The sequence below is a fragment of the Rhinoderma darwinii genome, chromosome 8 (genome assembly GCF_050947455.1).
Source record: "Rhinoderma darwinii isolate aRhiDar2 chromosome 8, aRhiDar2.hap1, whole genome shotgun sequence".
Lineage (NCBI taxonomy): Eukaryota > Metazoa > Chordata > Amphibia > Anura > Rhinodermatidae > Rhinoderma > Rhinoderma darwinii.
In genome coordinates, this window is record NC_134694.1 from 64,819,925 (window position 1) to 64,892,013 (window position 72,089).

The 72,089-nt window shown below is 42.4% G+C and overlaps 1 protein-coding gene across 2 annotated transcripts; it reads left to right on the forward strand.

The window, feature by feature from the left end:
• The first annotated feature begins 15,873 nt into the window (after positions 1–15,873).
• On the forward strand, positions 15,874–47,493 carry LOC142659495 (uncharacterized). Of its 2 annotated transcripts, none has more exons than XM_075835682.1 (8): positions 15,874–16,012; positions 20,090–23,438; positions 24,193–24,334; positions 24,448–24,546; positions 26,325–26,588; positions 40,070–40,101; positions 40,915–40,984; positions 47,331–47,493. In XM_075835682.1, the coding sequence occupies exons 2-8, from the start codon at positions 20,223–20,225 to the stop codon at positions 47,360–47,362; spliced, it is 3,855 nt and encodes a 1,284-aa protein (XP_075691797.1). In that variant the 5' UTR covers positions 15,874–16,012; positions 20,090–20,222; the 3' UTR covers positions 47,363–47,493. The 2 variants fall into 2 exon arrangements, with proteins under 2 accessions (XP_075691797.1, XP_075691798.1); XM_075835683.1 differs by lacking the exon at positions 15,874–16,012 and adding an exon at positions 17,761–17,867.
• The last annotated feature ends 24,596 nt before the right edge of the window (positions 47,494–72,089 follow it).

Here is a 72,089-nt window from a genome sequence, read left to right on the forward strand (position 1 = left end):
GCTCCCTCTCTCCCCCACCGACACCCGGCGATACGATCGCCGAGTGTCTGTGTCTCTAATGGCAGCCGGGGGTCTAATAAAGGCCCCCAGGTCTGCCTGGAGTGAATGCCTGCTAGATCATGCCGCAGGCATGACCTAGCAGATGCCTGTCCGTGTTAAACGGACAGGCAGTAATACACTGCAATGCAAAAGTATTGCAGTGTATTATAAATGCAATCGCAGAATCGCATATTATAGTCCCCTAATGGGACTAGTAAAAAAATGAAAAAAAAGTTTAATAAAGTTAATTTTAAAAAAAAATTGAAAAAAAATGAAAAACCCAGCTTTTCCCCTTACAAAATGCTTTACTATTAAAAAAACCAAAATAAAGTTAAAAAGTTACACATATTTGGTATCGCCGCGTCTGTAACGACCCCGACTATAAATCTATTACATTATTTAACCCGCACGGTGAACGGCATAAAAAATGTAATAAAAAACTATGGAAAAATTGCTGTTTTCTGTGAATACTGACTTAAAAAGTGATCAAAAAGTCGCATCTACTCCAAAATGGTACCAATAAAAACTACAAGTCGTCCCGCAAAAAAAAAGCCCTCATACAACCGCATCGGCGAAAAAATAAAAACTTTACGGCTCTTCAAATATGGAGACACAAAAACAAATAATTTTGAAAAAAAAGCGTTTTTACTGTGTAAAAGTAGTAAAACATACAAAAACTATACAAATTTGGTATCTTTGCAATCGTAACAACCCGCTGAATAAAGTTATTGTGTTATTTATACCACACGGTAAACGGCGTAGATTTAGGACGCAAAAAAGAGGGGCGAAATTTCTGATTTTTTTCTATTCCCCCCCAAAAAAAAGTTAATAAAAGTTAATCAATAAATAATATGTACCTAAAAATGGTGCTATTAAAAAATACAACTTGTCCTGCAAAAAACAAGACCTTATACAGCTATGTCGACGCAAAAATAAAAATGTTATAGCTCTTGGAATGCGACGATTGAAAAACGTAAAAAATAGCTTGGTCATTAAGGTCCAAAATAGGCTGGTCATTAAGGGGTTAAATAACATATTCACTTATCAATGGATCCGGGAGGCTAATCTTGATCGGAGCCCGTAACTCCTGTTGGTGCGGCTCTCTGATCGGGATTATCATCCACGAATCCATTGATTTACACTTGTGCACTTTATATTTATTATTATGATTGTGGGTCTGTCCTGGTTTTTGAGGATCCTCTTATTATTATTATTTTTGGTTTTTATATATACACGTTGTTATGTTTAATATTGGTATAATTATGGTCAATTATTCATATTTTATGGAACAATAGGTGATGTAGTGTTTAATGATGGTTTTATTCATGTATATAAAAATGTGGATATATTATTTACTTATTGAAGTATTTGTACATTTATGAATTGGATATTTATTTATTTATTTCTTTATTTATGTATTTTCCTTAAAGCACTTTTTAGTATCCTTATATTATGGGTAGATATATTTAGTATTTCTGTATATGTGATTTTTGCGCTGTACAAATTTATATCACAATTGACATTTTCCCTGTATTTATAATATGCTTTTTGTTCTACTCACTGGGTACTTGATGGGAGCGCGTGCGGGTCGCGTGATCTCTTATGCGCCGGACCGGAAGTTGTCAATAGGTTTGAGAACGAGTCCTGGTTTCCAGGTACAACTTCCGGCCATGACGCGGATGGTCTGACGCATGGAGATGGGCGTGATCCGTCATGCGCCGATTAACATCAGCTCATTTGAGCTTGTACTTATAGAGGGGAAACAACTAGCATATTCACCTCCTGACGAAGGAAGCGAAACGCACGTCGAGGTGGTCCTCGGATCGGGTAGCTTCATCATGTCCACCCCAGGTAAATAAATAGCCAACTCAGATATTGACGTGGTTCTATATATCCACAAATGTGAAATATTCATGCCATAGGTAGTTGATCATTCTAGACTTCTGATCTTCAGGCAATACCTTATAGCTTCACACATATTGTAACATTTCAGGCTATTATTATGGGATATGTCGGACATTCCAATCCGGGGTGTTTTTAATTTTCTGTGTTTTAAATGTATGTATTTTGAGGGCAATTTTTCCCTTATGGGATAATAAAGATATTTATATTTGTCATTTCTGTTGTTTATCGACTTTATTTTTATATCAGGTATAATTTTGGTATTATGCTGTTATTTAGTTTATGATTTACAAGTACACCCAGATCCTTCTCAACAAGTGAATCCGCCAATGTAGCTCCCCCTAGGACATATGATGCATGCAGATTGTTGGTACCCAGATGCATAACTTTACATTTATCTACATTAAACTTCATTTGCCAACTGGATGCCCAAACACTTAGTTTGTTTAAATCTGCTTTCAATTCACGAACATCTTCCATAGACTGAACTATATTACATAGCTTGGTGTCATCTGCAAAAATAGAAATAGTGCTATTAATCCCATCCTCTATATCATTAATAAATAAGTTCAATAATAGTGGTCCCAGCACTGAACCCTGGGGTACACCACTTATTACCGGGGACCATTCAGAGTAGGAATCATTGACCACAACTCTCCTTGAGCCAATTCTCAATCCAATTACAAACTATATTTTCTAAACCTATAGTCCTTAATTTACCCATTAGGCGTCTATGGGGGACAGTGTCAAATGCCTTTGCAAAGTACAAAAACACTATATCCACAGCTGCCCCTCTGTCTAGGCTTCTGCTCACCTCTTCATAAAAACCGATTAGGTTAGTTTGACAACTTCTGTCCTTAGTAAAACCGTGCTGGCTGTCACTTATAATACTATTTTTTTGTCACATAATCCTGTATATAGTCCCTCAATATCCCCTCAAACATTTTCGCCATGATGGATGTTAAGCTTACTGGTCTATAATTACCCGGGGAAGACCTAGAGCCCTTTTTGAAAATAGGCACCACATTTGCCCTGCGCCAGTCCCTTGGCACTATTCCAGTCACTAGAGATTCTCTGAATATTATGAAAAGGGGGACAGAAATAACTGAACTAAGCTCTTTAAGAATTCCAGGGTGTAATCCATCTGGTCCTGGGGCCTTAATTTAGCTTGGACCATATCTACATTCATCGAATTCAGTATATCAACTGATATATTAACAGCACTGGCACCGGCTACATCAGCTGCTCTTTCTTCAGTTGTATATACGGAGCTAAAGAACCCATTTAGTAACTCTGCCTTCTCTTGATCCCCTGTGACCAACTCCCCATTACCACTATCTAGGGGTCCTACATGTTCAGACCTTGGCTTTTTAGCATTTATATACTTGGCCACCTGCCTTTCATTTTCTATTTTTGCTAATTTTATTAAATTTTTACAGATTTTATTAAGCTCTTTATATTTTACAAAGGCTGCAGATGTACCCTCAGATTTGTATTTTTTAAATGCCCTTTTTTTGTCATGTATTTCCCCTTTCACAGAAGGTGTAAGCCATGTGGGATTTAGTTTTAGTCGTTTATACTTGTTACCTATAGGAATAAATTTTGCACTATAATTACCCAAAGTAGATTTGAAAATCTCCCATTTATCATTTGTCCCATTATTTGACATTAGTTCTTCCCAGTCTATATCCTGAATTGCAGCCCTCATCCTGGGGAAATTGGCTTTCTTAAAATTAAATGTTTTTGCCCTCCCAGCCTGCGTTTGTTTTTTACAGTACAGGTAAAATGTAACTATATTATGATCACTGTTACCAAGGTTTTCACGAATATTGACATTCCCAACAAGATCTGCATTATTGCATTATTAGAAATGACCAGATCCAACAGAGCTTCACCTCTAGTCGGGTCTTCCACAAACTGGCCCATAAAATTTTCCTGCAAAAGGTTGAGGAAATATCTCCCCTTTGCAGTTGAAGCCGAAACATGACACCAATTAATATCCCGGAAATTAAAATCTCCCATTATCACTACAGTACCCGCCTGTGCAGCCCGCTCCATCTGTTTATATAGCCGACCTTCCATCTCCTCAGTTATATTGGGGGGTCTATAGATTACACCAAAAGTAATTGTTTCAGTGTTTACCTCCCTTTCTAGTTCCACCCACAAGGTTTCAACCTCCTCACAGTATTCACCCACTATTGTCTCTTTCACACTCGCCTTCATATCACTTCTCACATACAGACATACACCACCGCCTTTCCTATTTGTCCTGCCTTTCCGAAACAGTGTAAAACCCTGTAGATTTACAGCCCATTCATGTGAAGAGTACAGCCATGTTTCAGCAACACCAACTATATCTATATTTTCTTCCAGTACGAAGGCCTCCAGCTCCCCCATTTTGCTTGCTAGACTTCTGGCATTTGTGAACATACACTTTAACTTGCCTTTCAGTTTTTCACTTTTATTATCAGAAATGTGATTTGACATTATTTGGGCATTTTTATTTACACTGCTGTTTTGTAACAAAAAGATCTCCTTATCCTGTTGTCTAGTCCTCTCCCCATATTCTGTTTCTCCCCCCACCAATATAGTCTGACCCCTCTCTAACCTGACTACCGGTTTTTTTTCTACATTGACCTCCCTCCTCAGCCCTAGTTTAAATACTCCACCACCCCAGCTAGAATTCTCTCCCCCAGCACAGCGGACCCCCTTCCATTTAGGTGCAAATCATCTGCAGAATACAGTTTGTACCCCAATGAAAAGTCAGTCCAATGCTCTAGGAACCCAAAGCCTTCTCCTCTACACCAAGACTTAAGCCATGCATTTAACTCCCTGAGCTCCCGCTGTCTTTCCTGTGATGCGCATGGCACGGGCAGTATTCCTGAGAATACAACCTTGGAGGTCCTTCCCTTCAGCTTGTAGCCTAGTTCTTTAAAATTATTCTTAAGGCTCCTCCACCTACCATTTATTCTGTCGTTGGTACCGACATGCACCACAACAGCTGGATCATCACCAGCCCCTCCCAGCAATTTGTCCACCCGTTCCACCACATGCCGAACCCTGGCACCAGGGAGACAGCCAACCATTCGGTTGAGGCGGTCTTGGCGACAAATTATTCTATCCGTCTTCCTGATTATAGAATCCCCTACGACTATCAATTGTCTTGGCTTACCTGCATTACCATCCCGCTGACTACTAGCTGGGCTGTTCTCACGGCTGTTAGGGAGATCAGTATCCACTAGGGCCGCCATTTCTGAGACTGACACCCTTGCATCATTACCCAACTTGGCAATTTTGCTTGGAATGTCAGAAACAGGATTGTCCTTCCTTTTCTTGGACCCTTCTACTGCCCCTAACTACATTAACCCAGCTACTTGCCTTATCCTGCTCACCCATGTCATTACCCTCCAGGTCTAACCCACTAACTGCATGCTCCGTGAGCAGCATGCTCCGCTCAAGATTGTCTATCGACCTCAGTGTTGCATTTTGCTCCTCCAGATCTCTAATGCGAGCTTCCAGGTGACCAACATGCTCACATCTGCCACAGAGGTATTCACCCTGGAACTCAGGCTCCAGTCGTGCATACATATGCCAAACTGTGCACTGAAGAAAACCTCCAATCTTGCTGGCCATTATCCCAGTTACAAAAAAACAGCAAACAGTTGTTAATGCAAAAAGAATAGAAGAGTACTTACTGGGGCTTTAACTCCTCTTTTTAACTGCGGTTTTTGTAACTCCACTTGATATACAGGCCACTTGTTTAGCAAGCCCACCAGAGCAGGCTCCGTAATAGTACTATACACTGCGCCCCTGAATATAATAGTACTATACACTGTGCTCCTGAATATAATAGTACTATACACTGTACTCCTGAATATAATAGTACTATACACTGTACTCCTGAATATAATAGTAATTACTAGGAGGGAAAGGCCACAGTTTTTGGCCTTTCCCAGCCTAATAATACCATCTTGCGGCCGCCCCATTGCCCGACCATCACTACAGATGGTCAGCTACTGGATCATACCCGGCTTTTCCCGACACTCCTGGTGGCGGTGGGTACCGGGGTAATAATAGGGGTTCGTGTTAGCCTCTGTACCGGCTAACACTAAGCCTCGCCTTAGTAATGGACTCTGTCAATCAGCCGGCGTCCATTACTAAGGCGGTAATAATAAAGTTTAAAAAACAAACAAAGACATAGAAAAAATATTTTATTGAAATAAAAACCACCCAGACAACCCTCATTAACCATTTTATTGATGATAAAAACGCCGTCATCAAAGTAGTCCTCGAATCCGACGTAGTCCAACGACCGAACCTGTAAAAAAACACAAACACAACAAAAATTATTAGTAACACATGTGGTAGGCTTAGGTACAAGGCCCATGTCTGATACCGTCCGTCAAGATACAGTGTCCAGCAGACAGTAATCTTATACAGTACATGTGGTAGGCTTATATACAGGGCCCATCAGACAGGATCACACATGGGCCATGTATCTAAGCCTACCATGGGCTTATGTAAGATGCTTAGATACAGGGCCCTGCAGACAGGATCACACATGGGCAATGTATCTAAGCCTACCATGTGATTGGCTTAGATACAGGGCCCAGCAGACAGCATCACACAATCTGTGATCCTGTCTCATGGGCCCTGTAAGCTTGCAACATCGTAGGCTTAAAAGGGATTGTCCAGTCCCTAAACATTGATGGCCTATCCTCAGGATAGGCCATCAATAGCTGATGGCTTGGGGTCCGTCTGCCAGGACCCCCGCCACTCACCTGTTTTGAAGGAGCCGCAGCGCTGTTACGACAGCTGCTTCCCCTTCATTTCACTTACTCGCTCACACTGTGAATCACCGACATGGATTCACAATGTGAGCAAGTGACCGGAATGAAGGGGAAGCACCAGCTCTGGACCCCGCCAATCAGCTTTAAGCAGACAGGGATATGAATCTTACCCTGCTCTTTAGCCGCGGTGGATGTCCCGACTCTGAACTACAGGATGGTGGTGACATCATGCTCTGCGCATCGGAAACAGGAAGGTAAGTACTGTAGATGTGTGTTACGCTGTGGAGCAATCCTTTATGCACAGGCCGGTGTCGCACTACTGATAAATTATGTCCTTTATCCCTCTTTTGGTCCACACTCCGCACCTTTGCAGTTTGGGGAATTTTGCTGGGAAGTGTTGTCCTGGTATAATACGGGCACCCTCGTTTCCAGCAGATATGTTTGGGCCCTCCCCTTCCTGGTTCCCTAATATTAGGGCCTCGATAATTCGCCTCTTGAAATAGAAGAAATGTTCCTCTAGGTCTTGCACAACCGCATATTTTTATTTCCGGACTTATTGGAGCCTTAACTCATTTTATTTTTTCATAGACGTAGTGGTATAAGGGCTGTTTTTTTTGCGGGACGAACTGTAGTTATTATTGCTACCATTTTGGGGTACATGCGACTTTTTTATCACCTTTTTACCAGAGAAATGCAACTGAATATTTATTGCCCAGGTTCTGCAGTTTTTAGAAATGTCCCACATGTGGCCCTAGTGTGGTAATGGACTGAAGCACCGGCCTCAGAAGCAAAAAAAAAGTACCTAGTGAGTCTTGGGGCCTCATTTTTATTAGAAAATATTTTAGGAACCATGTCAGGTTTGAAGGGCTCTTGCGGTGCCAAAACAGTGGAAACCCCACAAAAGTGACCCCATTTGGGAAAGTAGACCCCTCAAGTAAATTATCTAGGGGTATAGTGAGCATTTTGACCCCACAGGTAGAAATTATTAGAATTAGGCCGTGAAAATTAAAATCTACATTCTTTCAAAGAAAATATAGGTTTAGCTAATTTTTTCTAATTTCCACAAGTACTACAGGAGAAAAAGCACCGCCACATTTGTAAAGAAACTTCTCCTGATTAAAACAACACCGCACATGTAGTCTTAAATGGCTGTTTGGACACACGGCAGGGCTTAGAAGGGAAAGAGCGCCATTTGGCTTTTAGAGCTCAAATTTAGCAGGAATGGTTTGCGGAGGCCATGTCACATTTGCAATGCCCCCGAAGGGACAAACAGTAAATACCTCCCACAAGTGACCCCATTTTGGAAACTACACCCCTTGAGGAATTAATCTACGGGTGTAGTGAGCATTTTGACCCCACAGGGGCTTTATAGATTTTATTAGGATTGGGCAGTGAAAAAAAATAAATCCTTTTTCTTCAATAAGACGTAGCTTTAGCTCAAAATTTTTCATTTTCTCAATAAATAAAAGAAAAAAAAGAACCACAACGTTTGTAAAGCAATTTCTCCTGAGTATGGCAATACCTGATATGTGGTCATAAACTGCTGTTTGGGTACAAAGTAGGGCTCAGAAGGGAAGGAGTGCCATTTGGCTTTTGGAGTACAGATTTTGCTGGATAGGTTTCTGGTTGATATGTTGCATTTGCAAAGCCCCTTTGGGACTAAAATAGTGGAAACCCCCCCCCCCCAAGTGACCCCATTTTGGAAACTACACCCCTCAAGGTATTCACCTATGGGTGTAGTGAGCATTTTGACCCCAGAGATGTTTCATAGATTTTATTAGGATTGGGCAGTGAAAATAAAAAAATCATTTTTCTTCAATAAGACGTAGCTTTAGCTCAAATGTTTTCATTTTCTCAATAAATAAAGGAAAAAAAGAACCACAATGTTTGTAAAGCAATTTCTCCCGAGTACGGCAATACCCCATATGTGGTCATAAACTGCTGTTTGGGCACACAGTAGGGCTCAGAAGGGAAGGAGTGCCATTTGGCTTTTGGAGTGCAGATTTTGCTGGATTGGTTTCTGGTTGATATGTTGCATTTGCAAAGCCCCTTTGGGACTAAAATAGTGGAAACCCCCCCCCCAAGTGACCCCATTTTGGAAACTACACCCCTCAAGGTATTCACCTATGGGTGTAGTGAGCATTTTGACCCCAGAGATGTTTCATAGATTTTATTAGGATTGGGCAGTGAAAATAAAAAAATCCTTTTTCTTCAATAAGACGTAGCTTTAGCTCAAATGTTTTCATTTTCTCAATAAATAAAGGAAAAAAAGAACCACAATGTTTGTAAAGCAATTTCTCCCGAGTACGGCAATACCCCATATGTGGTCATAAACTGCTGTTTGGGCATACAGTAGGGCTCAGAAGGGAAGGAGCGCCATTTGGCTTTTGGAGTGCAGATTTTGCTGGATTGGTTTCTGGTCGCTATGTAGCATTTGCAGAGCCCCTGTGGGACAAAAACGGTGGAAACCCACCACAAGTGACCACATTTTGGAAACTACATGCCTCAAGGTATTCACATAGGGGTGTAGTGAGGATGTTAACCCCGCAGGTGTTTTGCAGAAATTAGTGTGCACTCGATGTTGCAGAGTGAAAATTAGATTTTTTTTCCATAGATATGCCAATATGTGGTGCCCAGCTTGTGCCACCATAACAAGACAGCTCTCTAATTATTATGCTGTGTTTCATGGTTTTAGAATCACCCTACATGGGGCACTAATCTTTTGCCTAAACATTCGACAGGGCTCAGGAGAGAAGGAGTATCATGCGAAGTTGAGGCCTAATTTGGCGACTTACAAAGTATTGGTTCACAATTGCAAGGCTCTGATGTGAAATAATAAAAGAAACCCCTGAGAAGTGACCCCATTTTGCAAACTACACCCCTCAAGGCATTTATTAAGGGGTAGTGAGCATTTTTACCCCACAGGTTTTTTCCATAATTGATTGCGCTGCGGATGGTGAAAAGTAAAAATTAACATTTTTCCCCAGATATGCCATTTCAGTGGCAAATATGTCATGCCTAGCTTATGCCACTGGAGACACACACACCAAAAAAAATTTAAAGGGTTTTTCAGGGTATGGCGATACCATATATGTGGAAGTAAACTACTGTTTGGGCACACTGTAGGGCTCAAAAGGGAGGGAGCGCCATTTGGGTTTTGAAGCGTAGATTTTGATTGGTAGTAGTTCTGTTTGCAGTAATACTGGTATTTCCGTTTATAATGTGGGGGCACATGTAAGCCGGGCAGAGTACATCAGGGGAATAGTCAGGTGGTATAATAATGGGGTAAAATAATCCATAGATGTGTGTTACGCTGTGGAGCAATCCTTTATGCACAGGCCGGTGTCGCACTACTGATAAATTATGTCCTTTATCCCTCTTTTGGTCCACACTCCGCACCTTTGCAGTTTGGGGAATTTTGCTGGGAAGTGTTGTCCTGGTATAATACGGGCACCCTCGTTTCCAGCAGATATGTTTGGGCCCTCCCCTTCCTGGTTCCCTAATATTAGGGCCTCGATAATTCGCCTCTTGAAATAGAAGAAATGTTCCTCTAGGTCTTGCACAACCGCATATTTTTATTTCCGGACTTATTGGAGCCTTAACTCATTTTATTTTTTCATAGACGTAGTGGTATAAGGGCTGTTTTTTTTTGCGGGACGAACTGTAGTTATTATTGCTACCATTTTGGGGTACATGCGACTTTTTTTATCACCTTTTATCCTATTTTTTGGGAGGCAAAGTGACCAAAAAACAGCAATTCTGGCATAGTTTTTTTAGTTTTTTTTTATACAGCGTTCCGTATGCGTTATAAACTACATGTTAACTTTATTCTGCGGGTCAGTCCGATTCCGGCAATACCACATTTTTTAGCGCCTTTTTATGTTTTACAACTTTTTGCACAATAAAACAACTTTTGTAAAAATAATGCAATTTTTCTGTCATCACCATGTTGTGAGCACCATAACTTTTTTAATTTTTAGTCTACGGCTGTTATCTACATTACAGAGCCGATCAGATTATGTAGGAGATAGGCCATTTATAGTGTGGTGACAGAGCCTCTTTAATTGCAGCGATCGCTTTTGAGGGGCTAACTTCAGTCCCCGCCATTACAGCAGGGTGTCAGCTGTAAGATACAGCTGACATCCGGGGATGATGGCACCGACTCAGCTTCTGAGCCGATGCCATCCAATTGTCGCAAGTATATGACATTTTGCAGGAAGCACTAGCTTTCCATGACGTATACTTACGACAAATGTCGGGAACGGGTTAATGACCAAGCTATTTTTTACGTTTTTCCATCGTCTCATTCAAAGAGCTATAACGTTTTTATTTTTACATCGACCCATCTATATAAGGTCTTGTTTTTTGTGGAACAAGTTGTATTTTTTTAATAGCATTTAAAAGCATTTTGGGGTACATAGCATTTTGGGGCACATTGATTAACTTTTATTAACTTTATTTTGGGGGTGGAATAGAAAAAAAAAAAGCAATTGTGCCACACTTATTTGCGTCCTAAATTTATGCCGTTTACCATGTGGTATAAATAACACAAAAACATTATTCAGCAGGTTGTTATGATTGCAACGATACCAAATTTATATAGTTTTCTTATGTTTTACTACTTTTACACAGTAAAAACACTTTGTTTTCAAAATTATTTGTTTTTTATTCCTCCATATTTCAAGAGCCATAACGTTTTTATTTTTCCGCCTATGCAGCTGTAGGATGGCGTTTTTTTTGCGGGACGACTTGTAGTTTTTATTGGTACCATTTTGAAGCAGATGCAACTTTTTGATCTTTTTTTATCACATTTTTTTTAGGACAGGATTTACAGAAAACTTTTTGCATTATTTTTTATTTTATTTTTTACAGCGTTCACCGTGCGGGTTAAATAATGTAATAACTTTATAGTTGAGGTCGTTACAGACGCGGTGATACTACGTTTTTTTTTTTTTTAATCATAAAGCATTTTGTAAGGGGAGAACATGGGTTTTTAATTTTTTTTCACTTCTTTTTCTTATTAACTTTATTAAACAGTTTTTTTACTTTTTCACTAGTCCCACTAGGGGTCTTCACTATGCGATCGTCCGATCGCTTTTATAATACAATGCAATACTTTTGTATTGCAGCGTATTAGTGCCTCTGGCATGGCCTAGCAGGCATAACTAGTGGCAGACCTGGGGGCCTTTATTAGGCCCCCCAGCAGCCATATAAAACACTGACACTCTGCGATCTTATGGAGGGTGCCGGTGGGGTGAGAGAGGGAGCTCCCTCCCTTTTTCCAAAAAGACTCAGATGCAGCGCTCGCTATTGAGCTCCGCATCTGAGGTATTAAACAAGCGCAAGCGAGATCGATACAGATATTGATCTCGCCCGTTAGAGCAGAGCTGTTCTCAACTACCTCCGGTAGCTGGGAACAGGGAGATTTAACGGCTCCCTGCTCTATTTATTTATTCTGATGCAGCGCTGTAAAAAGACTATTGCATCGGAATAAAGCCCATTAGTGGCAGCTGTAAAAACACTAATGGGCGGTCACTAACGGTTTAAAGTGTACGTCCACTTTAACAATTTTCTAGCATGTAGCACACACATCGCCGTACCATTACCAAACTCTCTAATGAAGCTGTGACAGCATTCTATCATTGCTGCTTCTCCATTCATTTGAATAGAGGCCGTGTGACAACATAGGTTTGTCATCATACAGCCTCTATTCTAGTGAATAAAGTTTTTGTTTGGCTGCCTACAGCAGAGGGGATATAGCTGAACATCAAGGAAGGAGGACCAACACTGAGTGCTGTGCCTCCTTTATTCTAGATATTGGTTGGGACCAAACATGCAGATTCCTGACAGTCTAATCTTCTGCATGTGTGTGCAACATGCCAGAAGATTGTTGAAAGTAGGGGAACATGTAATAGTCAGCTTTATTTTTATCTTATAGTTCTTTTCAAAACCTAACTTGCTTTACGTTATTAGGTGTGTACAGAGTCCAGAGAAATCCAAGTGGTGCAGACTTTTGATTCCTTAGATGCTGTAACCCAAGCTATTACTGATTTTGATGAAATTTGTGAGCATGGAAGGCGTAAGTGCAGTTGGACACGACCGAGAAAAACGGTCCGAGCGTCGGCCGCATTTCCCAGCCCAACCACGGTACAGGTGAATGGGACTCCTGGCATCATAGACATTTTATGATGCTAGGAGTCTCTTCTTCCCCACGGAACTGCTGTTCCTTACTGTATCATTTTGTTCAGGACAGAACAGCAATTCCGTGGGGAGGCAGAGACTCCTAGGATCATAAAATGTCTATGATGCCAGGAGTCCCGTTCACCTGTACTGTGGTCAGGCCGGGAAATGCAGCCAACACTCGGACAGTTTTTCACGACCCAATCTTGGTCGTGTGCAAGAGGTGTAATAGGTTTGATGTAACATGGTGAGGTAGAGCGAGATAACGGCATGGTTGGAGATGACATGGTTAATGCGTAAGTCGTGATGTTTTATTTTTATAGTTGTATATATTAGGGTGTGTGCACGTCAGCGTTAGGTTCCGTTGATGGGTTCTGTCAGACCTTTCCCTCAGGGGAACCCATTAACGGAAAGGCAAACGGAAACCATAGCTTTCCGTTAGCGCTAGGTTCCGTTGATGGGTTCCGTCAGATGTTTCTGGTACTTAGGGTACTATTAATGCCTGTGGACAAAGTTGTGGTACATAAATCATTATTTTATTTATTCGTATTTAAAAAAATAAATAAAACTCAGATTACAAGAACGGGATCATGTGTCACTCTAAAGCAGGGGTAGGCATCCTAAGGGCACGTTCAGACGTGGCGGAATTGCTGCGGAATTCCGCTGCGGACAGTCCACAGTGGAAATCTGCAGCAGACAGTTTGTCCATTGGTTTCCACACCTTTTTAGTTATCTTCGTGCAGACGTTGCGGAAAACTCCGCTGCGGACCATTGGCTGCAGTGCGGAATTTTCTGTCCGCAGCATACACTGTCTGTTGCGGACTTGATGCGTACTTGTTGCGGAATTTCTCCATTGACTTCAATGGAGTTTCAAAATTACGCAATGAAATCCGCAGATGTTATGTGTGTTGCGTTGCGGATTGCTTTCAGGAACAGGATATTTCATCATTCTGGCTGGACCGTGTGTCGAGGTCTATACCCAGACTGGGATGGAATGTTTGAAGGAGAGCAGGGTGTGATCTGCACCTGAATCCGCAACGACAAATCCGCAGCATTTTACTTAACATTTTAGCCAAATCGCAACGCAATCTGCAATGCGAATTATGTGCGGCATTGATGCGGACAGTGTCTGCAGAATTCTGCCACGTCTGAACATGCCCTTACAGAGATCTCAAAACCGTCCTAAGTTACTGTAATTCTTGATGCTCAGTTGCGTCAGGACCATGGGGAGAATGGTGTGCAGCAGTGCTAGGCTCCGAGAAACCACCGTCCACACTGGATACTACTTTTTTTTTTTTAATTAAAGAGATACAGAGCATACAGGAGATCTCAGCACTGGTCAGACACAGTTACAGGCAGAATACAATATAATTACACCCAGTGATTCATAGGTGACCAATTCCCAGATAGTAGTCCTTCTTTTTCCTCCTCTTCTCTATTTGGACCACACCACCATGAACGCATCTCTCCGCTATCACTCATCTGTAGATATTGTCTTCAATTAGTAAAAGCATGTAATGCTCAAACAATTATTTCAGCAGAGAAGGTATTTCTACCTTCAAACTTTTAATGAATGGAGAGATGGACTCATCATTTAAGATTTTTTTAATTTTTTTTGTTAAAGGGGTTGACCCAAGTTTTAATGTTATCCTCTATCCACAGGATAGGGGATAACATGCTCATCGGTGGGGGTCTGACTGCTAGGACCCTCTTGATTTCTCTGTCCATATACGGACAGTGACATCAGGGGAAACTCTTGAAGCGGAATCCCCGTCCACAGCGCTGCAGACGCTGTGTTTGGGGATTCCACTCCAGAAGCTCCTGTCGTCTGTGTCCATTTATGGACAGTTGCAAAAATATCTTGAGGACAGCATCCGTATAGCAAAGGAGTAAAAGTGCTTTATTAACACATCCCAATAACAAAGTGCTCCTGCGGAGTCGAAACGTAGCACTTTGTTATTGGGATGTGTTAATAAAACACTTTTACACCTTTGCCATACGGATGCTGTCCTCAAGTTTTTTGCATCTATTTATTGTCCAGAAGGGATCTCTGGACTTGGAATTTGCATCCCGCCGTAATCAAGTGGAGATATTCCGACCAAGTGAGTGCTGTGGATAACCAGTTTACCATTTATGGACAGTCACGTCATTGGCTTCTCCTGGCGTGGAATCCCCGGTCAGAGAATATGGACAGAGAAATCAAGTGGCGCGCTCCAGGAGCAGAATCCCCGGCCACATAGGGATTCCGCTCCTTCTGGGAGCTACAATGGAACTAGTAGACAGCAGAGCAGGGAGATACCTCCCTGCTCTGCTATAGTGACATCGCTACCACTGTAGCAGCGGTTGCTAGCGGTGCCGCCACGCATGGGGGGGGTTCGGCGCGGGCGCCCTTATGTCCGGTGTCGCCGCTATGGCTGCTACAGCAGTAGCGACGCCACGGAGTGAAGAAGCGCCTGGGCGGAAAGGCGACTACCGAGTCGCCGGGCCTGGGCGCTTCTGAAACAAGCAGGGGAAGGGAGCCAGCGCAGGGCCCACTTCCACCTGGCTGGAGTGATGCGCCCTGTGCAAAGGCACAGGTCGCACACCCCTAAAGTCAGCCCGCCTCCAGGATCCTCCCTGCAGCAACTCCACTCTAGCCGCTCCTGTAGTAAATCTACTAGAATGAAGTTCCTATTCATTTCAGCAGTGACCCGTCTAGATTGGAGTTTTTCCGAGCAAGTCCTCCCTCCAGCAACTCCAATCTAGTCACCTCGCTAGTAAATTGTCTAGAATGGAGTTTCTGTAGGGAGGACATACCAGGAACAACTCAGCCTGTTCGGCTCATGCCCGACTGCGCATGTCTCTCAATTCTCATTCCGAAGCCGCCACTTCCTCATCCGCCCCCGACAAATCTAATTGGTGCTCTGCCTTTACGTGGCTCTTTCATTGGGTGTTTTCTAGGTAAAACGAGCGACCAATAGGATTCAGAGCGCGTTTTACAGTTGTATTGGTAGCAGTTCTTCTGTGGGTGTGGTGCCGGCTGGACGTGACCTGTGGGAGTGAGCGGCGGCGTCTAGTGATTGGGACCCGCTCAGTGTATTCTAATAACGATTGCCCTCACAGTGAGTTTATTCCTTCATTATAACGCTCCTAGCTCTTCCTATAAGCTAGTCTGTAATTGGCGGGGCTTCGGTAGAATCAATGTTACATGTGGGCTGTGCGTGACCTGTGTAGTACGGGCTTTACTATTGATAATCACCTGATATTTAGTGGCTTACATATGTGAAGACTTTGCATACAGCGTTCAGTGTGGTAAGCCATGTTTCTGAGCACGGTTACTGGCATAGGATTGGAGTTCTGTTAAAAGATATTCAAGTTTTAGGGCGGGGTGTAGAGGTTGCTGTTCCACCCGTGCCCTGGAGTGAGGGGGCTCAAAAGATTCCTCTACCACCTACGAGACCGTTAGGGTTTCCAAAATGTTTACTAATGGCTGAAAATGAGGGAGATTACCATAAAAAGCAGTGCTCACTTATGTCTTCCCCTTGTGTTACATCGCTGAAGCTCCAGCAGCACTACTGGTGATTGTTTACATGTATGTGACGCTGCAGCCAATCAGAGGGCTCGGAGATCATGTGTTGTATTTCCGGCATCACGCCAGAAATACGATCAGTCACCACTAGACCCTCGGGCTGCAGCGGTCATGTGCTACATGTAAACAATGTGCAGAAGTGTCGCATCAGCGCTAGATCACAGGGGGCAAGGACGGGCGGGTGCTGCTTCTACGGGTGATTTCTCCTATTTTCAGTCATCAGCAAAACCTTTTTCAGACCCTGAATAACCCCAATAAAGATACGTGATCCTTTGGGACCCGGTTACAGTTTTTGCATCAGGGTCTAAGTTACTTCTTCACAAATTTGACTTATTCAAGTGTTTCAGCACCAATTCCCAGACCCCTGTGCCACATACAGACTGTACAGTGGGAATGTATAGGTGTTCTCATCCATGCTGACCAGAGGAGCGTCATAAGATACCACAACGTCCGTGATCTAGGATCAGATCCCTATTCCAATAATTATTTGTCCAGCTTGGACACTTAGCACTGAACAAACAAATCTAAGAATAGGAATCTGAAATAATGAACAATCTGGTCACTTGTATCACGTAACTGGTCTTCATATGAATGACACCCCCCCCCCCCCATACATTCTCACTGTACTGATGGTTTACAATGCACTGAATTACCCTAGTTACATGTTGACACTTGTTTTTTTGCATGTAAAATAAACTCTGAAACATGACTAATCACTTCAATTTGTTTTCTATGCAATTTCCCTAATAACGCACACCCCATAGTAAATGTTTCTCCTACTCAGCTGTGACGACTTCCACATGGGCCATGCATCATTACAAAGTCAACACTTGTAAGTGTCTTGGATATTTAGCAGTCTAATAAAAAATTTAAACTAGTATGTTCATTGCTCAAAGGAAATGGTCACACGTGGCATATGTGATATGGAAATTCAGCAGCACCTACTGTTACTGTAAAGGGGATGAGGTTTGATCAAATTCCAGAAAAATTCTTTACAAAATAATTGCATAAACTGACCTGCGGACCGTTTTCGAAATCCACAGTAATTAGATTTTTTTTTTTTTTTTTTTGCGGAATTGGAGCACATTTGTTGCAGAATTTTCCTACTGATTTCAATTGTCAAGTCAAATTCCCCATCAAATGGCAATTGTGGAATTTGCTGCTATTACGCAGCGTATTTACAGCACATACCACTAGCTACAGAAAAAAACTCTTCTCCCATAGCCCTGCTCCTTTGTGTGGTGTCTGTACAGATGGCCTCCTGTGACGAAGTTTCTTTACACGTGACCGCTGCAGCAGACATCTGACGAAACGTCATCGCAGGAGGCCGGCTGAATGGAAACCAGCTGGAGGAGCAGATATATGTAGTGATGGGAGAGCCAGGAGAGGTGAGTAAAGAAGCAGATAATCCGCCCTATCGCCAACTAAACCTGATTTTGTATATTCCGGCGTATTTCCCTGCGGTTTCTGGGTTGGATATGCAGTGGAATTTTCCGCAGTATATAAACTCCTTTGACTATACACTTAGTCCTATAGAAACTAAGGACTGTACAGTTAGGGGGTCTGTCCTAACTGCTGGTAGGCATTTTATGAATATCTGTATTTCACCCCTACAATAATAGATCGCAATGTGATGTCCCCTAGTGGGAGTAAAAGATTAAAGGGATTGTCCATGCACTGTGGGGTCAGACACCTGGGCGGCGTAACAGATTGGCTGCCTCCGGATGTTATGAACGGTATGCAGTATTTGGAGCTGGAAGCAGATGGCTCCAGCTACTGCATAGCGGCCGTGCTGTAGAACTAGCTCTGCTCCTATTCACTTGATAGAAGAGCGGCAGTACTGCAACTCATCCGCTATTCCGTTACCGGAGCCATCTGCTTCCGAATACTGCATAACCTTCATAACATCTGGAGGCAGCTGGTCTGAGTGGGGTCAGGGTCTCGGACCCCCCCACGATTGTATACTGATGTCCTATCCTGCGGATAGGTCATCAGTTGTCCGTATGTGGACATCCCCTTTTAAAATTTCTTATAAAAAAAAAAGGGGGTTTAACGTAAGTGTACTATTTTTCTTTTCCTATAAAAATTGGCTTTATTGTGGGAAAGTGTTAGGGGGGGGGGGAACAAAAACCTATAACCATTTGGTATCCCTGCAATTGTAACGCCTCAAATAATAAAGTTAACATGTTTATACCGCACACTGAATCATAAAAAACAAACAAACGTGGAATTTCTTTATACCTTCATTCTTCCACTGCAAAAACGTGCCCTATCTCTTACATAAGGAGATGGGCGCTATAATGTAGATGACAGCAGTGCTTTTTATTTAGAAAAACTATCTATTTTTAGCTTTATGCTAATGAGTTTCTTAATGCCCATGTGGGCGTGTTTTTACTTGAGACCAAGTGGGCCTTGTACCTCTAGAGGAGTGTGACGCTGACCAATCAGCGTCATGCACTTCTCTCCATTAATTTACACTGCACTAGTGATACAGCTATATCGCTATGTGCAGCCACATAAACACACTAACGTTACTGCAGTGTCCTGACAATGAATATACATTACCTCCAGCCAGGATGTCATGTGTAGTCAGAATCCTGACACGTCTGAATCTTTTGTATGAGATTTCTAGCAAGGCAAACGTAATCTCGCAAGATTACGATGTAAACTGTCATTTAAAACGAGATTACGTTTTCCTTGCTGGAAATCTCACAAAAGATTCAGAAGTGTCAGGATTCTGAATAAACATCACGTCCAGGCTGGTAGTGATGTATATTCATTGTCAGGACACTGCTGTAATGTTAGTGCTTGTGTATGTGGCTGCACATAGCGATATAACAATATCGCTATTGCAGTGTAAATGAATGGAGAAGTGCATGATGCTGCTTGGTCAGCGTCATACACTCCTCTGTACAACGCCCACTTGGTGTAAAGTAAAAACATGCCCACTTGGGCATTAAGAAACTAATTAGCATAAAGCTAAAAATCTCTCAAAGTGGTAAAAATAGTTTTTCTAAAAAGCACTGCTGTCGCCTACATTATAGTGCCAATCTCCTTATGTAGGCGATAGATAGGGAACTTATAATGTGGTGACAGTCTCTTTAAGTAATAAATTCTATGTACATCAAAATAGTGCAATTGAAAAATATAACTTGTTCCACAAAAATCAAGCTGCCATTCAAAAGTTTTGGCTCCATATAAAGTAGTGCAAAAACGAAATAAATTCCTTCCGTCCTCAGTTCTCCCACGAATGACACTTATCACCTATCCACAGGATGGGTGGTAGGTGTCTGATCGCTGGGGCAGCCAACGCAATATTCTGCTATCTCAGTCAGTCCCATCAAGTTGAATGGAATGGTAGCGCACATGTCCGACTGTAGCTTCATTCAAACCGTGGACTCGTGATCGGTGGGGGTCCCAGTGATCAAATACTTACCACCTATCCTGTGGATAATTGTCATTTTGTGAGAACCTCTTTTACGCTAATATAAGCTTGGTCCTCAAAGGCTGTTAAAGTGATACTGTCATGACCGACAATTCTATTTTAAAATATTATTGGAAGGCTTTATAATATTTTTAGTAATTTGTGTTTTTTTTTGTTTTTTTTCAGGTTGCAAAACTAAAAATCCATATAGTTTTTTCACACTATTTAGTTGCGTTCATATTTAAACCTGGAGGGACCTACCCAAAAAACAGCCAGAGTGGCAGTAGGCACCAAAAGCCCCTTGCATCAGCTGCAGCGTATGGCACTAAAGGACATAAATGGCCCAAGTGTGAACACTGCACTGAAACACCCGCTGGGTTCACTTAAAAGGTGGGTAAGTGAACCTGGATGGCAGTCTTCACTACAGTGCAAATCACGGTTTGGAAAAGACAATCTGGAAAAATATGTAGATTGTGGTTTTACTGGATCTAGTAGTGAGCAAAAAAGAATGAATATTTGCACAGACCTCACAAATACTCCCCTGACCCTTCAAGATGAAAGGAGTCTCTGTAAGACGGAAGTCTCGGTGCTGAGTGTCCTGAAGAACAATGATGGAATAGTAGCTCCTGTTTTAAGTAAAGAACATTTGCCAGGTGAAATTCAGTTCTCTTCTCCTGGTTGCCATCCAGTATCTAAAGCTTTGGGCGTCTCCAATATGTCCCTGTCCTACTTTGCAGACCCCACAGTTCCTTGCGAGAGTGAGGAGCAGGAGTCTGCAGAGGTCTCCTCCATTGACAGTGACAAATATTTTAGCACTCCAATGCCATCAAAAGGTGTCAAGAAAAAACTTACCCCTGTTATGGAAGTGGATTTTGAATCCAATATGTCAGAGGAATGGCAACATCGAGACAATGTAAACCGGATAGATATGTTTCACAAGAACGCATATTGTGCAGATGTCTCGTCGCATGAAACTCCAGCAAAGACTCCACTATATAGAAGTTTCTTTGCTGCCGAATGCCAAGAAATAGTTAATCAGATAAGGAACATAGGAACCGATGTGAAGAGTCCAGGAAAACGTAAAGTGGAAGAGTTTGATTTGTCTATGATTGATGCAGAACCTCCTCCATATGAATGTACACCAATGAAGTCCATGCTAGCCTGTGAAGTCTCTAAAATGATGTGCTCTCTGGAAAGTAGCCCCTTCATAGAAGGGCGATCACTATTTGGCGTTAGTCTTCTGGATCTCGAAAAGACTGAGCAACTTAACGATTGTAACTTATCTGAATGTGGCATTAAAAACAACAAAGGACATTCTGTGAGCAACGCTGAAGGGCTTTCTCATTTCAGTGATCGGCTAGAAGGTGTAAGTATTAAGAGGCAGAAGACCAAACCACTTGAGATGGACTGGGGATTAGATCATCTTAGTCAAGTGAATGCAATAATAACTTTACCAAAAGTGTTAGACCGTTTAACACCAGAAACATCTGCTAGTGAGTCTTTGCATACCTGTGCCGCTAGCAAGTGTTGTGATGAAGGGATAACTGCAGTCCTCTCCAGCAATGCGCTTCAAGCGGAACACAAGCTCTCTGACCGTGTAACAGAACCGCCGATGTTTATGCCGGATATGGCTGTCGCCCTGAACATCAGCCGAGTGATTAAGACTTCACCACGTGCTCCAGTCAGTACCAATACCAGTCTTGCATCAATGCATGAAGGGAATATCACAGGCTGCCTTAGACGTTCAAGGGAAACTGATGTACGTAAACTTTGTGCCAGTACTCCACAGGACATTGTAACAAATTATGATGATCCTACTAATGCCACTCATGTGATTGATGTAAATATGGCATCTACCAATACCAGACAGAGTGTTACATCAATACATGAGGAGATGACTACAGCAAATGCTACTCATGTGGCACCGTTTCAATCACCTATCTCTAATACAACACAAGATATACCATCCATTCAAGAGGCCTATATAGCTAATACCACACATTTGGTTGACATGGCAGAGCTGCACTCTGGTAGTACTACACAGGACATTGCCTCAGTGAATGAGGATGCCATGTCTGTCAATACTACCCAGACTATGGATGCTGTGCCGCAATCTGCCAATACCACACAGGACGTGACACCAATGCATGATGTGGTTGCATCCGCCAACACAACGCAGTTAATTGAAACGGAACCGCTCTTTCCCGCAAACACCACACAAGACATTCCATCCATGCATGAGTGCAAACCGGCCAATACTACGCATGAAATTGAAGTGGTGCAGCAGACTTGTGTAAATACTACACAGGACGTTGCTTCAGTGCATGAGGCAGTCACAACGCCCAATACGACGCAGGTCATCGAAATTGTTCCCCAAGCTTCTGCGGATAGATCCCAGGATAATACTTCCACCCTTGATGACATCTCTACAACTCCTTGCACTCAGGATGTTGGAATAATGCCAAAATGTTTAGCGGAAGTTCTGTCATCTATTCCTGATCGTTTATTTAAACCAGTCACCCAGGCTTCCTTACATGCGGTTCTGGATGTGCCAGCTCAGCATGGTGTTGTGGTCAGTGACCTAAACCTCCCTGGTACTACAGGAACAAACCAATCTGTTTCAAACTTTTGTTATGATTTGAATGGAGAAGCTAAAAAGGACTTGGGGATGATAAACATTCATACACCTTTCTCCAACCTTGACCCTACACAAGAAACTTTAGAGGGCGCTGAAGCCAAAGAATTTCCGTTTGTAGAGCTGGAAGACAAAACATCGGTTGATTTGACTCGTGCAACTATTGACCCCAGTACACTGGTCGGGCCGCTTGCCCCGGCTAAACTAAATGTTACAGAAGGGCACAAATTGGAAGGAAATGAGCACCGAAACTGCATCTCAGAAATGGCTACCTCCAAGAAAGAAGTGGATGTCTGCAAAGAATTGAGGAATCCACCATTGCTCTCAGAATCTTGTAGCATGATCCAGGATGAAGAAAATGCTCACGATGCGAGTGTCTTTTCTATTGGATCCCTTTCTTTTGTCACCTCTACACCTGTTCCTGGTTTAAATAATTTTCAGTTTCTGAAATCTTGCAAAGATTCTGTGCCACACGGCCCAAACACATCCATCGGTCCTGTATTAGATGAATCTGCAAACGAGGTCCCAGGAGAACAGGCAATGAACCATCATGACAAAGGAAAACCACCTTCACGTGTATCATTTCTCCCTCTTAGTATACAAAGGAGCACAGTTCCTCCACCACAGGCAATGCCAAAACCAATACCTTCAACATCTGGCATCCCATCAGCGCGTCGATCTTTAGCGCTGTATCAGAATCTGGCAAAGGAACCAGCAGTCTCTAAAGTTGCACCAATGGGCATACCAGGAAGAAGTCTGATACGCCCCCCACTGAACCGCCAAAGTTTGCCAAGGGCTTTCCAGGGAAACCCAAATCAAGGCATGAAGGGCACCGGAGGAAGTATAACCCAGCTTACTGGAAACCGATTCAGACCTCCTAATGCTACTGCTGTTGTAAAGGTTTGTAGATTATTGACTTCTGTTTTTACTATAAGTGAACCTGTCATGATGAAGAAGCTGCTTATGTCTTAGTTTTTTTTTTTTTTTGTTTTTTTTTTTAAGCTTTGGGAGCTGAGCACATATAGGGCATGTTTAGACGTGGCAGGAATTTTTGCATATTTTGCATATTTGACAGTTCAGACATTGCAGATTTCACGGCAGACTTGCCACAGATTTCAGGCTTTGAATTGCAAAGGCTGAATCTGTAATGAAAATATGGCAGCCATGCATGCTGTGAAATGATTTCTGCACCGCAGCCTATTTTCCTCAACTACTTTTTACCTATAAAGCCATAGAAAGTAATGGCAGTCTGTTGCAGAATTCCGCAGCAATTCCACCCCAAAAATCTCATTTATTTTTTTTTTTTTTAAACCTATTCATAGGGCATCTGGGAGAATTGGGGCATGTTCCATTGCATAATTTACTACGTATCTTCCCCCCCCCCCCCCCCTAGAAGCATTGCTTCTGGTTAAGAGTATGGTGCTGTACAGAGGCATCTCCCAGGGGCATGCAGAGTGCTTACAGCTCCACGTTCATGGAACTTTATACTTAATCGTGACTTACCTTACAGAACTGTTTATCGGCTCCCCAGCTGTAAAACCTCACAAATCTATTGTATTTTAGACAGGCATTGTGAAACCAGTCAGATTCTTCTGCAGGTTTACTTATTTTTTTCTTTTCTTATAAATGATGTTTAGATTTCTCTATTTTTCAGACCAAGTCACAGCTGCCAATGGCCCCCTCTGTCAAGCCACCTTCTCGATTGGTGGCACCAGCTGCTAATGTTCGTCTCTCTATTGGAGGTCAAAATGCTGCCGCAAGCCTACCCGATACACCAATTAGTGGGACTGTTTCAGGTGTGCGTCCACCAATATCAAGTGTTGAGACTACAGCTTTCCCAAAGGAAATTATTATTTTATATATTGAACAAATTTTTTTTTTTTATAGTAACTTAATTTCCCCTCAATAGGTATCAGAACCGGCCTCCAGAGAACAGGAACTCCCTCATTGCACCATCCTCTTCCGCAATCGCAAAAAGTCTTTCAGAAATGTAAATCTCACATCAAAGGTGAACAGAAATGAACTATTTAAAATATATTTTGTTGAAGAGTTTGAGTAAACTTTAGTCCTGTATAGTTTGTTATAGGTGAATTTGCTGTTTAACCCGTTAGTGACCGCCAATACGCCTTTTAACGGCGGCCACTAGCAGGCTTTATTCTGATGCATATGCCTTTTTACGGCACTGCATCAGGATAAAGTAAACAGAGCAGGGAGCCGTCAAATCTCCCTGCTCTCAGTTGCCAGAGGCGGCTGGGGGCGTCCCTGCTCTGCCGGGTGAGATCGCTATTAGTATCATCTCACCCGTTTAACCCTTCAGATGCGGTGCGCAATAGCATGCGCCGCATCTGAGTGGTTTTGGAGAGAGGGAGGGAGCTCCCTCTCTCTCCCACCGACACCCGGCGATAAGATCGCAGAGTGTCTCTCTAATGGCAGCCGGGGGCCTAATAAAGGGACCTAGGTCTGCCTGGAGCGAATGCCTGCTAGATCATGCCGGAGGCATTACCTAGCCGATGCCTGTCCGTTTTAAACGGACAGGCAGTAATACAAAAGTATTGCAGTGTATTATAATAGCGATCGGAGAATCGCATATTAAAGTCTCCTAGTGGGACTAGTAAAAAAGTTTAATAGTTAATTTAAAAAAAATATGAAAAACCCACTTTTTCCCCTTACAAACTGCTTTACTATTAAAAAAACAAAATATAGGAAAAGTTAAGCATATTTGGTATCGCCGCGTCCGTAACGACCCAGACTATAAATCTATTACATTATTTAACCAGCACGGTGAACGCCATAAAAAACGATGGAAAAATTGCTGTGTTCTGTGAATCCTGACTTAAAAAAACCGTGATAAAAAGTGATCAAAAAGTCGCATCTACTCAAATGGTACCAATAAAAACGACAAGTCTTCCCGCAAAAACAAAGCCCTCATACAACCGCATCGGCGAAACAATAAAAAAGTTATGGCTCTTCAAATATGGAGACACAAACATATAATTTTGAAAATAAAAAAGCGTTTTTACGGTGTGAAAGTATTAAAACATACAAAAACGATACAAATTTGGTATCGTTGCAATTGTAACAACCCGCTGAATAAAGTCATTGTGTTTATATCACACGTTAAACAGCATAGATTTAAGATGCAAAAAACAGTGGCGAAATTTCAGTTTTTCTATTCCCCTCCCCACACAAAAAAAGTTAATAAACGTTAATCAATATATAATATGTACCTCAAAATGGTGCTATTACAAAACACAAATTGTCCCGCAAAAAGCAAGACCTTATACAGCTATGTCGTCGCAAAAATAAAGTTATAGCTCTTGGAATGCGACGATGGAAAACCGTAAAAATGGCTTTGTCATTAAGGGGTTAAAATGGTCACGTTGCAAAAATAAATACCTCTTTATGACATCACTGCAGTTAATTTGTGTTTTTTTTTTTTTTTTTAAGGCTTTATTCACACGAACGTGTTAAACGTCCGTGTGACGGCCGTTGAAACCACGGCCATCGCATGAACCTATATAATTCAATGTGGCTGTTTACACGGCCGTTATCTCAACGGACCATGTGAAAGATCTGTGAGAAAATAGGACATGTCCATTTTTTTTTTTTTCCTTCACGCATCCCTCCATAAACTAGTCAATGGGGGATGCATGATATCTCATCCCGCAGCGCAGGGCACGGATGGACCTAGTACGTGAAAAACTGCAGTTTTTCACGTCAGAGATGCGCAACGTCTATGTGGATCAGGATTTGAGCATTTTTGAGTTCACTATTTCTATGTTACAGGATTACCTACAAAGAAACTTCAGAGAGAACATCCTACATTCGCACCTCAAAGAGAAATTGGCTCAATAAAAGCTGGAAGCATATTTATAAGATCCGCTGCAAAACTGGAAGCTCTTGCACCAAACTTCACAAAAGAACCTGCCCCCGTTCCAGCCAGTATTAAACCTAGTTCATCCCCAAACCACACTGTACAAGCCAAAGCAGAGAAGTTTGAATATTTACTATCATCAGAAGATGGTGCAAGCATTCCAGCTGCTTCTACCGGTATGTAAACCTAATAGAGGATTTCCAGCTAAAACCTAAATTGGGCCTCATATTAATAGTAAATTAGAGTTTATAGTAATTCTAAAATGTGTTCCTTACAGTTTCATGTTTTGCAGCAGCCATTCTTGGAAAGTACAGCCATATTAGCTGTCAGGTTTGAATTTGCTTATGAACGACAGATGGTATGGTCACTAACTTTTCAAGAAACCACTACCACAATATACCATTATTGAACTCGCACGGTGGGTGCTGTAAAAAAATAGATTAAAAAGCCGATCGTTTTATGTTTTTGTCACCTTAGCTCTCAAGTAATAAGTGATCAAAGTTTTATGTTCCAATAAATTATAGCTCGTCCCGCAAAAAAAAAGCCCTCACACCTCTCAATCGACCAAAAAATACTACCGTGTTTCCCCGATAGTAAGACACCCCCGATTGTAAGACGTATCGGGGGTTTCAGGGGGTCGGCTAATATAAGCCGTACCCCGAAAGTAAGACATATGTCTTATTTTCGGGGAAACACGGGGGTATTGCCGCCTCCTGCCCACTTCCGCGCCGCCCCCCTCTCCATACGTCACCGCGCCGTCCTGTGATGGCGCGGGTACTGAGACTGTACCCACGCGATCAGCGGCAGGAGCACGGCTGTTATACACAGCCTGGCTCCTGCTGCAACTGCCGGAATCGAAGCGCGCGCCGATTCCGGCGGTTTAACCCATTAAATGCCGCTGTCAATAGTGACAGCGGCATTTAATGTGTTTGACAGAGGGGGGAGCTCCCTCTGTCACCCGATCGGCGCCCCCGCAAACAAATCGCGGGTCGCCGTCGGGTTTCCATGACAGCCGGGGGTCTAACAAAGACCCCCAGGTCTGCCTTCAGCATCTGCCTGTTAGGCGATGCCGGAGGCATGACCTAATAGGTTGCCTGTCAGTTTTACACTGACAGGCAATAATGCTTCGGTATACTAAGTATACCAAAGCATTATATATGCGATCGGCACATCGCATAGTGAAGTCCCCTGGTGGGACTAAAAAAAAAAAATGTAAAACAGTTAAAGTTTGTGAAAAAAAAATAATAATTTGACAATTTTTTTCCAATATAAGACATACCCCGAAAGTAAGACATAGTGGGGCTTTTGGGGATAAAAAGAAAGTAAGACACTCTTACTTTCGGGGAAACACGGTAGTTATGGCTCTCAGAATTTTGTGAAACAAAGCTTTTTTTTTTTTTTTTTTTTTTTTTTTTTTCTTTTGTGAAAGTTCAAAACATCTATAAATTTGGATCACCATAATCTTATTGAGCCTCATAATGAAGCTAAGTTGTAGTTTAAAGTACTAAAAACCAAACCCAAAAAACAATGGCGGAATCAGTTTTTTCCTCCAATTTCAGCCTGCAAATGTTTTGTTTGTTTGTTTACCAGTACATTACGTGGTACATTAAATGGTGTCAAGAGAAACTAAAGGTCCTCCTGCAAAAAATAAGTCCTCACACCGCTCTATTGACCAAAAAAGAAAAAAGTTATGGCACTTGGAAGGCGGGGAGTGAAAAAGCAAAAAATCGATCAGTCCTGAAAGGGTTCATTTCTAATGAGAATTTATGACCACATGTGGGATATTGCTGTACTCGGGAGAAATTGCTTTACAAATGTTGGGGTGCCTTTTCTCCTTTGTGAAATTTAGAAATTCAACATTTTAGTGGGAAAAATGTTGAGATTCACTTTCATGGCCTAATTCTAATAAGTTCTGCAAGAGACCTCTGGGGTCTAACTGCTCACCATACCCCTAAGTAAATTAGAAAAAAGGAACACGGCGCCACAGAGGCCAAGTCAGGATTTGATAGATGATGAGAATAAGGTGGATGCGACAATTACGCTCACCTCGGGTGGTGGACACCATAGGTGTCACACGAGATAGAAATGATTATATCAACAACAAAATTGAAGATTGGACACCGATCCAACCTCCAACCAATAACAACAATATTTTGAATAGGAAAACTTTTCTCCCAATACACCTCACTAAATCAGCAATTCGGTTCAAATCCTCACCTAGGATCCACCCGGGCACCAAATCTACCACCTTCGATACTCCCTGCCGTGGTCCCGTCCAAACACCAAATATTTCTAAACAACCAATATCAACCACCATCAGGCCACCCCCGTTAGTCCCAACCACCCTTGGATCTCAGACCCCCAATACCCCACGGAGTATTGCACCAAATCATAAACTCCCAGGCCCTATCCCACAATTCGCTTTCAAATTTTGTGACTTGGACGCACACCTCATTCTTCATAACCTCCTTCCTAGTACTCCCCTAGGGCTTTCCCCTAACCATTCAATATCTAGTAATAACACTCTTACTCCCGATTATTCACCATCCCTCCTGGATCTTACTACCCATTTTGTTGGATCCTCCCCTATATTGATTCCCCAAAACTTTCCTCCTTGTCCAGGTCCAACCAACCTCACTAACCCCCCAACTTTTTTAGGCCTTCCCCTTGTTCCTACAATGCCGCCTATCATGTCCACTTGCCAAGCCCATAGGGGCAATTAACCCCGTCCCAAACCATAAACTTGTATTTTCCAATAGTACAAAGAACACATTCAAAAAGAAAACTAGGGTTAGATGCAGAGGGGGGAGACACCGCTCCAAGAATTCCACCACTGTCATTAAAGAAAAAACACAAACCAATCTAACCAAAATCTTCAATCTATCTAAATTCACCCCTAGTATAGACGAAATTAGCCTACTATCCAAGGGACTTTCATTCTGTCCCACCTCGTCCCATGATGGTTTCGATCTATTCATGGATCTAAACAAATTCATGCGGAAAATGACCCTACTTCGTCACTTTGCTATCTCCCCATCAGTGACTCTACCTAACCAGACCACAACAGTTAGCACTACACCTGTTATGACTGACCTCCATCCCAAATCTTCTTTTTATCCCTTACACCATAGGGGTCCGGCCATAGAAACCTTCTCCAATCTGGTGAGCAGTGATTTAAAAACCATCCAACATTGTAGTACCCCCAGGGATAATCTATCCCTTTCCCAACGGAGAGCCTTAAAAAACCTACAGACTAACCAGAACATAGTAATCAGACCTGCGGATAAAGGGGGAGGCATAGTCCTACAAGACAGATCTGAATATTTAAAAGAAGCTCATAGATTACTGTCAGACACTCTGTATTATGAAGAACTCAAACACAATCCAATTCCTGAATTTGCAATAGAATACAAACTATTGATAGAGACCGCATTTACCAAAAACCTGATATGCAAAAAAGAAAAAATGTTTCTGACTGTTCCGTTTCCAACCATCCCATTCATGTATCACCTTCCCAAAATTCACAAAGCCCTCCTCAACCCGCCAGGCCGACCAATAATCTCAGGAATAGGCTCCCTGACAAGTAACCTATCACATTTCGTAGACATTCACCTCCAACCTCTAGTTTCCAAATTACCTTCCTTTCTTAAGGATTCGACACACCTCATAAGGGATCTTTTTCAACTACAGTCAACCTGTGACATAACCAATATAAATTTTCTTACAGCGGACGTATCCTCATTATACACTAATATTCCACACACAAAGGGTGCACAAGTCACCTTAGATTATCTTGCAACAGACTTGCGATATCCAAATACACAGATCAATTTTATTATGGAATGTGTAGATTTTATTCTAACCCATAATGTTTTTAATTCAGATGGAAAATTTTACAAACAAATAAAGGGATGTGCAATGGGGACACGGTTTGCCCCCTCATATGCAAATTTATATATGGGGGCCTTCGAGGAAGCCCTCATACTCGGTGAACATGCTTTTAGAGATAGAATCTTGTTTTATAGACGTTTTATCGATGACCTGTTTTTTTATATGGAAGGGCGACTCTGTCACTGCCAGCGATTTTATAGAGCTTTTAAATAATAATACCTTTGGCCTCACTTTTACTCATAACTTTTCAGACACAAACATTGACTTTCTAGATCTAACGATTGGAAAGAAAAACGGCCTTTTTACAACTAGGACTCATTTTAAAATGGTTGACGTAAACCGCTATCTCGATTTTAAAAGCGCACATTATCCCCCATGGCTTAGAAACATTCCATTCGGACAATACCGAAGAATTAGGAAGAATTGTTCTGATAATTTAGCCTTTGACCAAGAATGTGGGATTTTAAACCAGAGATTTTTAGAGAGGTTTTCCAAAAAGTCTCATCAAAGGCCAGGAGTCTGACACAAAAAGAATGTATCCAAGTGAAACCTACAAACACTAAGTCAAAATCAAATTGTGAGAGGGTTAAAACCAATTTCATAACTTCATTTAACAAAGGGAGTAAGACCATAGCTACCATTTTCAAAAAACACTGGCACATTCTGACAAATGACCCTTTCTTGAAACCCTTGATACCAGATAAACCTAACATTACATACAGACGGGCGAAAACAATAAAAAAACTTAACGGTTTTGGCACCGCAAAACCGCTTCAAACCAGACATTGTGCCTAATTTATGTTCAAGAGGCCCCACAATCCTCCAGGTCCTCCTTACAGTCCATTAGCACACTAGGGCCACATGTGGGATATTTCTAGAAACTTCAGAATCTGGGTAATATTAAGCTGTTTTCCTGGTAAAACCTGTGTTACAGAAAAAGTATTAGAAATTAATTTCAGCAAAAATAATTAGTAAACTTCACCTCTGCTTTAATTCCTGTAAAATGCCTAAGGGGTTAAACTTTCTGAATGCAGTGTTGAATACTTTGAGGGGTGCAGTTTTTAAGATTAGGTTATCTATGGGGTCTTACTAACAAATAAGGTGCTCAAAGTCCCTTCAGAACTAGTCTCTTAAAACAAAACAAAAAAAGCCTTTTGAAAAGTTCTTGAAAATGTGAGACATTTCTGCTAAAGTCCGAAGTCATGTAACGTCCTAGAAAAATAAAAGGACGCTCAAACGATGCAAACGTGAAGTGGGCTTATGGGAAATGTCAATTGGTAACGATTTTGTGTGGTATTACTATGTTTTACAAGCAGATACATTCAAATTTAGAAAAATGCCAATTTTCTCAGTTTTGGGGTTTATCACAAATACTGAATTTATCGACCACATTTTTCTACTAACCTAGAGTACAATATGTCACGAGAACCATCTCGGGAACGCTTTTACCTATCCAATGTCTTTGTCCTGAAGGCTAAAACCGGCTTAGACCTGAAGGGGTTAATGTCCCCTAAAAGGTTTGGTACGCTTTAACTTGCTGACAAAATGAGTCTGTTCTGAGAAGAGATATGGCTGCACTTGTCAGTTGTCCTCTTTGCATCTCTTCTGCGAAAAATGGTAATATCTGAGTAAATAAATTTAAATTATGGAAAGATTTTGGTTAGCTATTACTCCTCATTCACTATTCTATAGCAAGCTTTATACTTTGGTGCATATCCTATCCTTGATGGTGAGACTCCTATTTATAAAGTGCTTCTGTGTAAAGAGAAGCAGTTACCAGTTGTGGTACTAGATGATATTGTTTTTATAAATGGGTCTTTTCATAGGGATGTTCTACTCACGGGTATCTTATGTATAAAGTATTTTCCTGGTTTACTGAAGCGGAGTTTAGACTTTAAAGTCTAAGATCACATTTATCTCTAACTGCTTGACGTCCTTAGCGGCTGGACGTTGCCACATCATGACTAGCATAGAGGTCATGCTGATCGTGTGGGCACAAAAATACACAATCAGGGCAACAGCTGTAATACAAAACCACGTCCCCATGGGATACATTTTACCATATCCACAGGATATGCCATAAAAGTCAGATAGGTACAGGTCCCAGAGGTGGCCCCCTAAACCCCGACCACTTTCTGGTTGGGTGTTACGGAAACAGCCGAGTGCTCGCTGAGCTACGCTGTTTCCGTAACTCCCTTAGAAGTGAATGGGTGTTACTGAAACCCTGTAGCACGGTGAGCTACGCTGTCTGCGGAACTCGGTAGCTACGGGGACAGCGTAGCTCAGTGGGCACTCTGTTTCCGTCACTCCCTACCACCTAACCAGGATGTGGCTGGGAGGCAGCGGGAGCAGAGTGGTCTAGAACTGGATTTATTTATTTTTCCCCTCCATCTCATATAAAATTTTATTTTGCCAAAGTTAAACGGTAATGTAAATACACCAAATATGGCACCTACATAAGTACAGATGTAGCGGTCTTTTATCTTGACTTCACGCATTAAATACAGTAACAAGATCCCTTATTTTCCAAAGGCTTTTGTGTGATATCGCACTGCAGCGTAATATCCGTCAAGCTAAAGATGGCTACATCTGTACGACTCGTCCCCCAAAAAACACTCTCTCAAACGACATCGAATATTAGTTGAGTGCCAGGATGCAAAGAGGAGAAGAAAAGTCAGGACATTGTTCTGTACCCAAGGCCGAAATTGGGCTGGTCCTTAAAGAGAACCTTTCACCTGCACATATGTGTGCAGCATGTAATTGGAAGGGCTGCACAAACCCTGGGGCACTTTACTTTTTTTTTTCTCCTACCCTCCACCATCTAGTTATCAGTGCTGTTATATTTGGTGCCCAATATTTAAATAACCCCCTGAACTGTCAATGGGGTGTAATGGGAAGGGGGCGTGTAACATCGCTGTGACACTGTCCAACCAGCTATAGACAGTGCCACAGCAAGAGCTGGAGAGGAGAGCGTATGCATGCACAGCTTGGAGCTGTGTGTGCTCGCTCTCTTCAGCAGACAAGGACAAGACTGATCTCTCATGAGGGATCAGTCTTGTCCTTGTCTGCCAAGAGCTGAAGAGAGCATGTGTGCGCATGCAGGTCTGTGTGGCACACACTCTCCTCTCTCCAGCTCTTACTGTTGCACTGTCCGTAGCTGATTGGACAGTGTCACCCCGTTGGCCCCCCACGAAAAATAGCAGGGTGCCGATGGTTGCTACTGCAACCAGGAAGCCTAGCAACGACTTCCTAGTCGGCCAAGTACGGAAGGAAGCCTATTGGGTCCTGCCAAAGGCAGGACCTAATAGACTGTTTTAAAATGACAGCTACAATACACTGCACTACACAAGTAGTGTATTGTACTTAGGATCAGAAGATCAGATCTTCAAGTCCCCAAGTAAGTGTTAAAAAAAAAAAAAAGAGTTGTAGAAAAATAAATAGAAGTTTCATCTAAAAACAATCGCCCTGTTTCCCTGATAAAGTCCCTTTTTATAATTCCAAAAAAATGAGGAAAAAAAATAAATATATACATAATAGGTATCGCCGTGCTCTTGTCGGCCTGAACTATAAAAATCATTAGTTATCTCGCACGGTGAACACCGTCAAATAAAAAAACAATGGCAGAAATTCCTATTTTGGTCACGTGGTTTCCAAAAAAATGGATCAAAAGCCGCAAGTACCCCAAAATGGTACCAATAAAAACTAAACAAAAAACAAGCCCTCACTTCGCTCTGTGGACAAAAAAATTAAGTTGTGGCTCTTGGGATATGGTGACACTAAAACATAACTAAAGTGTTTTTCATTGAGCAAAAGTAGTAACTTCATAAACTTGGTATTTTCATAATCGTATCGAACCGCAGAATAAAGTAAACCTATTTATACTGCACAGAGAACGCCGTTAAAAATTTAGAAAGTGACAATTTCTATTTTATGGCCTCACCTCCCAAAAAAATCGCATGTAGCCCAAAATTATACTAATAAAATCTACAGCTCGTCCTGTGAATCAAGCGCTCACACAGCTAAACGGAAAAATATGAAATTATGACTCTCAGAACGCAATAATGCAAAATTACAGCCCAGACTAATTTTATGTGCAGCAGTTCTTTGCCTAAAACCCCATGTCCTCATACGCTAGCCCCCACCGGTAGACCCTAGGCTAGTGACGAAGTCAAAGATTAGGCAATGCTGGAGTGCAGATGGTTTCTACAATACCACAGACACCGTTTAGAAGTGCAACTCCTGCACCCAAAAATCTGGCCTGTGCATAAAGGATTGGTTCAAAGCATACGTCACTATCCATGGATAATTAATTTTAATAATTTACCCCATTATTACATCATCCTATTATGGCCTGATGCACTCCGCCCAGCGTACATATGCCCCCTAATTTATAAACTGAAACACCAGTAAAACACTAAACAAAACTGCTACCAAGCAAAATCTGCTCTCCAAAAACCAAATTCTAGACCTAGCAGTGTGCCCAAACAGCAGTTTATGACCACAAATGGGGTATTACTGTACTCTCTGGAGAACCTGCTTAACAATTTATGGGGTGTCTCCAGTGGTGCAAACTGGGCAAATCACATTGGGCACTGAAATAGCATATCTGTGGAAAAATTGCAATTTTCAATATGCAACATCTATTGTGTACTAATTTCTGCAAAACCTGTGGGGTCAAAATGCTCGCTACACACTAAAGGAATTTATCATGTTTAAAGGGGTGTAGTTTCACAAATGGGGTAACTTCTCGGTGGTTTTCACTGTACTGGTACCTCCGAGCTATGCAACACGGCATCAGACCAACTTTGTAAAATCTCCATTCCAAAAACTAAATTGCGCTTTTTCCCTTTAGACCCTTGCCTTGTGTCCAAATGACCGTTCACAACCACATATGGGGTATTTTGTTACTCAGGAGAAATTGTGTAACTAATTTTGGGTTGTCTTTTCTCCTGCATTCCTTGTGGAAATGAAAAATGTATGAGCTAAAACTACATATGGGGGGGAGGAATATTTTTCATTTTCACGTCCCAATTCTAATAAAATCTATAAAGCACTTGAGGGATCAAAATGCTCACTATACCCCTCGAGTTAAATTTGAGATGAAGTTTCCAAAATGGGATCACACCTGGGGAATTTCTACTGTACTGGTACTTCAGGGGCTCTGCAAATGCGACATGGCCCCCAGAAACCAATTCTGCAAAATCCAAATTGCGCTCCTTCCCTTCTGAGCCCAGCCGTGGGTCCAAACCGAGTTTATTACCACATGTGGGGTATTGCCGTAATCGGGAGAAATTGCTTTACAAATGTTGGGCTGCTCTTTCTCCTTTTTTTTTACTTGTAGTAATTGAAGATAATCTACCTTTTCTGAAAGAACCTATATATTTTTTAGACTACCTTCAAAAAACCTGTGGGGTTAAAATGCTAACTATACCACTAGAAAAATTCCTTTAGGGGTGTAGTTTCCAAAATGGGGTCCCTTTTGGGGGGGGGGGGGGGTTTCGACTGTTTGCACCACAGAACCTTTTCAAACTGGACATGGTGCCTAAAATATATTCTAATTAAAGGAGGCCCCAAAATCCACTAGGTGCTCCTTTTGCTTTTGGGGCCGGTGTTTCAGTCCATTAGAACACTAGGGCCATGTGTGGGATGTTTCTTAACTGCAGAATCTGGGCAATAAATATTGAGATGCATTTTTTTCGGTTAAACTCTTGTCTAAACGCCTGAAAGGATTAAAACGCTTTGTAAATGCTGTTTTGAATACTTTGAAGGGTGCAGTTTTCAAAATGGGGTGATTTATGGGGGTTTCTAATATATGGGCTCCTCCAAAGCCACTTCAGAACTGAACTTGTTCCTGAAAATACCGTGTTTTGAAATTACTGCTAAAGTTCTAAGCCTTGTAAACGTCCTAGAGAAATTATAAAAAACTTTCAAAAAATGATGCTTAACATAGTAGCTGTTTGGAGTGTGTGACTATCTGTTTTACAAACAGATACGTTTAAAATTAGAAAAATAATTTAGCAAATGTTCTCAAATTTTTGTCTTTATCACAAATAAGCAATGAATTTATCAACCAAATTTTTCCACTAACAAAGTATAATATAATATGTCACGAGAACCATCTCCGAATCGCTTGGCTAGGTAAAAGCATTCCTAAGTTATTACCAGTGTCAGATTTGAGAAAATGGGGTTGGTCCTGAAGGGGTTAAGGACAAATTTTTTATGTATCAAAGTGCTTCTGAGACTCTCGTGACACTGTATTTTTAGTGGTATATTGTTTGTTTTTCTCTATTCAGAAAAAAATGTAAAGAACATTTGAAAAAAAATATATATTTTCCTAAATTTGAAATCCTTTGCTACTAAAATAGATATTACACAAATGTCTTCAAGAAAAAAGTTATGCCTTCATATTGATGTACTTTTTTTTTTTTTTTTGTATTATAAGGAACATACTCGCACGACTTATTTTGGAGCGTAAACGCCCGTATTACGCTCAAATACGCTTGCAAACTTTCCCAATGATGCCAATGGTAAATACTGTGTAAATTCAGCCGCATAAAAATCCGCATATATGCACTAAAGTGGCATGTCTCTTCTTGGTGTTTGTGGAGCTGGATTTCCATTGATGCTACAGAAAGATCAGAAACCTATGCTTTAAAATTCACTTGTGAACACCAAGATAGCTTTGAAAATCCGCTCCATAAATGCCTGGATTCAGAGTCTGTTTTCTCTAGAAATCGGCCTTGTATTTTTGTGCCTCTAACGTCTGCCATCTGAACATACCCTGGGTTTCTTAGCAGGCCTTTACGTTTCCAACAAAATGTGCAAAACCTAACCCCCCGGTGCATCTTAAAATTTTAACCCTTCTAACGTATTCAAAACGGCGTTTAGGAAATTTGTTAACTTTTTTTTTTTTTTTTAAGCAATTTTCATACTCGAAACCACTTAAAGGGGTATTCCGGGGAGAACAAGTTTCCCCCTCCTATCTCCGGCGCTCCCATAGAGTGAAAGGAGCAGCAGTGCATATGAGTGACCTGCCACTCCTTTGAAATGGGGGAGGTGTACAGGACCCCCATTCTCGTGATCGGTGGAGGTCTCCGCTGTCAGACACCCAACGATCAGCAAGCTACCCTCTATCCTATGGATAGGTAGTAACTTGTTCTAACCAGAATACCCCTTTAATATTTACCCAGATTCTGCAGTTTTCAGAAATATTCCATATGTGATCCTAGTGTGCTACTTGACTGCAACACAGGCCTCTGAAATGAAGAAACACCTTGTGGATTCTGGGGCCTCCATTTTATTCAGGTGTTTTCCCGTCGCCACTTTAGCTTTGCAGAGGCATTGAGGTGCCAAGACATAAACGCTCTCATTTAGAAATCTACACACCGAGGAATTTAGGGGTGTAGTGAGCATTTTGACCTCGGCAGTGTTTCATCAAATTTATTAGAGTTCAGCCATAATGTAATTTTAACTAAAAAATAAACTTCATCACCTGGATTATAGGAAGAAGGGTATCCCCAATATTTGAACCTTAATGCCTCCCTTAGTTTGGGAATACTCGGTCATGCTAAACTGGGCACACTGCATTGCCAAATTGGGATCATTCCCTTCTGAGCCATTTTGGTGCCCAATATGTTGCGCCCAGCTTGTGCCATCGGAGACACACACACTATGAATTGTTATGCGGGTTCTCCTGGGCACGGCACTATCCATAATATTGCTGTAATCTGCTGTCTGGATACTCTGCATGGCTCGCAAGAAAACCGCACGGTCAACAATTTGCATCACTGTGCCATGATTAGAGGTGCCATAATATTTGAAGCTCCAGAGAAGAGACCCTATTGTAATACTGCATAGAAATTTATTTCCCCCCCCCCCCCCCCACATTTACACCACTTTAGTGACTAATATATAGCTTCCAGCTTGTGCCACCAGAGACACACCCCATAAATTGTTGTGGGCTCTCCCCTGTGCAGAAATACCCTATATGTTGCTGTATGGGCACACAGCAGGGCTCAGACGGGGAGTGACATTTGGGGCCTACTTTGTAGATATAGGGTAATATAAGCTGTGGGGGTTTAAGTAAATTATTAATCGAGTAATGTGGGATAAAACAATCTTTCATGCAAAGTTCTGTTTTTGTTTTTCAGGGCATAGTGCCTTGTCTTATCCCTCTCTTGGACCACACTCCATCTCTTTTGGGACGTTCCCTTTTTTTGCAGTTTGGGGAACTCCGCTCGGAAAGTGTTGCTCTGGTACAATGTGTGGCCTTGCTTCCAGAAGTACTGGGATTCGCCGCTTCCTAGCCTCCAGGGAGGTTCCCCTCTGGCCTTTACGGTGATTAAGCATGTAGGCATTATACAATGCCATCCGTATGATGTGCATGGCCAGCTTCTTGTACCATATCAGCACTTGATCTGAGACCGGTCAACCCCCTCCCATGTACAGATTATAGTTCAGGATGCAGTCTGGCTTGGGGGTCACTGTACTAGTACCTCATACAGGGACAGGGGTGCTGCTATCACTGTATTGTGCTCAATATAAGGACATCACTCGTGTTCTTACACTTGACATGCAATGTGTTTTTGCTGCATACTACCTTGCTCACGCCTCTTCTGAATGTATGTCCAAGCAGCATCTTAAGAAGGCCTCTGGTTCTTTCTCTTAGTGCCGCATGCCGCAGTTTTTCTGTAAGAGAGGTGCTTGCAATATTAGGACGCTTGTATAAAAATTATTCAGGTAGAAGTTGTAATCCTGGTCCAGCAGTGGGTGCACCAAATCCCACGCTATTTTCCCAGTAACTTTCCAGTAAGGGGAGGGTCAATTCTGCTGTTTGTGCTTATATACCCTAAATCTGTGGGTGTAGCCTGATGCACTCTCGTACAGCTTGTATATCGTCGCATCATAACTTGCCCTCCTATTTGGCAGGTACTGGCGGAAATGAACCCTTCCTTTAAAATGTACCAGGGACTCCTCTATATAAAAATGCACTTCTCGGGGTGTTGGCTTGAGCATGCTTGGCACTGAAATGGTCTGATGGGCCTAATTTTAAACAAATGGTCAAAACTCGGGTCGTCTTAGCGTGGGCACTGCTAATTGTTATAAAGCAAGAACCAAAGTATTGCCTCCAAAATGGATCCTAGATGTGCCGTACATTGGGGTGTGGTACAATATATCCAGACTCCAGTAGGTCCTGATTGATGTTTTCTTCAAAAGCCCCATATTTAATATCTGGTCCCAGAATCTGCCCATCTGTGGGGCTGGGCATAAAATGATGTGGGTTTTTTTGGTAATAAGTTGCTGGACATACAAGTTAGTCTGGGATGAGGAGGATGATAACCAGACGAGGCGTCATAATCACTTGCCGACTCAATGTCCGAGACAAATACATATTCCTCTTCGGCACTAAATTACACCAAACTCAAAAGGTTTCGGAAGTTGACAAAAAATATACGTGAAGAATATCTATAACAAATATTAGATTGTTTATACAACAAATTATATAGGGGTGTATACAAAACTGCTACTGATGTCGGACATCAGCCATAATAGGTGTATTGCAATAAATGTGCTGATGACTAGCGCTTGACATGGTGTCGGACTATAAACTTGCTTTGTGCCAACTACCTTCCTACTGCAATGTAATGGTTTTACCTTGGTTCATTAGTAGTTAGTTTTGTTGTGGTAAATATACTTTGCTTGTCCAGCCAAATGTCAAATGCTTCGTGATAACCACTAATATATTTATTTTTTCCCCCCTTAATAGAGTTGGCTGAATCCAGATGCGAGCACCTTGAGGTATTTAACAGACTCTTGATTTTTGTGTTTTGTTGCAAATGTGATCTCCATAATGTTGTGCACTGGGAAAAGGTTTTTGGGACTTTTTCAGCTCTGACTGCAGCGTTCCTCTTTACTAATACGTATGCAGGGAGATACCAGACCAGTTTATGACTAGCTTATGGCTTTGTAGCAGGTTCTTACACTTTTATGACGTGACTGCTGTCCAAAGGTTTCTGATTATCTCTGAGGTTCCCATTACTTGCCTCTAGTCCAGTTTGGTTTAAAAATCATGTGGACGGGTTTCTCTCCTAATTTTATTTTATTACTTTGGTTTAAAACTTTGTTTTTTTTTTTGTTTTTTTTTTTTATTTCACCTACATGATGTACCCCATTGTAAACCACTTAGAGATGATGGTGCAGTACTGACAATGGATTATAGCCTACAATACTCGGGGCCATAATAAGATCTTTGAGCATATTTATTGTGTAACTCCAATGGGTCTTCTCCTCTACTCCAAACCTTCTTTGAAGTAACAAGGGAATAAAACCCATAAGGTAGCTAGACTACTATGTGCCTAATTAATGCCGACAGGACACACTTTTGCTACACAAGGGAAGCATATGGTTACATAAGACGTATAATTTTTATGGATTCACGTTGGCCACAAATGTGTTATAAGCATAGCCTAAGTTGTTGCTAGAGGAAATGTTGAGTAGGTAAAGAAATTACTTTCACCATCTAGGGTCCAAGAAAGCATCCTATGGCCTATTAAATTTAATGTCACTGTTGTAACACATGATATTCACACACTTACTTATTTTTTTTCTTAGACATGTAAATGCTGTTATGGGAGGTATTGCCAGCTTCTACAGGAGCTTGAAGACCTAAAGAGATGTTTGGGTGAGAATCTTTACCTGTATTATGTTTTGTGTTCAAAATTATTAGGGTAAGGCTATGTTCACACAACAAAAAACGGCTGAAAATACGGAGCTGTTTTTGAGGGAAAACAGCCTCTGATTTTTGGCCGTTTTTTTAAGCAACTTGCACTTTTTACAGACGTTTTTGGAGCTGTTTTTCTATTGACCCAATGAAAAACTGCTCAAGTGACGTGCACTTTTTACAAGGTGTTTGTTTTTTTTTTTGTTTTTTTTGCGGCAGGTTTCAAAAACTGTCGCGTAAATAACTCCCCGTGGGAACGGAACGCAGTTTTTCCCATTGAATTCAATAGGCAGATGTTTGGAGGTGTTCAGCCCCCGCATTTTTTTTTTTTTTTGCAGTTTTTATTTTTTGGGGTATTTACGGCACCAAAAACTGTTGAAAATAGGTTGTGTGAACATACCCTAAGGCCACACGCAGCAGCTGCTGGGTGGCAGAGACGCTGAAGTAATGCAACGAAACACTGAGGAGACATGCCATTTTACCACAGAACAGCAGTGTGTAAGTGATTACGTCTGCCTTTTATCATTTTTTGTGTTTAACAATTATTTAAACATGGTGCCAATTTTTAGATAAACCACATGAATTCTACATATGGCCTTACCCATACTGCAGAGGGAGACCTAAAAGTACTCATATGTGTTTTGTTTTTTTTTAACTTGAGAAACTAAGCGTCTAACTTAGTATATAGATTGTGATAAATCTACCCGTTGACTTTTCCAACAATCTACTTTAGAAAGGGAATTATTTTGTTAATTCAGAACATATTGCATCAAGTTGAGTTCACCGTAAATAACTGGTCCAATTAACCCCTTCCCGACATTTGACGTACATGTACGTCATGGAAAGCATTGACTTCCCGCAAAATGCCGTACATGTACGTCAAACGTTTGGCACCGGCTCAGAAGCTGAGTCGGTGCCATCATCGTCGGATCTCAGCTGTATCTTACAGCTGACATCCGACTGTAACGGCGGGGACCGAAATTATCTTCGATCCCCGCCATTAACCCCTTAAGTGCAGCGATCAAACGCGATCGCTGCACTTAAGGTGTTTGCAGCTCATCGGAGCCCCGGCAATGAAATTGCCGGGGTTCCGGTGGCTGCAATGGCAACCGGAGGCCTAATACTGGCCTCCCGGTCTGCCTAGCACCGAAGCCGGTCAAGATCCGCCCGGCGGCGGAGCCTGATCGGCTTCCGTAGCTGCCGGCAAGATGGCGCCGGGTCAGGAGCTGATCCGGCGTCATCAGCGGTGGAGGTCAGCTGTACTGTACAGCTGACATCCACCTGTAACGGCAGGAACCGGAGCTAGCTCCGATCCCTGCCATTAACCCCTTCGATGCAGCAATCGAAAGCGATTGCTGCATCGTAGCGGTTACTAGCAGATCGCCAGCCCTGACAGGCAATCGGGACTGGCGACTGCTGTTATGGCAACAGGAGACACAATGGTCTCCTGCTCTGCCATTACGGAAGCCGATTTAGGCCCCGCCGGGAGGCGAAGCCTAAACGGCTTGCTGTCAGTGAATGACTGACAGATCTAATACATTGCACTACATAGGTAGTGCAATGTATTAGAAAAAAAAAAAATCTGACCGTTGGACCTTCAAGTCCCCTAGTGGGACTTGAGAAAAAGTATAAAAAAAGTATAAAAAAGTGTAAAAAAAAGTGCAAAAAATAAAAGTTTGAAAACAATAAAAGTTTCAAGTAATCAAATAAAACACAATCCCCCTTTTACTCTTATCAAGTCCTTCTTTATTACTGAAAAATAATAATAATAAACCATATGTATTTGGTATTGCCACGACCGTAACGACCGGAGGTTTCAAAATATTATATTATTTATTGCACGCGGTGAACAGCGTAAAAAAAACCCGTAAAAAACGTTACCAGAGTTTCTGTTTTTTGGTCACTTTGCCCTACAAATATTACAATAAAAAGTGATCAAAAAGTCGCACGTATCCAAAAATGGTACCTATAAAAACTATAGCTCGTCCCGCAAAAAACAAGCCCTCATACACGTCCGTCGACAAAAAAAATTAAAAAGTTATGGTTCTCACAACTTGGCGACAGAAAAAATACATTCTTTTTACAAAAGTAATTTTATTGTGCAAAAAGTTGTAAAACATAAAAAAGTGCTATAAATTAGGTATCGCCGGAATCGTACTGACCCGCAGAATAACGTGAACATGTAGTTTATAATGCGTGGTGAACGCTGTATAAAAAAAACAAAAAAAAGCTGTGCCAGAATTGCGTTTTTTTGTTTACCTGGCATCCCAAAAAATAGGATAAAAGGTGATCAAAAAGTCGCATGTACCCCAAAATGGTACCAATAATAACTACAGCTCGTCGCGCAACAAACCAGCCCTCATACCGCTACGTCTATGAAAAATAAAATTAGTTATGGCTCCAATAAGTCAGGAAATAAAAAAATATGCAGTTGTGCCCGAGGGGAACATTTCTTCAGTTTCAAGAGGCGATTTATCAAGGACCTAAAATTAGGGAACCAGGAAGGGGAGAGCCCAAACATATCCGCTGGAAGCGACGGTGCCCGTATTATACCAGGATAATACTTTCCCAGCAAAATTCCCCAAACTACAAAGGCGCGGAGTGTGGACCAAAAGGGGGATAAGAAAGGATGCCATATCAGTGCGACACCGGCCTGTGCAGAAAGGATTGCTTCACAGCGTAACACACATCTATGGATTATTTTTATTTTTTTATACCACCTGACTATGCCCCTTATATACTCCGCCCCGCTTACATGTACCCCCACATTATAAAACACCAGCAATACTCAAACAAATATAGTACCAAGCAAAATCCGCTCTCCAAAAGCCAAATGGTGCTCCCTCGGCCCTGAACCCTGCAGCGTCCCCAAACAGCAGTTTCCTTCAACATATATGGCATCGTCATACCCGGGAGAACCCTTTTAACAATTTTTGGGGTGTGTCTCCAGCGTCATAAGCTTGGCATGACATATTTGTCACTGAATGGCATATCTAGGGAAAAATATACATTTTTAATTTGCACCATCCGCAGTGCATTCATTTATGGAAAAGACCTGTGGGGTGAAAATGCTCACTACACCCCTTAATCAATGACTTGAGGGGTGCAGTTCCATAGTGGGGGTCACTTATCAGGGGTTTCTTTTTATTATTTCACATCTGAGCGTCTGCAGTTGTGAACCAATACTTTGTAAATCGCCAAATTAGGCCTCCACTCCGCATGGTACTCTTCACTTCTGAGCCCTGTCGTATGTCCAGACAAAAGATTAAGTGCCCCATGTAGGGTGTTTCTAAAACCGGGAAACACCGCATAATAATTAGAGGGCTGTCTTGTTATGGTTGCACAAGCCGGGCACCACATATTGGCATATCTATGGAAAAAAATCCCATTTTCACTCTGCAACATTGAGCGCACACTAATTTCTACAAAACACCTGCAGGGTTAAAATGCTTACTACACCCCTTGGTAAATGCATTGAGGGGTGTAGTTTCCAAAATGGGGTCACTTCTGGGGGGTTTACACTGTTTTGGGCCCACAGGGGCTTTGCAAATGTGACTTGGCCGCCGCAAACCATTCCTGCTAAATATGATCTCAAAATGGTGGTCCTTCCCATCTGAGCCCTGCGGTTTGCCCAAACAGCAGTTTATGACCACATATGGGGTATTGCCGTACTTGGGAGAAATAGCTTTACAAATGTTGGGTTCTTTTTTTCCTTTATTTGTTGAGAAAATGAAAAAATTTGCGCTAAAGCTACGTCTTATTGAAGAAAAAGGACTGTTTTTATTTTCACTGCCTAATTCTAATAAATTCTATGAAACATCTGTGGGGTCAAAATGCTCACTACACCCCTAGATGAATTCCTCAAGAGGTGTAGTTTCATAAATGGAGTCCCTTTTTGGGCGTTTTCATTGTTTTGTCCCCTCAGGGGCTTTGCAAATGTGACTTGGCCGCCGCAAACCATTCCTGCTAAATATGATCTCAAAAAGCCAAATAGTGCTCTTTCCCTTCTAAGCCCTGCCGTGTGTCCAAACAGCCGTTTATTACCACATGTGGGGTATTGTTTTACTCGGGAGAAATTGCTTTACAAATTTTGTGGTGCTTTTTCTCCTTCAGTCCTTTTGGAAATGAGAAAAAATTTGCTAAACCTACATTTTCTTTGAAAAAATGTAGATTATTATTTTCAGGGCCTACTTCCAATAATTTCTGCAAACAAACTGTGGTGTCAAATCGCTCACTATACCCCTAGATAATTTCCTCAATGGGTGTAGTTTCCAAAATGGGGTCACTTGTGGGGGGTTTCCACTGTTTTATCCCCTGAGGGGCTTTGTAAATGTGACATGGCCTCCGCAAACCATTCCTGCTAAATGTGAACTCCAAAAGCCAAATAGCGCTCTTTCCCTTCTCAGCCACGCCGTGTCTCCAAACAACCGTTTATTACCACATGTGAGGTATTGTTTTACTCGTGAGAAATTGCTTTACAAATTTTGCGGTGCTTTTTCTCCTTTAGTCCTTGTGGAAATGAGAAAAAAAATCGCTAAACCTACATTTTCTTTGAAGAAATGTTGATTTTAATTTTCACGGCCTACTTCCAATAATTTCTGTAAAAAACCTGTGCGGTCAAAATGCTCACTACACCCCTAGATAATTTCCTTGAGGTGTCTAGTTTCCCAGATGGGGTCACTTTTGGTTGATTTTGACTGTTTTGGCACCGCAAGAGCCCTTCAAACCTGACATGGTGCCTAAAATATATTCTAACAAAAATAAGGCCCCAAAATCCACTAGGTGCTCCTTTGCTTCTGAGGCCGGTGCTTCAGTCCAGTAGCACGCTAGAGCCACATGTGGGATATTTCCTAAAACTGCAGAACCTGGGCAATAAATATTGAGTTGCATTTCTCTGGTAAAACCTTCTGTTTTATAAAAAAAATTGTATTAATGTATTTCTGCAGAAAAATATGAAATTTGTAAATTTCACCTCTACTTTGCTTTAATTCCTGTGAAATGTGTAAAGTGTTAAGACATTTTCTAAATGCTGTTTTGAATACTTTGAGGGGTGAAGTTTTTAAAATGGGGTGACTTTTTTTTGGGGTTTCTAATATATAAGCCCCTCAAAACCACTTCACAACTGAACTGGCCCCTATAAAAATAGCCTTTTGAAATTTTCTTGAAAATGTGCTGCTAAAGTTCTAAGCCTTGTGAGGTCATAGAAAAATAAAAGGATGTTCAAAAAACGATGCCAATCTAAAGTAGACATATGGGTGATGTTAATTAGCAACATTTTTGTGTGGTATAACTGCCTGTCTTACAAGCAGATACATTTAAATTGAGAAAAATGCTAATTTTTGCAATTTTTCGCTAATTTTTGGTGTTTTTCACAATTAAATACTGAACATATCGAGCAAATTTTGCCAGTAACCTAAAGTCCAATGTGTCACGAGAAAACAATCTCAGAATCGCTTGGATAGGTGAAAGCATTCCGGAGTTATTACCACATAAAGTGACATGTCAGATTTGAAAAATGAGGCTCTGTCAGGAAGGTCAAAAGTGGCTAAAGAGGGAAGGGGTTAATGAAGTTCAAGACCTACTTCTTTATTAAGCCACATCACGGCTGTCGTACGTCTGCACCACTAGAAGTTGGCACAAATTGTGATCTAAACATTCCACTTTACATGTTGTAAAAGCAGATTGCTATTGGTGCACTTCAGTTGCACTATTCTAAAGTTATGCCACTTTTCTGCTGCATTTTGTTGGGTTAATGTGCCCTATGTCTGTCTGATAGCGGTTTATATTCACTTTACTAAAATTGAGGTAAAATAACAAAACATGTGAAGTGGTCTAACAAGCAAATTGAGCTCCTGTAATGTTGTGCCACCTTTCTCATTGTATACTTAGAGGTTTTTATTTGTTTTGCATAAACTACTGAATAGTGTTGTAAAATCATTACTTTTCCTGTAAAACACAACCGCATGTGTGCAGACGGGCAGCGGTAAAAAGACATTGGTGGAGATTTCCTAATCAAAATGCAGCAGAATTCTTGCTCCAATGCCATGCGCCAATTGTATTAACTATTCTAGGCACTTTGCACTACGTTGACAAGAGTATTTGGCTTATTGTAAAAGGTGCAGTTCTAGCAAGATTTATCATACAGCTTCATATCATATCCGCATCACTGATCAAGGCAGTCACAAGATGCGCCACATTTAAGTTTACACTGTCTAAATCCTAGTACATCTGCCCCATTCTATATGCAGCTCTGGATAATAATGTAGGTGGGTATTTTATTAACACCTCTCGCTGTGTTTTACTTTAGGTCAAGTGGAGATGACCCACACGAAAATGTGATCGTACATGAAGGAATAGTCTCTTATGACTACTTGAAAGCTGCCTGTGGCTCTGCTCTGTGTATATACTTTGTGTGGTTCTGTACATATTACAATATTATAGCAAAGTAAAAAATAAACACAATCGCTTGATGTATTCTTTCCGTTTTACTAGATCTTTTCTAGACCCTAGAGTAGTTTGTTCGTTTACTCTGTATATCTTGGCATATTACATGAATGGAGGGGAAAAAAAGGCAGAATCGTATGGACAATACATGCAGAACTTCATCTCATTTCTCAGTTGCACCAGTTTTGGGTTTCATTGGTGTGGCTCTTCTGGTCATGTTCCAACCGCTTGTGTCCTTTGTTCCCTCTAAGCTGTGCACTCTGGAAATTATAGCGTTAATAATTAGCTTTAACTTTCTAGAGCTAGTGTTGTTGGTACCAAATATTGCATTGATACTCTTAACGCCCCCACCCCCCTCTGCACAGACTATTTCTTCCTTGTCACACGTTGCATCAACTTATAATACAGCATGAGGAAAGTGCATGTGAGGCTGGGTTCACACGACCTGTTTTCAGATGTAAACGAGGCGTTTTATGCCTCGATTTACGTTTGAAAATACGGCTCCAATACGTCGGCAAACATCATTCATTTGAATGGGTTTGCCGACGTACTGTGCCGACGACCTGTCATTTACGCGTCGCTGTCAAACGACGACACATAAAAAAGACGGCTCGTCAAAAGAAGTGCAGGACACTTCTTGAGACGTAATTTGAGCCGTTTTTCATTGATTCCAATGAAGAACCGCTCCAAATTAAGGCTGTAATTGACGCCTCGCAAAACAGGAGTACATGCAATTACGTCTGAAATTACGGAGCTGTTCTCTCCTGAGAACAGCTCCGTCATTTCAGAGGTAAATGCAGTTATCGTGTGCATATACCCTTAGGATATTCACATCTGCACTGGAGCTTCAGACTCAGATTCTGTCAGGTTTCACAGATGAGATAGTGCTGCATGCCGTGCTATTCCTCTTATAGACTGACAATTCTGCGGCACCTGACGCACGAAGTTCTAAGTCGACGTGGTCCATTGGGTGACGTGGTATCTGTTGTGATGCATTGACCCATAGACGGATGTAAGTGTGAACAGAGCCTAACTGGACTTGCCGGGAGCACAGTGACACTCTGAATGAAGAGATTTTGTTCATATTTACACTTTCGCTTGTACAGGCTTCTCTGGAAAGCAGGAGGGTTAAAAATGGACAAATAAGCAAGCTTGTCCCTCCCTTATGCTAAGAAAAGCAGCTGCCAACTGAGCATGATGCCAAGAAGCATTAAGAGAAGTACAGATGAGGTAAATGCACAAAGGCTAAATTCATGCCAACATATGAAACTGTATGAACATACAGTTGCAAATGTCTGCCATCAAAAAAAGGTATACCTTCTGGCTTCTGAGAAGCTGTTACTTCTGTAATATGGATAGAGCATTCCCTTTTTTTTTTTTCCCCCTCTATCCGACTTAAACACCGTATGACCAGTAACTCCATGGATGCTGCATTATGGCTCCTTTAAAATTCAAGGGTATGTTCACACAACTTATTTTCAGATGCTTTACGGACTGTAAACACCCCCAAAAAAACGGAAGATTAACGCTTCCAAATATCTGCCCATTGCTTTCAATGGGATAAACAGTGTTTCGTTCCAATGGAGCGTTTTTTTAACGCGGCCGTTTGAGGGAAAAAAAAAAATTCGCCCCGTAAAAAGTTGCATGTCTCTTCTTGAACAGTTGTTGGAGCGGTGTTTCATTGGATCAATAGTAAAACGGCTCCAAAAGACGCTTGATGCATGAAAAACAGCTAAAAATCTGATGTATTCCCTTAAACAGCTCCGTATTTTATGGCCGTTTTTAGTTTGCCGTGTGAACATACCCTCAGGACTACGTTTGTTTAAAGGGGTTGTCTAGGATTAGAAAAATATGGCTTCGATCATAACAGTATGTTGTCTGGTATTGCATCTCGGCTCCATTCATTTCAATGGAACTGAGCTGCAACATGTGACCTAACCTATGGGAATGTGTAATGTTTTTCTAATCCTGGACAACTCCTTTAACTTTAAGGAGATGGGTACTTTTTCACACGAGTGATATGGGTGCTGGACAGCCTCATTCCTTAACACTTTCCCTGCCAAGGACTTAGGCCGGATTTACACGAGCGTGTGTGTTTTGCGTGCGCAAAAGGCACGTAACAGCTCCGTGTGTCATCACATAGGATGTGCGGCTGCGTGATTTTCGCGCAGCCGCCATCATGACTCCGTTTGGATGTTTGTTAACAGAAAAGCACGTGGTGCTTTTCTGTTTCCAAACATACTTTTGACTGCTGTTGCGCGAATCACGTTCATCCCACGGAAGTGCTTCCGTGTGAGGCGCGTGATTTTCACGCACCCATTGACTTCACTGGGTGCGTGATTCGAGAACAACGCAGAAATATGGTTCATGTCGTGAGTTTTACGCAATGGACTCACGTTGCACAAAAATCACGACAGCCTGTACGACCCCATAGACTAACATAGGTCCGTACGACACGCCTGAAAATCACGCGCGTTGCACGGACGTATATCACGTTTGTGTAAATAAGCCCTTATGCTGTGGAAGGGAGGCATTTCAGTAGCCTGGGATGTATCTGATACATCTTTGCTACTAACTGCAGCAACTCGGGCTATGCCGCAGCTAGAGCTTTAATACAAAACTGGAATTGTAGCTCTAGTGGTGATTTAGCCGGAGCTAGAGCAGGTTGAAGTGAGAGCTCGATATACTTGCAGCTCTCACTTTAAACCATGCCTTTTAACCCGTTAGTGACCGCCAATACGCCTTTTAACGGCGGCCACTAACTGGCTTTATTCTGATGCATATGCCTTTTTACGGCACTGCATCAGGATAAAGTAAACAGAGCAGGGAGCTGTCAAATCTCCCTGCTCGCAGCTGAGGGCTGGGGGCGTCCCTGCTCTGCCGGGTGAGATCGATAGAAGTATCGATCTCACCCGTTTAACCCCTTAGATGCGGTGCACAATAGCGTGCACCGCATCTGAGTGGTTTTGGAGAGGGAGCTCACCCAGCGATAAGATCGCCGAGTGTCTGTCTCCAATGGCAGCCGGGGTTCTAATAAAGGCCCCCAGGTCTGACTGGAGCGAATGCCTGCTAGATCATGCCGGAGGCATGACCTAGCAGATGCCTGTCCGTTTTAAACGGACAGGCAGTAATACACTGCAATACAAAAGTATTGCAGTGTATTATAATAGCGATCGGAGAATCGCATATTAAAGTACCCTAGTAGGACTAGTAAAAAAAAAAGTTTAATAAAGTTAATTTGAAAAAAACTTAACCCACCTTTTCCCCTTACAAAATGCTTTACTCTTAAAAAAAACAAAACAAAATAAAGTAAAAAAAAGTTATGCATATTTGGTATCGGCGTGTCCATAAAGACCCCGACTATAAATATTACATTATTTAACCCGCACAGTGAAAGCCGTAAAAAAACGATGGAAAAATTGCTGTTTTCTGTGAATCCTGACTTAAAAAAATGTGATAAGTGATCAAGAAGTCGCATCTACTCCAGAATGGCACCAATAAAAACTACAAGTCTTCCCGCAAAAAAAAAAGCCCTCATACAACTGCATCGGCGGAACAACCCAAAAAGTTATGGCTCTTCAAATATGGAGACACAAACATATAATTTTGAAAAAAAGCGTTTTTACTGTGTAAAAGTAGTAAAACATACAAAAACTATACAAATTTGGTATCGTTGCAATTGTAACAACCCGCTGAATAAAGTTATTGTGTTATTTATATCACACGGTAAACGGCATAGATTTAAGACGTGAAAAAGAGTGGTGAAATTTCAGGTTTTTTCTATTGCCCCCCAAAAAAAGTTAATAGTTAATCAATAAATAATATGTACCTCAAAATGGTGCTAGTAAAAAATACAACTTGTCCCGCAAAAAACAAGACCTTATACAGCTATGTCGACGCAAAAATAAAAAAGTTATAGCTCTTGGAATCCGACAATGGAAAAACTTAAAAAATGGCTTGGTCATTAAGGTTTAAAATCGGCTGGTCATTAAAGAGGCTCTGTCACCAGATTTTGCAACCCCTATCTGCTATTGCAGCAGATAGGCGCTGCAATGTAGATTACAGTAACGTTTTTATTTAAGTTATGACCATTTTCGTATTTATGCAAATGAGGCTTGCAAAAGTACAACTGGGCGTGTTGAAAAGTAAAAGTACAACTGGGCGTGTTGAAAAGTAAAAGTACAACTGGGCGTGTATTATGTGCGTACATCGGGGCGTGTTTACTACTTTTACTAGCTGGGCGCGCACCTTGGAAGATTTCTTGTCATATCCACGTCTGGGTTTCAAACCTGGTCATTTGGATGATCACCATGAGGTCGCACAACTCGATTGGAAATTGCAGTGCAATTCTTTTAGAAGGGAGAAAAATTAAATAAATGCAAACTAATCGCTCAAAGCAACAAAACCGCTTTCTTTATAACAATTGACGAGTCCTATATATAGTAATGTCTTTTGTCCTAATATACATGCTGCATTCTCCATAATTGAATGATTTCTATTTGAGTAAGGGTATGTTCACACACCCTATTTACGGACGTAATTCAGGCGTTTTACGCCTGGAATTACATCCGAAAAAACGTCTCCAAAGCGTCGGCAAACATCTTTCCATTGAACTCATTGGGTCTTGCGGTGTTCTGTGCAGACAGGCTTTTTTTTATGCGCCGCTGTCAAAAGACTGCCGCCTCCAAGTGCATGTTACTTCTTGGGATGTAATTGGAGCCGTTATTCATTGACTCCATTGAAAAACAGCTCCAATTACATCCGTAATGGACGCCGCGAAAAACGCCTGCACTTGCAAGAACGTCTGAAATTCAGGAGCTGTTAGGTTTGCGTGTGAACATACCCTTACACTTTTTTTTTCTTTATCAAAGATTTTATTTTGAAACTATACACCACAAAACAGCATATACATAGTTTCATACTTTTTTCAAAATTCACATACAGTGCACTATAACACTTCAATATTACATAAAGTATCAAAGACAGAGCAGCAGTAGGAGGTAGCCTCCTAATCAGTAGACAAAAACTATATAAGAATGTAATGAAAATAACTACCATAAGTGCAGCAAAGATAGTGCATTATTTAGGGGAGCCAGTCCCCACAGGTGGGTAACAATTATCGCATGTAAGTGCACACTATACGACAAACTAACACAAGACAACAAAGGGAAACACATACGGATATAGCACGCAAAAAGTAGACTTTATGTAGATATTCAAAATAGGCCATCCAGCCAGAGAGGTAAATCATCACCACCCCGGAATCCAGCCCAGGTGCGGACAAAGAGCTCAGCTTTACCCTGATCAGCAGACATCAACTCCTCCATCCTCATAATTCCATTCACCTCCGTCACCCATTCCTTCAGAGAAGGCACAGTGCTGGACTTCCAATGACGAGGAATCACTGTTCTTGCTGCTGTCAAAAAATGCCGAAAGACACTCTTTTTGAAGTGTGAGAGTGATCCTGGAACCATGGAAAGTAAACCAATAGAGGCCGAAGTCTGAACCTCAGTGTGAAAGAGTTTATTACCGATATCAAAAATCTTTTCCCAAAAGGGACGAAGTTTGGGACAATCCCACCAAATGTGCAGCATGGTTCCAGGAGCCTCCCCACACCTCCAGCATTCATCAGGTACCTCAGGGAATATCCTATGCAGTAAAGAAGGACAGCGATACCATCTAGTGAGAATCTTATAATTTTTTTCCTGGGCAAAGCACGAAGTCGACAGTTTATGCGCCAGTAAGAAAGATGTGCCCCACTCCTCAGCAGAGTGTCGGATCCCCAATTCCTCATCCCATGCGGCTGTGAATGTCAACTGAGAGTAATCGTATTTAGGGAGAAGGATCCCATGTAAAAAAGACAACACATGTGGGGGCAGTAGTCAACAACAAGTAGTGTTCCAGAGGAGTCTTAACCTGCAGCAAAGCAAAACGGTCGCCCATTGAACAAAGATAGGAGCGCAACTGAAAATAGGACCACCAAACCGGGCAGGCCCCGGAGACCACAGCCTGTGACAAAATTGTACCCTCAGGTTTAAGAGTCTTAGCCAAGAAACTACCGTCCTGTCTCTCCCAACAGAGGAATGTGTCCACACCCACCGCTGGAGGAAAGGAAGGATCATCAAAAAGAGGGGTTAGAGGGCCTGGACGGTGAACAATGTCCATCGTAGCAATGATCCTCTCCCATACTACAAGAAACTGACGTGTGAGGTAAGGCAGAGAAGATGAAGGTCGCTGAGGAGCGGACAACCAAGGCAGAGACCACAATGCTAGGGGAGACATGGCCTTCTCAATGCGCACCCATTGCTTACCCGCACCTGAACGGAACCAGTCTACTAATCGCATCAGTAACGCAGCTCGGTAGTAGCGTTTAAAATCTGGTAAACCTGGGGGGCGGAGCTTGCCGCTGACTGAGATGGCGGTGTAAGACAAGTTCTCCTGCATACCGAGTAGCTAAGTAGCGGCTCACAGCGACAGATCGCCTTGAAAAGAAGCAGAATCACGAGGGTTCCACTCCTTAAACTTCCTAGCATCGGGGAGCAACATGACTAAGAGGAGGGGAGCAAAGGTAGAGCTGAAAAAGCTCCCGGACTACTTCCCAGCGACGGACCGCATCCAAGATTGCGCCGGCTCGCCTCATGAGAGGGAGGACACGCGTCCCTGTGCCTCAACAACGGCTAACCCAGGTCAGTCAGCAGAAAGGGACATATCTCACCAGGGGAGCTCAGAGGATGTGGGAAACCCGGCCAAACGGGGGGCGACTCGTTCAGCACCCTCCCCGCCTAACAGCATGAACCTGGGGCAGGAGAAAGCACAGTCCCCTTCTCCATTAACGGCCTGCGTGGGCGGCCTTACAGCAACCAATGTTCCTGAAATGGCGGCCATCCCAGATGATGCACCCCTTACTACTGCTATCATGAAGGGGTTAATACAGTCGTTGCAAAGCTCAATATCGGAGACATTACATAAAATGATGTCACAGATTCAAACATCGGTGGATGACCTGGGGTGCCGCACCGACCACATTGAACGCAAAATGGGTGATTATGCTGCAGCCCATAATACGCTTATAGATGCTCACTCTGCCCTTAAAGACGAAGTGGTATGGCTGAAGTCCAAACTAATGGATCAGGAAGATAGATCCAGACGTAATAATCTGAAGGTACGGGGGGTCCCAGAGACCGTCTCCCCTGGGGACTTGCAGAATTATCTACAGGACATGTTTAAAGCTTTGTCTCCTACGATAGCTCCTCTAGACCTGACTCTAGATAGAACGCACAGGATCCCTAAATCCCGCTCAGCTCCTATTGATTCTCCAAGAGACGTATTAACAAGAGTACATTTTTATCAAACTAAAGACCGCATCCTTCAAGAGTCCAGAAGATTGGGAAAACTTCCTGAACCCTACACCCAAGTCTCGATTTTTCCGGATTTATCTGCTTCTACGCTGATAATTCACAAGCAATTCCAACCAATTACAGTCACTCTCAGGGAGCACAATTTCAAGTATAAATGGGGATTCCCGGTCAAGTTGATCGTCAATAAGAATGGTTCTACTCATGTGATATCATCCCCTTCGGACGGAGTATCGCTGCTGCGACAATGGAATATCCCGACCACTAACTTGGCGGCCGTTCCTTCAAGAGCATCTCCACGCCGTATTCCCCCCGAGTGGGAAACTAATTAAGGACACCCTACGGATGGACTCTCAAAGGTGACTGTCTGATCATAAACGCACGATATATGCTGCCTTGATGCCTTTTTTTCTCCCCCCATGGAGGTTCTTTCGGCGCAGTGTAGGCGCCATGTGTTTCTCATTTATGTTTTAATGCTTTTGGTTTTTATGTTTAACGTTGCCAGGTTTTGTCCATCCAGATGTCTTGCTTGGATCACCCGCAGCCAGCGGGCGACAACCAGGTATTTAGCTCTCACTAACGCACCTTCAGATTTAACACTATGCCGGTTACAATATCCTCCTTGAATGTTAAAGGGCTTAACAGCCCTTTCAAGCGCCAAATGATGTGGAAAGAGGCGCTAAACTTGAAATGTGAGGTTTTTTTTGCACAAGAAACTCATTTCTCGCAACTCAACCCCCCTAAATGCACACACTAAATTTGCGCATGTTTATCAGGCTAATAGCTCCAAGAAAACAAAAGGAGTCCTTACGGCAATTAAGGAATCGGTGGTTTTTAAAGAGCACGAGGTGATCTTAGATCCCCAGGGCAGATTTTTGATCCTCATTTGTGATATTAATCATATTACGTATACTTTGGTTAATCTATATCTCCCGAATTCTCATCAACTCAGGGCCTTCCATAAAATCCTCCGTAAAGTTAGGAAAGTGGAAAAGGGCTTACTAATTATTGGCGGCGATTTTAATGAGGTAATGCACCCTATAATTGACTCCTCGAACGCACTTAGGCCACGCTCCCAATTACACCACACGATACATGGGGAGGAGCTGTATGACATTTGGCGATGTCAGCATGGAAATGAACGTGACTTTACGTATTTCTCAGCACCCCACAGGGTGTATTCTAGAATTGACATGTTCCTGGTATGTAAAAGAAGCCTGCGATATATGTATACATCGTTGATAGGAGATATATCGTGGTCTGACCATGCCCCGATTACTGTGGTGGTTTCGGATACGTCCCCCTCCCCTCCCTTTTCTTCCTGGAAATTGAACGATCTGGTCCTAGATCACCCAATGACTGAGGATCTTATGAATAACCACCTCAATTTATACTTTGAGGTGAACTCTCCCTCCTCCGAGAATAGTTTCTCCCTATGGAACGCGCATAAGGCGTATATGAGGGGAATGGGGATTCAGGCCGCGTCTAGATTAAAAAAGCATCGGGAAAAAACGACTGCTGACATTCTCTCCCAATTACATAGTTTAGAATCCCTCAATAAAAAACAGGTAACTCCGGACACTTCCCTCCGCATCAAAGCTCTTAGAGGGCAACTCCAGAGTGTGCTTACGTCAAGATATTTGACATTGTCAAAGTCTATGCAGCTGGGGTTTTACATTCAAGGGAATAGACCGGGAGCCTTACTAGCCAAAATGATCAAAAAGCGCAATGCTAAACAAAGAACTGTGCACCTATTAGATCGACAGGGGGGACACATCACTCACCCTCAGGAGATAAGTGAACAATTCAGGAACTATTATTATAGTCTGTATAATCTGAAAGAGGATCAATCGACGCACCAGCCTTCCCCGGAGGATATAAATAACTTCTTGGGCGGCCTGAATCTCCCTTCCCTCTCAGAAACCGATGGTACGGCCCTGAAAGCGCCTTTTACAGAAATGGAGCTCTCCCGAGCTATTAAAAGTTTGCCGCAGCACAAGGCACCGGGCCCTGATGGGTTCACTAATTATTATTATAAAAAATTTACGAAGGTGTTGTCCCCACATCTGGTGGGGGTGTTCAACAAGGCGGCGGCAGTCGGCTCCTTCCCAGAGGAGATGCTGTCCGCTACTATAGTCACACTCCCAAAACCTGGGAAGTCCCCGGACTCCCCGGCAAACTTCCGTCCCATTTCACTTTTGAATGTGGACATTAAACTTTATGCCAAAGTAATATCTAATAGACTGATTAATCTGCTCCCTACCATTATACATGAAGACCAGGTGGGATTTGTTGCAGGCACCTGATGGCACAAGGCGATATGTTAATCTGATAGACTGGGCTGTAAAATGGCGAGTGCCTTCTGTGCTCCTTGCTCTGGACGCGGAGAAGGCATTCGACAGGGTTCACTGGGGATACCTGGAAGCGATCCTTATCAAATTCGGATTTACAGGATGGATTAAATCTGCGATCCTAGCGTTATACTCTAACCCTTCCGCCCGAGTCTTGGCATCAGGCTTCTTTTCCACGCTATTTCCCATTACTAATGGTACTCGACAGGGATGCCCACTCTCCCCCCTGATATTTGCTTTAGTAATGGAGCCATTAGCGGCGGCAATCCGGCAAAACACTGATATTCAGGGAATTCAAGTTGGTCACACCCTGCATAAAATAGGGCTATATGCGGACGATGTGATTCTCTCCTTAACAAATCCGCTAGCTTCTCTGACAGAAGCTCAAAAGACGCTAGACAAATTTGGGGAGGTGTCATACTATAAGGTTAACTGCAACAAGTCCCACTTGCTGAACGTAGGTCTCCCTTTACATGTCCAAGCCTCCATACGAAGTGCATTTCCCTTTCAATGGAATCCCCTTAAAATTTCGTATCTCGGCATTTCTCTTACCAAGTCCACTAATCTCCTTTTTAAGCACAATTTTAGCCCACTATTGCAAACCATTCCTCAACAATTGGCATCATACTCCCATGTCAGCACGTCCTGGGCGGGCAGAATCACGGTCATTAAAATGATGATCATTCCCATAATTTTGTATCAATTTCGTACGGTGATAATACCCCTTCCTAACTCGTATTTGAGAGAGCTCCAGAGATTTCTGAATAATTTTATATGGGCACACAAAAAAACACGAATTAGAATGCACACGATGTACAGACACTGGAGGAGGGGGGGGGATGGGGGTGCCGGATGTCCAGAGATACTACCGGGCGGTTATTCTTGATCAGCTAAAATTTTGGTGTACGTCTACGCCCTCAAAACAATGGGCCCAGATAGAGCAGACCATAATAGAGCAACCTCTTTTATCACTCCTGGGGGTAAACCCCAAGGTAAACATTAAGCCTTCTGGGGTAATGTCCCCGCCTATCTCAGCTTCACTTAAAGCTTGGAAACACTACTCAACATATCTCCCCTCATCGGCTCTTACACCTATAAAAAATTTACCTTTGAAATTCCTGACCTCGGAGCTCCCGGGGGTGTCTCTGGACAATTGGATATCATCTGGAGTCTCCCATATATACAAGCTGTTCACGGGTAGCACTCTGCGGGCGTTCTCTGACCTGGTGTCGGAGTACTCTATCCCGAATAGGGATTTTTATAAGTATCTATGTATCAGGCATCTCTTTACCTCTCTGAATGTTAATGTGCCCTTATTCCCTTCTGTGGCCCAAAATTATTATTTCGGTCCTGTAAATCAAAAGAAGGGTATTTCTATGTTTTATGAAGATTTGTGTGCCCGCCTTCTCTCTAGCAGGCCTCCTTACTGTGAAAAATGGGAGGGAGAATTACGCTCATCCTTCACATTGAGGGAATGGGGTTCGGCCTTCACGTGGACTAGGAAAATATCTAAAGGGGTAAAACATTGGGAATCGTCTCAAAAACTACTACTACGATGGTATATGACTCCTTCACAGATTGCGAGATCGGATCCTACTTACTCGGAGGCGTTCGGGAGAGGATGTGGGTGCAGGGGTTCATACTTCCACATGTGGTGGCAATGCCCTGAGGTCCACTCATTTTGGGTTAAGGTATTTGCAATGATTTCCCAAGTGTCTTCCTGCATAGTAGAACCAAGTCCGGCTATGGCATTGTGTTTTCTCGACATGTCAGAGATCCCAGCAGTATCCAGGACAGTGTCTAGCCACATTATTATAGCGGCTCGTTTGTTGATTGCTAGATCATGGAAATGTAGTGACACTATTTCCACTCCTGAACTTGTCAATCTAGTGAATGTTTCATTCACGATGGAACGCATGCATGCGTTACGAACACATCAGTTGCCAAAAATTTTAAGGCTATGGGAGCCATGGCAGACTTATCTGGCTTCCTCAATCCCGGGCTCCAATTCAGGAGCATCTATATGTCCCATAGTTTGACCCTGTCGAAAGCAGGCACTTGGGAATTCATAGGAGACCTAGAAATCCGCGGAAGGGAAATGCCTGGCCACGGCCTGAGGCTCGGATACCAGAGCACGAGTAATGCCAGCCGGTATTGTGTATGGTTTTTCTACCTCATCCATAGGCATGTAACGAAGCCAAGACATGTTTAGTTCTGGATGGACGATGTTTGTTTGTTGTTCTTTTTGTTTCTCTGGTTTTGATTATTTTAATTGCTGTAATTTATTTTTCTTTTCTATGAATAATGCACTGATATGCACTGTAACTGCCCGGGCTTTATGTCTCTATGTAAGATTGCGACAAGAATTGTTCATTATGAATACCGTGTGTTATGTATACATTTTGTCATTGATAACCTGATTAGAAATATATTGCCGTATGCAATGTCTTTGTATTACCTGAAAAAAACGTAATAAAAATTAAATGTTGAAAAAAAATCTGGTAAACCTGCTCCCCCCTCCTTTTTCGGCCGACTAAGGACAGCAAAACGAACACGAGGCTTAGAGGAGCCCCAAACAAATTTAGTTATGGCCCTATGAAAAACTTGGAAGAAGCTCGTTGGAATCATGATAGGGACAGTTTGGAATATGTAAAGGAATTTGGGTAAAATGTCAATTTTTACCGCATTAATGCGCCCAAACCACGATATGCTATTCCCACCATACGCCATTAAATCCTTCAAGGTGCGCTGCAGAATGGGTGTGTAGTTCAAAGCGAACAGATCCGACTGGTGTGTGGGAATTTGCACCCCCAGGTATTTTAGAGATGTAGATTGCCATTTGAACGGGAAAACCCGAGCGAGATGGGTGGCTAAGGTAGAATCGAGAGATATATTCAATGCCTCCGATTTGGAATAGTTGACTTTGAAATTGCTCACATGGCCAAAACGCTCGAATTCCCCAGTCAAAGATGGCAAGGAAACCATGGGAGTTGTAATGTACACGAGGAGATCATCGGCATATAATGCTAGTTTGTGGTGTTTTGCGCCAACACAGACGCCATTCACATTAGGGTTGTTCCGCAGTGCCACGGCCAGGTGTTCCATGACCAAAACATAGAGTAAAGGTGAGAGTGGGGAACCCTGTCTCGTGCCATTAGAAATAGACAAAGAGTCAGATAACAACCCATTAACTCGAACCCGGGCCGTAGGCCCTTGATATAATGCCATAATCCTATCCACCATAATGGCGCCAAAGCCAACCTGTGTCAGGACACTGCGGAGAAACACCCAATGTACCCTGTCGAATGCTTTTTCGGCATCGACCGAGAGTAAACACATCGGTATCTTATGGGATTGGCAGTATGATGTTAAAAGGAGGGTCTTGTTAGTGTTGTCCCGTGCTTCTCTGCCGCGCACAAACCCCACCTGGTCATCGAGAGGCCAGTAACTTCGCAAAAATCTTAACATCTACATTTATCAATGATATTGGTCGGAAGTTTGCGCACACCGTCGGATCTTTGCCCGGTTTTGGTAAAAGGGTAATATGAGCCTCAAGGGACTGGGGTGCAAAGGGACACGAGGAAGACACTGAATTAAAAACTTTCGTCAAGAACGGAGCCAATTGATCCTTAAATGTTTTATAGAATTTATTATTGAACCCATAGGGGCATGGACTTTTGCCCAAGGGGGATTCCCCAATAGCACGCTCCACCTCCGTTTCCAAAAAATCCTCCTCGAGTCCCAAAGCCTCCCCGCCCCCCAAGGACGGCAGCGCAGTGTCATGTACATACCGGTCTATTTTATCACGTAACGCATCCGCCTGCATATCCTGAAAATGGCCTTTAAGATTGTATAATGCCGAGTAATACTGTCTGAAGCAGTCGGTGATCCCCACCGGATCATGAACCTCACCACACGAGGGGGAAGTAATTTTAGGGATATACGACGCCTGGGTGCGAGGATGTAGTATCCGTGCTAGAGACTTGCCACATTTATCCGCAAATTCGTACGAGTGTTTTCTCATCCGATCCCTGAATCGAGCGTGTGACTGGTCTATCAGAGAACGCAAGGATTCTCTCGCTGCAGTGAGTTCCGCAAATAACTGTGAGGAAAGCACTCGTTTATGGCGGGATTCAAGGTCCCGTATCTGAGCAAGGAGCCGCGTAATGGCTACCCCTTTTTCCCGCTTCAACCGAGCCCCATGTTGGATCAGAACTCCCCTGACTACACACTTTAACGCCTCCCACTGCAATGGTAATGGGGTAGTGTCACGTGTGTGTACCTCAAAAAAACTGTTAAGTGAGTCCTTAAGGGCTGACACACACACTGAGTCCCCCAGTAAATTATCATTAAGTTTCCAAGATTGGAAATTGGGTACTGAACTAGGAAACGTAAGTGTTAGAAATACAGGGGCATGATCCGACCAAACCATAGGGCTTACCTCCGAAATAGGTTGCCAGGTAAGCAAATGGTGGCTAATAAGAAAGGCATCCAATCTACTATACATATTGTGTAGCGGGGAGAAGTAAGTGTATTCTCTTACCTGAGGATGAAGAATCCTCCACACGTCAATCAATTGCATGGAATGCATCACAGTTTTCAAGGCTCCCAAATGGGATTTCGGTACCGCAGACCTGCCCGAGGAGGTGTCAAGCCTAGAATCGAACGTCAGGTTAAAATCACCACCCACAATCAAAACTCCCTCCGTGAACTCTTCCAATTTCCGCAAATACCCACAACATACTCGCGCCTGATCCTGATTGGGGAGGTACATATTAGCCAAGGTGAACAGCTTATTCCAAATGGACAGTTTGAGAAACACATACCGACCACCCGGGTCAACCAGAACGTCTACCAGTTTATGAGAGAGTGACTTGTGTATACAAATACTAGCGCCCTTGGACTTGGATTCCGGGTTGGTACTGTGGAACCATACTGGATAATAGCGATTTGTAAATTGTGGAGTGTGGCCCACCTGAAAATGAGTCTCCTGTAAAAACAGGATATTTACCCGTTCTTTGTGCATATTATACAATATCTGCGACCGTTTTTCTGGGACATTAAGCCCTCTAGCACTAAAGGTACAGACTTTCAGCTGCGCCATTTCAATCGCACGTATGTCTAGCAAATCAAGAAATGTGCTATAACAATGAAGAAAGGACGGGACAGACAAGGAAGGGAGACACGACAACAAGGACAAACAAGCGGGTGAAACAAGCACCCACTCCTTGATCTAATCAAGGAGAAACAATCCAATATACACCGGATATAACCAGTGAAACCCTAAGAGGAGGAGTGTCAGGACAAGGTCTAGCCAGCGCCCCGCACCCCCCAACCCAGCAAATTTTATATAGCAAATAACGATATAACACAAAAGGAAAACCAAGGCACTTATTGCGTTACCCAAAAATAATTGATTAAGGAGTTACATTGTTAGTAGGGCCTTAAAGAAACCCCAGCAGCGAACACCCCTGAATACATTCATTGTCAGCATAAATGTACAAACAGGTTTAGCAATAAAGAAAAATAATAAGAAAAAATACATTCGCAATTGTGGCATATTAACGGCAATCGACCGCTATTAGTGACCACCAGGACTCCAACAGCAATCACCTGTGAAGCATAATGCAGACCCACTCATTAATGACCATATGCAACTACGAATATAATTGCTTCAGCTGATAAACGCAATAAACATTGTAATTAAACTAAACTCCGACAGCAGGCTGCAATTAAGAGACATTAAAAGGGCATCACATCGGCTCCGCAGGACGCCCATCATGACGCCTCATAGGAGAAGCAGGAGAACGACCTCGCCTGCGTGATCGTGGACGCGGCGGCGGGATGGGAACATACGGCCAATCCGGGAGAGAGACTCTAGGCAAGCGGAGAGCATCACAGAAATCTGGAACGTCCCCCGGGTCCCGAACACTCAGCAGTGCCCCGTTCCTGCGAACCTGCAACTGAAAGGGGTGACCCCAGGAATAGGAAATCTCATGTTCTCTCAAGATGTCCAGTAAAGGACGTAGCACCCGGCGCTTGTCCAGAGTCATTCTGGACAAATCAGACAGCAGCTGGATCTTGACTCCCTGTAATAAGACCTCGCCTTTATCTCGAGCCTTCCTCATGATCTGCTCCTTAAGAGAAAAAAAATGGACACGGCATAGCACATCTCTAGGCCTATCAGGATCCGGGCTGCGCGGACCTAGAGTTCTGTGTGCTCTATCCAGCTCCAAGGGATCATCAACAGGGCGCCCAAGTAGAGAATTAAACAGAGACTGTAAAGCAGGAATGAGTTGACCCGGAGAGATATCCTCAGGAATGCCCCTCAGTCGAATATTATTACGGCGATTCCGATTCTCATGATCCTCAGCTAGATTAAATAATGTGTGGATCTGCTGAGAGTGCTGATCCAATCGGTCGGCATGAGAAACTTGTTGCTGTGTAATATTGGATACATCGCTTTCCATCCGCTGTACTTGATCGGACAATTGAGATAAATTGGTAGTAAGAGATTGTATTTCCGATTTATATGTTGTCTCCAGGCGGTTTACATAACGCTCCATGTCCTGTTTAGTGGGCAATGCTGATAGCTGTCGTCTCAGGCCCTGTAAATCATCCCCTAGGACAGCAGTAACACCAAAATGAGAGGAGGGATGGATAACCATATCTCTGGGAGAGGTAGAAGGCAGAATTGCAGGCCCCAGCACATGAGGGGAGGATAAGGGAGAAACCCGGCCGCCATTACAGGCACCACGTGGCGAACAGTCCCGCGTAGGCAGCGCCATCTCAGCCCCAGAAGAGCACGGCTCAATCCCATCCAGCAAGGAGGGAAACTGCCCCTGAGAGCCCGATATCGAGGGGAAGGTACTAGCGGTACCTGATGCAGCTACGCCGGCCGCAGATGATAGCCCCTCTGGAAGCGAAGTCCCGGCGCCATCTCGCCTCCCTTCCAGCGGCGCCATCTTGGATGATGTTCCAGATGCAGCGTCGGTCAGAAATCTCTGGATAGAGCCGGCTGAAGACATCTGCCGTGTACAGTAGGGAGTCCCCGTGGAAGCCTTGGATTTCCTGACCATCAGGGTGATAAAATATTGCTTATTAATGTGCTTATGAGCGGGTTAGGGAAGTGCAGGAACGGAGCTCTCAAGCAGCACGTCTGGTCAGCGCCATGTCCAAGCCACGCCCCCTCATACCCTTACACTTTTCTCCAACAATTGCGTTATAGAAATATTGCTGATGGGTGATATGTGCCGGCAATTAATGATTTATTAAGAAAGCAGAGGCTTTAGTCACGAGTTTTTATGTATATATCACTTGTTATCTTGATTGGTTGCATTGTTATCTCTCCCTGCCTATTTTCTTTTATACATGTGTAAACCTCTAGAAGTAGTTGCAGCCTTTCCACTGCACGTGCATGTTGGTGTAAGAGGCGGTCTCACAACTCCGGTACTACAATATGTAAATTTGTACCAGTGATTTGTAGATTAAGATAGATCCAAGTCCTATGTAACTTCTTCCTCCCATTTGATACTTTAGGATTCCTGTACAGCCCTAATGATTTTATATATAGATTCAGATCTTTACTGTCCGTAAAAGTCATTGCTGGGTTGCTTGACAGCCATCAACCAAAAACTGGACACCTGACATATTTCGTCACGCTCAGCCCTCTTAGGACTCTGTATGACGCTACCGTATGTGTACGATGTTATTGCATCAGGTTCTATCCTTCCATATGCGCAAGATGCTGTTGGCGCTTGTGCACAGAGAACCCATACATGCCGGACTGGGCTCCATGTATGGATTAAAGAGTAACTAAACGTTCAGAAGACTTCTGACCTGTCGTAGTGACATCGCAGATGTTTTTATTGGTGGGGGTCCAAGCACTGAGACCCCCAGCGATCGCTAAAACTAAGTGGCAGAAGTGCTGAGCCTCTTATTTTCTGATCGGCTTTTCTTCGAAAGCCGATGTAATGATGTATTGGCCCATAGACGTTCTATTAAGTCTGTACACCGTTCTATCAGGTTTTTTTGAGAAAAGCCAATCAGAAACCAAACAGCACAACACTCACGCGAGCGCTTCTGCCACTTCGTTTCAGCGATCGTTTGGGGTCAGACTCCCCACCGATCAAAACTTCTGACATGTCATTATGACGTGTCAGAAGTTTTCTGAAAGTTTAGTTACCATTTAAGAATTAAAAAAATGGGAGTAGTATTTGTTTAAGAGACTGAACTCAAAATGCGTGTGATCTAATATAAAAATTAATTTTACCTGGGAGACGATGGGCTGATGTATTAATGTGACTAACAGTTCGAATGTGTCCTAAATTGCACCAGTTTAGTGCACTTATTGTTAGACCAGATGTTTGTGTCTCACTTAACGTTTTTAAAAAGTGTTCCGAAAAAAGGGCGTGGCTTAAAATCCGCCATTGTGCACCAAAAAAACTGGCACTCATTTTTTACGGAAACTAAGCCAGATCAAAGGTGGTTTAAGGAGAAAAGTGTCTAGCAGGTCATGTAAGATGCGCCAAATTTATCAGACCGCATTCACCTATGATCATTCACGCCACTATGTTATATTCTGATGCTAATTGATACCTGTGGAATAAGTCTTTATATGACCGCTTTAATAACAGAGTTATAATGGGTGTGTCCCACCAGGTGTCATAAAGCAGCCGGCTGCACACATTAATGTAATAAAGTGTGTCACAGACAGCAGACAAATCTAATTGTCAGTGCTAAACCTTGACAGGTGCCTAGTTTAATTTTACTGTCCGCAACCCTGTCAATGGTGGCAATCTGACAAAATTAATTCCACTGTGAAATGAACCAGTACCTATGTTACAATAAAACACTTGATATTTATTGTGAGTGTCTGGCAGCTGGGCTGATATTCAGCTTTGAATTGTAATGGCAGCATAGGAAACAGTAGGAGCAGCTCAGAGAATGCCCGTGTTATTAAAGCGGTCAGACTTATTCCACAGGTATCAATTAGCGTCAGAATATAACATAGTGGCGTGCCTCGGTGACATTACCGCATGGTTTGCCCCTTTGTGCACTCCACTTTAGCTATTTGATACTTGATGCATACATTCTTTTCCCTTAATTCCCATCCTACCATCTTATCATATATAGGTTGTATGGGTTTTTCGATTTTATGGGGTGTACTTTAATGAGGGACCGTTCACCCTATCCATGTCAGGCATAATATACCTCTCAAAGCTGGTAATTTTAATACTGACTTTCTATTAATCAATAAGAGATCAGTTGACCTCTATGCTTCTTGCCCTTCTTCTTCCCCTTCCCTCTTTATTTGTTTAATTTGGTGGTGTACATCAGGGCAAAATTGGAAGCAATGAAAGTCCTCAAGAGGAATTTCTATTACAAATGCGTGTTACCATTCCCATTGTCAAGAGGAAGTGTCCCTGAATAGTGTGATACTGTCAGCGATGGTTGGAGACTGTCAGTATGTAGTGACACAGGCCAAGGGGGAATCTTAACACCCATTTGTCAATGCTTGCACAAAAAGGTGGTCAGTATAGACACGGCAGAGCAGCGGTGCCCAAGTTTGTGGAACAACTCCGGGCCTATGGTCTACCTAATCCGCCACTGAATATGGCCCATTCTTAGGTTATACAAAAACATTGTACATTGTTTCTTAAAGGGAAGGTGTCACAAAATATTTATTTTTTTATATATTGCTTTTAGTATGGTATTAAAATACATTTTATTTATTTGTGTTCTTGTGTTGTACTTTTTTCTTACTTTTACTTCTCTATGAGGGCTGCCATTTTTTTTTCATCTCTGTATGTGTCGATTAATGACACATACAGAGATGGAATACGGCACATACATCCCCATAGAGAATGCGAACGGGAGCAATTCCATTCGCTATAGCGTATGCCATCTGTATGGGAACGGGGCATGTGCCGCTCCCAAACAGACCAAATGGAAGGTCTTTGGTAGAGCGACATCCGGCGCATTTTCATGTGGACCGGAAGCCGCGGCCGGACAGTAAGATGACGACTTCAGGTCGCGGCTTCCGGTCCACATGTTCAAGGCAGCGAAGACTCAAGGAATAGGAGCGGAGACGGCAGTGGCGGCAGGAGCAGGTAAGTTATGTTTGTGTATGTGATGTGTGTTTTACGTTCGTGTATGTTTGTGTTATACGGTCTAATTACCACTGTATCTAATCCTCCTACACTGTGCATTCGCTCAGAATATGGCGACACACAGTATAGGAGGTTTGAAGATTCAACCCCCTCCTTCTCCTGGCACTAGCCAGGATAAGGGAGGGGGGATTGTGTGAGGACACTAGAACGAGTGTGTCTACTCCAAATTTGCAGCATAAAGCAATGAGGTTGCTTTACCACATTGCCAATGCTGCAGTTTCGGGAATTGCTCCCTCTAGTGACCAGCACATGGAAATGTTATAAATTAGAATCTAATTTATATTTCCTGACTTGTGAAAAAATTAAAACAATGTGTAATCACTTATATACTAATTGTTTAACTGAAAAAAAAAAAAAATAATTTCTAGCGACACATTCCCTTTAAATGTTGCCCTCCAATTGGGCTACTTAGATATTTATAAATCTGTAAATTCCAGAAAAAAAAAAAAGCTTAGGCTGTGTTCACATCCGCATTCGGTTTCCGTTGATGGGTTCCGTCAGACCTTTCCGACGGAGGAACCCATCAACGGAAATCATAGCTTCCATTGTATTACCATTGATTTTAATGGTAATGCTTCCGTTGCTAATGGTTTGTTTGTCTCCGTTCTGTAAGGTTTCAGGTTTTTTTGGCGGAAACAATAGCGCAGTCGAAACACTGCGAATCTGACGCAGAAATAGCAACTCAAAAAAAAAATTATACTTACCCAGAACTCCCTGCTCCTTCCTCCAGTCTGGCCTCCTTCCTCCATGTGATAGGCTGCAGCATCATCCAGGGAGGCCGGATTGGACAGCAAAGGAGGGATGTGTCTCCATGACAACGGCCTGGGTAAATATGAACGAGTTGTTTTTTTGTTTTTTTTTCTACGGCTGCTTTCTGAGCGGAAATTCCAGCCGAAGAACTGCTCCACAATGTGGTGCAGTTTTTCGGACGGAATGTTCTGCAGGTTCCGGGTCAGATATGCTGCGTAGTTTTACACAACGTATCGGACATGTGGGAACACAGTCTAAGACCCAGTACGATTCAAATGCATGGCCTAAATTATCAGATTTACTCTGCCTGCTTCCTCTAATTAGTGGTATCTAGATGCGAGAATCTGCCCACTATGTAGATGGTTCACTAAGACAGGATAATCAGATGCCTTTTTTACCGGTTTTTCAATCAGTAATGGGGGTTTTGTTTTTGTTTTTTTTTCAAAAAAGGAATGGTTTAGCTCTGGAGGCAGTTGCTATTTTAGTAATTGTATTAGACCTTAAATTGCTGTGTGGTGGATTATTTGGGGTATTCATCAAGTATGTACAATACCCTTTTGACAATTAGGGGAAGTGAAGATGCATAAAGCAATGAGGTGGTTGCTATTTTGTCAATTGTCGTCAAGTTGTTGATATTTCTCTTGCGGGTTTTCCCCATTGAATTCAACGGGGATGCAAAACTTGCAACAAAAAGCCAAGTGTTGTGACTTTTGTAGCATAATCGCAGCGTTTACACCGCAAATATTGCAACTCTGGGGAATAAAAAAAAAAAGACACACCCAGAATTACTCAGAACGTTGCCCTTTTTCCTGCAGTCTGGCCTCCTGGGATGACGTTGCATCCCATGTGACTGCTGCAGCGTCACATGGCCTGCAACGTCATCGAGCGAGGCAGAAGCGGACGTCCGAGGAGGCGTGCGTTTTTTGGGGGGGTTTTTTTTCGGCTGTAATCTCATGCGTGTTCCAGGTCGGACACGCTGCATGATTTTTATGCAGCGTATCTGACTCGTGGGAACACTGAAGGATTCATGTTTCAGCACACTATACAGCTGCTCTGTATACAGTATACAAAGCAGCTGTATCTCAAAAAGTTAACATTTTTAATAAAATATAATTGCAAAGTAGCACCAAAAATAGCTTCTTTTTTTTTTTTAAATAAAAATGTATTTTCAAAGGTTTACATAACCTTTAAGCCGTTTTTGTCGGGTGGGGGGGGGGATTTGAATGTAAATGCCGTGTGTTTACTTAGCATATATTCAACGTTTACGGTCATATTGCATTTTTTTTTTTTTTTGCAGAGATATCCACAAAACCATGGCAAATGACATGGTTATAAAGCAAAACTTTTGCACAACATGTGATTTGACCTCGACGTGTGAAGAGACATCTGTCGTTCATTTGTGTAAGGTAAAGGGGCTTTGCTGTAGATGTTATGTGGGGAAAACTTTAGTTAGGCCTTATTCACACGATGTCCATCAAAAACTCATCAACTGTCAGTTTTTCATGGCCGTTTTGCATTGGTGTGTCTCTAAATTTTCATCCATTTCCAGTCCGTCTGTCCATTTTTTATTTTTTGTCAAAACTTTGTTTATTCGTTTTTTCCAATTTTTTATCATGCATGTTATACAATACATTGCAGATGAATCACTTTGTATTGGCAACTCATCAACTGTCAGTTTTTCATGGCCGTTTTGCATTGGTGTGTCTCTAAATTTTCATCCATTTCCAGTCCGTCTGTCCATTTTTTTTTTTTTGTCAAAACTTTGTTTATTCGTTTTTTCCAATTTTTTATCATGCATGTTATACAATACATTGCAGATGAATCACTTTGTATTGGCAATACATTGATTTCACTGTTAAGAACAAAACATTTCAATATGTCAGATTTCTCCAATTCAACTTAGTAATGCATAAGATACTCTTCTTTACTTCTTAGTGTGTCATCAGATGTTCCTAATATTTTCTTTATGGTGTTGTAATCACCTAATGTTGGTAGTGTCTTCATTAGGTGGCATCTCTACTTTGTTATTAGACGGGAGCTATGGACACCAGTTACTTCAATCATCTAAGCAATCTATATATCCCCTGGGGTCATTGAAAAAGTTCAGAAAAAGGCTGCCAGATTTTATAGTATTTGCCTAAGTTTCTTAAAGCTAGAAAGCTTAGCTCCTCTAATCCTTGACATTTGAGCCACTTTATTCAACCAATGGGCTATAGATGGGGGGGTTGTCTTCCTCCAACATAGCGGGATCAAAGCCTTTGCTGCCAACACTAATTGTGGCCACAGTTCCTCCCTAGTATGTCTTGAGGGGTTGTCAGGATGTAAGTTCAGAAGTAAATAAGTGAGCGATAAGGTCTGAGCTGTGGGGCAAATGAGTGTCAGGATGCGTTGTACTTCTCTCCAGAAGGGTTGGATATATTCACATTCCCACCAGATGTGTGTGTATGTGCCTACTTGTTGATTACACCTCCAGCATAGGGGAGATATCTTAGGCTCTATACGATGAAGTAGTTCCGGAGTTTTGTACCATCTGCTTACTAATTTATAGGAGGTCTCTTGTAGGTTTATGCATCTAGAGGGCCCGCAACTGGATTTATAAATATGTTGTATTTCCGCTTTTGTGAATTGAACCTTCAGCTCTTTCTCCCAAGACAAAATATGAGGTAAAACATTCTTCCCATCTATGGAAACTATTTTCTTATATAGTAAGGAGAGGGATTTCGGTATTGGTGCTGATGAGGACAGCAATGACTCAAACCATGTCAGTGGTCTAATAACAAAGCCATGTTTAACAAGAAAATTATAATTCGAGAGCAGTTGCAAGTACTCTAGGTAATGTATTCGTATTTGAGGATATTTTACTCTTATGGACTCTAATGAAGGGAATTTGTCCATGTGTACAATATTTCCTAATGCCACTTCTTTCAATTCTGATCCTAGGTAGGTTTGAGCCCCCTCGCTGTTCTCCTTAAGACCTAATAAATCACCTAGCGTTGTCAGGAGTGTAGGAGTGGGACAAACGTCGTCTTCTAATGACAGTTTTTTCCATACAGCTAGCACCGCTTTTGTGAGTAAGTTGGCAGGTGTATCTTTCAGGCCAGGTAATACTGACCGCAGCAACATCTGAGTTAAAGGCCTACAGCTCATCTCCTCTTCTATAGATACGTACAGTTTAGAGCGAGATACCCCATACCAATCTAGTATTCTGTTCATCTGAGTAGCCTGGTAGAAGGTTTGGAGGTCTGTGAAATTAATTCCCCCTAATGTTTTTGGTGAGATCAGAGGCTTATAATTCATTGAAAACCAGGAGTCCGGGGAAGGTGCAATCAGTATACCCAAGTACTTAATCGATTTTGATGACCATTTAAATGGAGACGTGAGTTGGGTCTCCGCTACCACCTCTTCAGAGCACGTTATGTTCAATGCAACCGATTTATCCGGATTGATTTTAAAATTAGAGAGTCCCTCGAATTTGGCAAACATGTCGGCTAGTATGGGGAACGAGACTTGTGGGTTTGAGGTTAATAACAGGAGGTCGTCGGCAAAGGATGCTGTCAAGTGTAATCGGCCACCAATCTCCACCCCTTGAATCTGTTTGCATTGACGAATATGTTGAATCAGGGTTTCAATCGTTAAAACGAATAAAAGAGGCGATAGCGGACCTCCCTGTCTCGTGCCATTTGAAATCTGAAAAGGGGGGGATAGGGTACCATTCACTCTGACCTTCGCTGAAGGACAGGTGTACAGAGCCATAATTTGTTTAATCATGAATTCCGGTAGGCCAAATTTTTGAAGCGTTTTGACCATAAAAGTCCCATCTACTCGATCAAACGCCTTTTCCGCGTCAGTAGATAATAGCACTAAGGGGATTTGACGCTTATGAGCCAGCTGTATCAGATGTAATACTCTTAGAGTGTTGTCTCTGCCCTCTCTCCTCGCTACGAACCCCACTTGCTCCAAATTTATCAAGTTCGGTATCAACAGTTTCAGTCTA

Excerpts from the sequence above, each read along its gene's own strand:
- LOC142659495 (XM_075835682.1), top strand. The coding sequence starts at position 20,223 with ATGGCACTAAAGGACATAAATGGCCCAAGTGTGAACACTGCACTGAAA. Across the intron at positions 24,335-24,447 it reads AATTAGTGGGACTGTTTCAG|GTATCAGAACCGGCCTCCAG; the intron begins GTGTGCGTCCAC and ends TCCCCTCAATAG. Across the intron at positions 40,102-40,914 it reads CCAGATGCGAGCACCTTGAG|ACATGTAAATGCTGTTATGG; the intron begins GTATTTAACAGA and ends TTTTTTTCTTAG.